The sequence below is a fragment of the Aotus nancymaae genome, unplaced genomic scaffold, assembly GCF_030222135.1.
Source record: "Aotus nancymaae isolate 86718 unplaced genomic scaffold, 86718_ANA_hifiasm-v0.15.2.pri h1tg000081l, whole genome shotgun sequence".
In the NCBI taxonomy this organism is placed as follows: Eukaryota; Metazoa; Chordata; class Mammalia; order Primates; family Aotidae; genus Aotus; species Aotus nancymaae.
In genome coordinates, this window is record NW_026988496.1 from 3,348,217 (window position 1) to 3,420,305 (window position 72,089).

The following is a 72,089-nucleotide window of genomic DNA, read 5'->3' on the forward strand; positions in this document are numbered from 1 at the left end:
GCATCCCTGGACTTTTAGGGGCCCAGGAAGGCCCCTCTGTCCTCATGGGCTCAGAAGTACCTGCTCCCGCTGCCTGGCTTCTCCTTGCTGCCAGCACCCCCTCTGATCTTGGAGCAAATTTGGGCCAAGCCTGGGCACCATGAATGGCAGCAGGAGGCAGATAGGTTCCTCAGTGAAAGGCGGCAGGTCCCTGATGAGGCCCCACCTTTAGGCCAGGGAGAGTCTGAATGCTGGGGGTCGGGCTGCCAGTCCCACAGACTGGAGTGGGAACTTGTGATGCCTTTTCTGGGCCTGCCCATGGCTGCCCATGGGCCAATTGGTGCACATTTCCTCCCCTCTGAGGCCCATAAAAGCCTTGGGCTCAGCCGGAGCTGAGCAGATGACATGATGGGCAGCTGCAGAGAGGAGCTACCCTCTCCAGAGCCTCCTCTCTGCTGAGAGCTGCAGAGCTGACAGGATGACCTGCCTGCAGACAGGAGTTAACCACTCTAGGTTCCCTCTGAGCTGTTCTAACACTCAATAAAGCTCCTCTTTGTCTTGCTCACCCTCCACTTGTCTGTGTACCTCATTCTGCCTGGATGCAGGACAAGAACTTGGGCAAAGGTGTCACTGACCACAGAGGTTTCCAGCCAGAAAAGCGATGCTCCAAAGATTCCATAACAATGACACTGGCTAGACTCGGAACTCATACAGTCTGGCTCCAGAAACCATGCTGTGACTTCCATGCTATGCTGCTTTTGAGTGGGCTAGTGGTTTCTCGGCAAAGTAATTTGGCGGCTCAGTCAGGACATCAGCTTCTCTCTTGATCATGCCCTCCTTTCCCCATTCATGTGAAAGCAGTGGTAGTGATGGAGAGCCCTGTCTGCCACTCCTCCAGCAGTTGTCCCCAAGTGGCCTTCCTCCTGTGGTGGGAAGATGGGTCTGGTGAAGAGGTGTAGGAGAGATGAGGCTGGCAGACTAGAACCAAAGGCTGCAACAAAAGCAACAACTGGCAATCCCCAGGCCACGTGGAGCCTGCAGACTTGTTTAACCCTCATGGAGGTAGGTTGGTTGGTTTTAGACAATAGGGAGCTTCATGTTGGAATCCCAAGTCCTAACTTCCCTTGAAGAATGAGAAGATTTGGCAACACTAGACCTACATTCCCCAAGGCAACTCGGCTTCAGCTGCTTCCTTTGCACATGCCCTGCAGTTCTGAGCACTCACATTGGAGTCTGCATTTTTCCCCAACCTGGCCTACTTCACTCTGTACAGTGATCTGCCTGATCCCTGCAGGTGGCTGGCTTTGTGAGTCCTTTTCTAGAATGGTCTACCACAGTTTACCCTTTCTTCCTGAGATTTGAGCCAGCAAGGAGCCAGGCACAGGGTTGGCATCTCTGGTCCCACCCCCTCCCCAAGCCAAAGACTTTTCCAATGCAGCAAGCTTGACTCCACAGAACAAAGCCATAAAGGGAGGGTTATCATCAAGTCTTACCATTTATTTCTTTATGGGGTTAAACAAGAGCAGAGAGGCCTCTGCCCCACAATGCAACAAAACAGAAAGCAGTACACATACAGAGACTCTCACCAAAACACAGAGGCAGGGTAAGAGGGAGGACAGAGACAACTGAATCATAGCCAGGTAATGGAGGAAGGGATGGGGGACTACTAGGAAACCAGCTTGGACACTCAGTCATAGGAACTAGTGCAAGAAAGTCCTACTCATGAAGCACAGTGTAGAAAATGGCATAAGAAAGCTGCCCGGCTCTGCTGCCTGTGATGGAGGGCAGGGACAGCCAGAGAGGTGGTGGAAGATTAGGGTGGTGGGGTGAATGGAGGCAGTCAAATGACTCTGAGGTGGAGTGAGGTGCCCCTTTCCTCTGCCACTGGGCAAGGCCTTGGGCTGGTCTGAGCCAGGGGTCTCCTGGGCACTTGGTGAGGGGGAAGAGAGGATGGGAGTCTCCAAGGGTCCATTCCCAGGGGCCATATGGTTCCCCTTTACTTCCCAGTCCTTTTTCCCCTCCTGAGGATGCAGGAGTTAGAAGGCAGTACCTGGGGTCTCTCTGGAGCCCAAGCACCCGCCCCTTTACTTATACATAAGCATGTCTGGAAAGGAGCCAGCACCTCTTCCCCTCCCCAGCTGAAAAGAACACTCTAGGGATGGGGTATGTGGCCAGGCCTGAAGTGCTGAGGGCCAAACAGGGGAGTGTGTGGGCAGGGCACAGGAGTTGGGGACAGGCTGTAAGAAATGAGAAAACTGGCAAGGAAGGACTCCCCAGTCTCATGTAACCAATCTGGGACCCAGCTGAGGCCCATGAATGATTCCCTCTCCACTAGGGAGGCCTCCCATTCATCCCTAAGCTGACCAAGGCCAGGTCATCTGCTTCTTGGTTTCAGTCTCACGCAGCTCCAGGCCCACTGTCCAATTCACTCACTAGTATCGCATCCCAGAAGGACACAGGCCTTGTTGGCACTAAAAGCTCCCTGGCCTCTCCCAGGAATACAGCTCTGGCTCCCTTTCCTGTCAGTTCTTAACCAGTATTGAGATGTCCCAGGCAATGTGGGATCTCCCCTATTCCCCACCCCCACACAGCAGACTAGAGCAAGGCTAATGGTCCCCAAGGGGCTCTCAATGCCTCTTCTCTTGTCCAGCCCTCTAGCCTGACTCAACAGTTTCTCAGCCAAGGGATGACAGCACATGATCTTTAGCCAAAGGGTCTTCTTGCCAGTCCCTAGATTTTCTCTAGCCAGGGACTGGGGTGACTGCAGCAGAAGATCCTGCTACAGGGTGTAGAGGAGTCTGGTTGTTCCACAATTGGGACAGTAACACATGGGGTCAGGGATGGAAAGGCATGAATACTCTTTGGTAGGCTGGGGACGGGGACAGGGTGGGGATAGGGGAGGCTCACCTCTGGAGAGCTCTGGGGCAATGCCACCAGGTTCTCCTTCATGGAGGCCTGGGCTAGGACAAGATAGGGGAGTATGAGGACCCTGGCCAGGCCTGATCCACTTGGGCTTAAGTCCCTCCTCCCCATGGAGATAGGAAATGTTAATGTCTTTGGCCCTAAGGCCAAAATCTCCAGGGCAAGGGAGGCCCTTGGGAGTATGTGCACCTTCTGTAAGATATGGTCCTTCAGACAGCAGCAGTCTAACCATGTGCCTGCAGCCTTTTGCTTTAAGGCCCAGCAACTCAGTTCCTGTGCTCTTTTCCCAGAGGGCTCCTAATGCAACTCTCTCTGTTTTGGGGAGCAGTTTTCAAGCCTGCCTCAACACTTATCATCCATCTCCCCAAAGCTGGGTGGCAGTAGCCTATTCGACCATCTCTTCAAGCCCTCTGCCCACATTTCTCCTCTCCTATCCCCCTTCCCTATCTTCACCCTCTTTCACCACTCATTCTGTACCCTTTTCCTGCCCCTCATTGCCTAGGGTGGTGGGGCACAGCTTAACTGGGGCCCCGACCTAGCTGCAACTGTGCACACCTCATCTCCCAGCCTGGTGCTTCACCTGCGATAGTCCCAGGTGGGGCAAGGTGTGTTGAAGTGGCAGGAGGGCCACTGCACTGTCTGCCGTCGCCCGTTGGAATATGGGCAGGAGGGAATTAAGGATCTTGGCAACAAAAGGAATGTGGAGGGGGGGAAAGAGTGTCTCCCCTCTGTGCCCCCCAACATTCCCTGCAGGGCCCAGGCTGGGTGAGCAGCCTCCTTCCCTGGGGTCAGGGCTCTCGGCAGGGGTGGGCATATCCAGCCCCCACTTCCTCCCTTTTTTGCTAAGCCCCATAGATGGGGGCTTGGGAGGGGTCACCTGCTGCTCCTGCCTTTTTCGCCTGGATGAGTTTTGCAGCTCTTTGGGGCCCTCTGGCCATTCTGTTGGAGCTGCTTTTGGGGTGGGGGTAGGTTGGGGGGATGTGTGGTTACCCCATTTCCCCCCGCCCCCACCTTATCCTATACCTCCCATGGGAGGAGCCCCCTCCCCCTCACCTGGGGGAGCTGGAGTTGATATCAGTGTGTGGTGGAGGTATGTCCTCCCTACTGTCACTCTTCCCGTGTCAGGCCCTCCTCTAGGGCAGGCAGTGTCTCCAGCCCCAATCCCCCACCACCCTGGTTGCTGGAGAAGGACACCACGGTATGGAGGAGCATGAGAACAAGGATGCAGAGCCGGATCCTGCTAGGGCTGAGGCGGGAGCCCCCAGAGACTGGCAGCAGGGCGGGCTTGTTGCTGACACGGCCTGGGGGATCATGACGGGGGTGGTAGTGGTGGTACTGTTGGTGGTAGTGGTGGAAATAGGAGTGGTGGAATTGCTGGTGGTGGGTTTTGGGGGCCTCAGACTCCTTGATCTTCTTCTTCTTTGCCTCACAGGAGACCCACTGCACGTCACAGCACTTGGTTTCCGGCCGCTTTGGTGAAGTATCCAGTAATCCTGCCAATGGATAAGGAAGGTGTGGTGGGGTGCTTGGGGAGCTGATGGCTGCGCCTTATCTAGGGATCAGGTTTCCAGAGCTGGGGCTGCTCAAGTAGCCTCATCCAAGGCTCCTTCCCCCCTAGCCCTCAACACCTTCCCTTCCTGAGCCCTTCTTTTCTAGGGACCCCAGTCAGTTTCCTCAGGATGAATCCTTGGACATGTTCTGGACAGAGAAAGGCACTCTGGTCTTTTTCCCTATTCCACTTGACCCTGTCCCAACCTGGGGACCTCACTGCCCATTTGTCCAGCCACTGGCCTTCTTCTCACCTGACTCCCTGGTTGTTCTCCCTGCTCCTACTCCTCTGACCTGATGCCTGTCCTGGGTCCCCGGCCTCCTCCCTCTTCCCCAGTGCCCTGCCTTTACCTGTACAGATAAAGCCAGGGAGCCCTCCGTACACCATTTCCTCATTGTCGGGGAGTATAAAGGGGCACCGGGTCTGCACCTCCAGGCAGTATTGCTTGCAGGGCACCCAGCGCTGGCATTCCTGCTGGGTCACGCTGAAGTATTCTGAGCACAGCCAGGCCTTGTAGACAGCCTGTGGGGAGAGGAAAGAGCATCAGCCCACGTACCAGCTCCTTCCCACCTCAGAGGAGCGGGATGGGGGGCCATACTTGTGGTCTCTCAAGGGGGCCTCACCAACCTAACCCCAGGATCCAGGGGGTAAAGAGGAAGAAGGACTTGGGTCAAGGACTTGGCCAAGAAGGACTTGGCCACTACATCTTACTCAAGATCTCCCATCTCATAGCGAGGACTCTCAAGACCCCCCAGTCTACAGTCATCCAAGACTCAGAATTTGTGTGTTGGCAAAAATCACAAAATTACTCCTAGGCCAGAACTGGAAGGAGCCTTAGCAATCATCCCATGCCACCCTGGTCCAAGGAAGTCTCTTGACTTGTCTGAGACTACCTATATATAATGAGGCAAATTTCAGTACTGTTCAATTCAGCAAACATTTCCTTGGCTGACGGCATTGAGTTTCTAAATTCAAGAAAGAGAAAGAATAGTCCTTGCTCTACCTAATTAGGGTGTTGTATGGATGAAATAACATGGCACATATGAAAATGTTTTGTAAACTCTAAAGTGTGATGCAAATGTGAGGGGTTATTTTTAATAAAAAACAGAAAACTGCCTTACCAGGCACCACACGTGCCTTTGACCTCTACTTGATCCATGCTCTGCCCTATTGGCTTCTGCTCTGGCATGGAGCAGACATCACACACACTGCTACATTTCATTTGGAACCTCTGCTTTGCAGTTTCACTTCATGGGTATACTTCCTGTCCCTCATCTAGCCCACCCCTACCAGGCACTGGGTGCTAGCTAAGGAAGGTTCCCTGCTCCATACTATTTGGTTATCATTAAGTCCAGGGTTTCTTAACAGTGATACTACTGACATTTTGGGTCAGATAATTCTTTGCTGTGGGTGTTGTCCTGTGCATTGCAGGATATTGTGCAGCATCTCTGGTCTCTACCCATTAGACACCATTAGCATTCTCTCCCCTCACGTATTGTGAAAACCAAAAACAAAAACAAAAACATGTCTCTACCCATTGTCAAATGTCCCCCCAGGGTAGGGGAATTCTCTCCAGTTGTGGACCACTGATCTAGGTCCTTGCTCCTCAAAGTATTGACCTGGACCAGCAGCATCACCATCACCTGGGAGCTTGTGAGAGATGCAGAATCTCAGGCTCCACACCCGATCTGTCAAGTCAGCATCTGCATTTTAACATATGCCCAGATGGCTCTCATGCATCTTGCCTGTTCCTGTCTCACTACCCACATCCAGCCCTGGTATCTTTAGGGGAGCTTTCTAGGTTCATCATTGTTCCTCACAGCAATGGTTCTTAGACTTCAGTGTGCCTCAGAACCCCCTGAAGCATTCATTAAATATGCAGATGTCTCCCTCTTTCAGCTTCAAGAGGACAGAGGTGGGCTCAGAATTTGCATTTTTGAGCCAGGGGGTCACTGTGCTGCAGGAGGCTTTTCCACCATACTCTGAGCAACATGGTTTTAGAAGCACTGTCAGTTTCTTATACTTACTTTAAACATTTTCACTAAACTACAAATAACTCTGCTGTGAACATTGACTTTGGCAATGCAATCCCACACTGGCCTTTTCCAAAGCAGTGGCGTACTAGTGGGTGATGGGGTAGGTGGTGGTGCAAATCAATCCCCCAAGGAGCAAAGCATTGCTTGGGACTTTGGTATCTCACAGGCATCTCAAATTTAACAAGTTCTAAATTTTAAAATGTAGATCTTACTTTTTTTTTTTTTTTTTTTTTGAGACGTAGTTTCGCTCTCGTTACCCAGGCTGGAGTGCAATGGCGTGATCTCGGCTCACCGCAACCTCCGCCTCCTGGGTTCAGGCAATTCTCCTGCCTCAGCCTCCTGAGTAGCTGGGATTACAGGCACGCGCCACCATGCCCAGCTAATTTTTTGTATTTTTAGTAGAGACGGGGTTTCACCATGTTGACCGGATGGTCTCGATCTCTTGACCTCGTGATCCACCAGCCTCGGAGATCTTACTTTTTTAATCCCAAATCCACTGTTCTCCTCAAGTCTTGACCATTCAGTGAGTGCCAGAAAACCATTTCAGTGAATGCCATGAAACATAGATGCCAGCTTTCATGTCTCTTTCTCTGTATCCCCTCATCTAGTCTATCAGCAAGGCATGCCAATTGTAGCTCCACATCCACGCTTTTGGGCAGACCATCATCATCTCTCACCTGGATGACAGTCTCCCATCTGGCCTCCCCACCTGCACTCTTGCTCTTTCCAATCCACTGTCCACACAGGAGGAAGAGTGGTCTCAAAACACAATTGACTCATGTTACTCCTTTGCTCCAAACCCTTCAGTGGATTTAGACTGAAACTTCTGACCACAGATTTCTAGCCCTCATATAACTTTGCTCCTGTCTCTCTCTCCAACTTCATTTTCTTTCTTTTCCTTGAACATACCCTACTTCTTCCCACCTCAGGGCCTTGGAACATGCTGTTCTTTAGTTCTGGAATGCTCTTCCCCCTACTCTTGACATGTCTGGGTCATTCTCATTTTTCAGGTCTCAGTTTAAATGTCCCCTCATCAGAGAGGGTCTCCTTTACCCCTTCACCAAAGGATGTTGCCCCCATTATTCTCTTTTCCTTAATTGTTTCTTCACCACGAGTATTACTTTCTCTGCACTCTGGTTTCCTTTCTGTCAGCCCCACTAAAATGTGAGTTGCAAGTAAGCAGACATGGGTTTGCTTTATTAACCATTGTGTACTCTACACAATATACACTAAAAAAATCTGTTGATTGAACGAACAGGACAAGCAAATGAGGACATGTTCCTAGGCTCATGAAAATTCCAGTTTCATGGGTAGACACATCTAACTTGAATCTATGGCATACGATCTATACCACAGGAGAGTTCAAACCATGGACCACTGGAGGGAAGCAAGTAGAGAAACAGGGAAAGATTCCAGTGTGGGGAGAACAGTTGAGCTTGGACCCAAATCAGGATTTTAGATGGGGTGTATGGAGATGAGGTAAATGGGCATTCCAAGCTGAGGCAACAGCTTGAGCAAAGGTATGTCAGCAAACAAATTCACGGTGTATTAAGAGAACAGAGAATGGTTTTGTATGAATGGAATGAAAAGGGCACCAATCTCTTGTTCACGACATTTATTTCCACATTTTTACTATTATGAACAACACTCCAGTGACTATCTTTATACATACATCTCTTGCACACTTGTGTTAAATTTTATTTATATCAATTCCTGAATATGAAGTTATTGGACTAAAAGAACGTGAAAAGGAATGGGAAAGGACTGAAAGGAGGGTAAAAAAACGGGTGAAAATAGGAGGCAGGGTAAGGGAGCTGGAAGGTTAAGAAAAAGGGCAGGAAGAGAGTGGCTTGAGGGGTATGAGAGTGTGGCAGCTGGGGCAAAGGGTGGAAGACAGGAGGTGTGTAGGAAAGAGAGGGTAAGGAATAGTAGGAATAGTGGGGGTAGGAAACAATGCTGTTGAGAAGAAACATCCAGGGAATTAGAGGTGGAGGGTGTAAAAGAGGGGGTAAGAGTGGGGTGAGGGTGAAAGAAGTTGAAAGGTAGGGACATAAGAAAGGGTGAGACGGGAGTAAGTGGGGCTGTTAAGAGAAAGTGGTAAGAAAGAGAGTAAGAAAGACAGGCGTAATAACAAGCAGGGGGTGAATAAGATGGAATAAGAGTGGCTAAGAAAGAGGGGAGCATAAGAAAGCAAAGCTAAGGAAGATGGATAAGAAAGCACAAGAAGCGGAGGAGAAAGAAACAGAAGTTAAGGCAGGAAAGAACATGAAATTACAAGAACTAAGGGTCCCAGTATCTGAGACACTTCCCTCCATCTTTTGAGCTCCACAGTTCCAAGATGAGTCTCTGTCCACAGGCTCTGCCCCAGCGTCTGCAGCCTGGACCCAGAGCCTGCCTCACCCTCATCCCAAAATGTGTGCAATTGGCCCCCTCCCAACCCTGCATCCATTGGTGGGACTCAGAAGTCCATGGAGAATTCTTTCTGGGCTCTTCTAGTTCAATGTTCCTGGTCCTAGGTGAGGAGGCCCCAGTGGAGTTCCTGCCCTCCTCCCAGGCAACTGCAATTAGCCCAGTAACAGGCTATGGTGGCTGGGCGGTCCCCTTATCTGCTCCTGGAGGGAGGAAGGGAGGGAGGTAGCCAGGGTAGGTTGGGGAAGGGGGAGGGGTGACCTGACATTGGGAGTGTGGCCCTTCTCCTTAATTAGACGACCTCCCCACTCAGTCCCCACACCCCCAGCCAGAGTCACCATGACAACAACTGGGTGAGCAGATTGCTTGGGGAGGACACCAGGCCTGTGGGTGGTGAGGAAGGAACAGGCAAGGAGCTAATGAGGGGAATGGAGAAAGAAGAGTGATGCAGGGCTCAGAGGTAATCCAATTCCTCAGCCCCACAGAAGGACAGTGGAGGCCATTGTTATCCCTCATGCCTCAGAGGTGGCCTGGGGTCCTTCTCAGGTGAAAGATCTGGCTCTCTGTGTTTGTTACAGCTTGGGCAACAAGCCTGCCTTAAGACTCTGCAGCCCTGTTTCTAAGATGGACCTAGGTAGCTTGTCCTGTCTCATCAGTGTTAGGACTGAGGGAGGGGTTGACAGGGGGAGGTTGTTCAGGCATTCACAGGGGCCGGGGCACTTGTCTACAAGGATAGAGGAAAGCCAGGAGGGCCCGGCTTAGGAGAACTGTGGGGCTTGCTGGAGGCAAAGCATGCAGGGAAAGGGTAGAAATGTCTTAGAACCAGGTAACAGTCAGCTGGGAGAACCCTGGAGCTCTTTTGTTTTCCAGTATCTCAACTATGGCTGCATATCACAATCACTCAGAGAGCTTCCAAAAAATACTCCTGTCTGGGCCGGGTGCGGTGGCTCACGCCGGTAATCCCAGCACTTTGGGAGGCTGAAGCTGGTGGATCACTTGAGTCCAGGAGTTCGACACTAGCCTGGGCAACATAGTGAAATCCTGTCTCTACAAAAAACATTACTGGGCGTGGTGTTGCACACCTGGGATCCCACCTATTTAGGACACTGAGGTGGGAAGGTCACCTTTGCCTGGGAGGCAGAGGCTGCATTGAGCTGAGATCATGCCATTGCACTCCAACCTAGGTGACAGAGTAAGACTCTGTCTCAAAAAAAGAAAAAAAATACTCCTGTCTGGCTCACATTATGCCCAGACCAACTAAGTCAGAATCCTTATGGATGGAGCTACACATCTGTAGTTCTTCAAAATACCTCAGGCAATTTTAGTATGCAGCCAGGGTTGAGAACCATCGATTTAGTCCTACTTCATCATTTCACAAATGGGAAAACTGAGGCCTAGGAAGAGAGGAAGGACTTGTCTACTGCTGCATAAAATAGTGGCAGAGAGAGGAACTGGAAACCTGGTTTCCCACCTCCAACTCCAGGGTTCTTCCTACTGAACAATCCTACCAGTAACAATGAATCAAAATTTGAGAGGCAGGACACAGGGCGTGGTGAGGGGAGGAGAGCTGAGGGAACCAGGCCTGCTCTGGCATGTTAGGCTCTTCAAACTCCAGCCCTGGCAGAAAAGGCTTTCCAATTATGTCCTGTCCTCTGAGCTTAACCACCCTGAACCCTTGAGATGACAGCGGGAGATGGGTGGGGTGGGAAGCATTGACCTGGCAGTGCCCTCCTTTCCCCACCTCAGTCGGGCCACCGCTGGGCTCAATCAAGTTCTGGCTGCTACAGCCCAGTTGCTATGGGAACTGGGAGGGGAAGGAAGCAGGGAATAACTAGAGGGAACACCAATTAACCCAAAAAGGAAGCTGGGAAGGCTGTCCCATCCCTCCTCCCAGCTGGGCTGCAGAGCACTCCTGAAATGGGAGGGGCAAGATGAGAGGGATCACCACCCCTCCTGGGCTCTGCAGTCGCCAGTCTGGGGAGGACCCAGAGAGCCTCACCGTCCGGCTCTCAGGCTTGCAGCCCTGGCCAGGGCATCCTCATCCCTAATTATCATCTAGAAAGAAGACTCCTACACCCCAAAGGCAGGACTCAGGGCCAGAGGGTTTAGAAAGTGGAGGCCATCCCAAGTTCCTTGGTTTTGGGGCTGAAAAGCCCTCCAGGGAGGAGAGCTTCAGTTCCTGCAAACCAAGAAGTAAGCAGTATTCTTCTTAGATTCTAACTTGCTTCCATCCCTGGTGCCTATTTGCCCATCCAAATCTTCCCTATAGGCTTTCTCTCCAGGGCTGCTTGTCTTCCATGTATCCCTGGTGCCCTAGGCCAGCAGCTGGAGCTGCAGCCACAGAACCTGTGGAGGCAAAGCAGCAATGTGAGCTGCACATGGGGATGAAATCCACTGTCCACAGACACCACGGTACACTCCGCCCCCAGATTTTACCCACAGAGAAACTGAGGCCCAAAGAAGAGGGTTGGCTTAGCCAAGTCAGAGGCATGTAAGAAATCAACTATAAGCCAGGATTAGGAGGGAGGCAACTTGATTGCTAACCTGATGCCTCTTTGCACTGCATCCATCAGCACACACAGAAGTGTATGAGGGACCCCTCCGGCGGGGTCTGAAAAGAGCCAAGTGCTCCTAGTCCTGACTCTGGGCTTTCAAAGAGTTGGATCAGAACAAGGTTAGGTCAAAGTCAGTCTCCTCAACCAGAGGAAGGAGATCATGGACATAACTCTGGGGACAGTAGTTCATTGGGATTAGTAGAATCAGACTGGGATTAGAGGCATTAAAGGGCAAATCCAGGTGGATGATAGGGCTCTACTTAAGTGGCTGTAAAAATAAGCAGCAGCTGTCCTCCTTTTCAGACTGAGCAGTCATGAGTCAAAGTGGCCTGACCTGGCCTGAAGGAAAGGCAAGGGAAATGGCTGGAGAGGAGGGTGAGAACCTAGAGCCAGTGCAGTTCCAGAAAGCTCTCACACCACCAAGCCTCTTGGGCCATCTGCTCAAAGGCCAGTAGCTGGATGGGCCCAGCCTGGACAGGGTTGGTCCAGTGGTGAAACAGTGTCCCTAATGTAGGAGCAGCTCTGAAGGGGCCTAGATGATCCATGTCAATCAGGTGAGCAGAGGAATCAGGTTCATGACTGTTCTAGAATAGAAAGGACCATGAGAACCAGCACAACACTGCCCTATCTGCTGTTTGAATTTCCACTCCGATATCACTGCCAAGTGCTTATCCAGCTTCTGATTATAAGCCTTGTCACAGCAGGGTCATGCTGTCCTAGAGTAGCCCCTATCTTTAGACAACTCTAGCAGTTACAGAAGTTCTTCCTTCTTTTGAACTAATTCCTCCTTGTGGCTTCACTCATGGCTGTTACTAGCTCTTCCGGTGCCATATGGAACAGCTACCTTTCCATCCCCCATGCCAACCCTGCAGGTATTTGTAGACTTCTCTGAATCTGGTTTTCTCATTATTTGTCCATGTGAACATTCCTTGAACATCTTCTGAGTGCCTGCCACTGTGCTGGGAACTACAGATAATAGAGATGAATAAGACAAGATTCCTGTCTTCAAGGAGCAGGGGAGAAACTATATGAATCAATCAAATCAATCATTTTAAGTCACTATGATCGATAGCACAGACAGTCCCCAACTTATGATGGCTCAACTTACACTTTTTCAATTTTACCACAGTGAGAAGGGAATATGTATTCAGTGGAAATACTTCAAGTACCCATACAACTATTCTGTTTTTCACTTTCAGTAAAGTATTCAATAAATTACATGACATATTCAACACTTTAATATAAAATGCACTTTGTGTTAGGTGATTTTGCTTAATTGTAGGCTAATGTAAGTGTTCTGAGCACGTTTTTGGTAGGCTAGGCTAAGCTATGGTAGTTTAGGTGTATTAAATGCATTTTCAACTTATGATATTCTCAACTTACAGTGGATTTATCAGGAGCATTTATTCTAAGTCGAGAAGTAACTGTATATCCTTGGTAGCATTAAGGGTGGAGTGATCAACTGTGTTTTGAGGGATGAAGGACAGGAAAACATCTCCATGTGGTAGATGCTTGAGTTAGGAACTGAAAAAAAATGAATAGAAGGTAACTAGGTGGAATATGGAAAGAATAAGTGCACTTTGAACAAAGAAATGAGCAGGCATAATGGCCTGAAAGTGTGAAATAGTACTAAGTTTAGACACTGTAGGAAGTTTAGCATAGTTACAGGGCACAGAGTGGGACACAATGGGAGATGAGGTTGCAGAGGAAGGCCATGGCCATAGCTATGATATGCTCTGGAAGCTGACAAGGAGCTGGGCTTCATCCTATAGGCAATGGAGAGCCTTTAATAGGTTTTAAATAATTGCTTACTTAAAGGTCGCTTGCCACTCCCATGACTAACTTTTCAGACTTCTGTCTGAAGTGTGGACGATGGAGTATAAGCATCAACTGGAGGCATGGAGATCAGTTATGAGACAATTCCAACACTCTGAGTGAGAGGGTATGAGGACCCCAAATAAGGCAATAGCAGCAGAATTGAGAAACAGGGAGGAGGGGGTGGATGTGAGAAGAGATGTTAAGGAGGTGGAATCACCAAGATTACTTAAGGATGTGGGGAATGAGAGAGAGGGAAAGATCCAGGATGATGACCAAGCTTCTGGCTTGGGTAGCTAGATGAATAGTAGTTTCATTTATTAAGGCAGAGAAAACAGGAGGCATAGAGTTGGGGGTGAAGAAGATAAGTTCATTTGGGGTCATGTTAACTTTGAGGAATATGTCAGTCAGCCATGTAGAAATGTTAAGGAGGCAGTTGGACACAGTAGTCAGTTCAGAAGGAGGGTCTGCATAAAGGTTTGGAAGTCATCAGGGATCAGGGAGTTAGTCATCAGGAACATAGTAGGACTACACTTTCCCACACTCTCTCAAGTTAGGCATGGCCATACAACTTGCTTTGGTCAATGAAGTGTGAGTTGAGGCGACATGAGTCACTTCTGGGGAGAAGCTTTAAGAGCAAATGTATGATTTGCCACATTCTCATCCCTCTGACTGTGGAAGCAGTGTTATGTTGGATACTCTACCATGCTGGGTCTTTGGTGACTAACATGAGCAAGATGTTCCCTGATGATCTGTTTCAGACATGTATTATGGGAAAGAAGTAACCATTTGTTGTGCTAAACCTCAGATATTTGGGGGTTGTTTGCTACCGGAGCATAGCCTAGCTGACCCTGACTGCTACAGCAACTGTGGAAGCCTAAAAAGTGGATGGCATTGCCTAGCCAGAGTAGATAGAGAGAGAAAGGGATCAACAGTAGATCCCTAGAAAAACTAACATTTAAGGGGCAGATGTAGGAAGGGAATCAGATGAAGATGGAGGAGTGGCTGAAGAGATTGGAGGAGAAACAGAAGAGAGGCATTCTGCCAATTATGGGAGAAGAGAATTTCAATAGATAGTGGCCAGCAAATAAGGATTTAGATGGGAACACACTGGTTTGGGGAATTAAAAGGCAGTCTCATTATGGTGAGAGTAGTTTCAGTGGAGCAGTGGGGGCAGAAACCAGCCTGTAGAAAATTGAAAAGGGAATAAAATGGAAGATACCTATGTGTAGACTACTCTTTCAAGAAACCAAATATCCCCAATTTTTTTTCAACTATTTAAAAAGATGTGGTTTCCAGTTCTCTCTTAGCCTGGTTGTTCACATTCAGATGAGTTCCTGTATTTCCCAACTGCACACAATCCCCGGATAGGGTTTATCAACACAAAGTGAAGTAGAGGCATCAGCCCTCCTGTCCTAGAAACTGTTTTTGTTAATGCAGCCTAAGATCACATTTGCTCTTTGGGGGACTGTATCACATTCTGGCAACTCACGGGAAATGAAGAAGAGGAGGCCTGCCTGAGTGTGAGACCAAAGGGATAGTCTATATCAAAGTCTTAACACAGAGCCTTCTGGTAAGACATCTCTATAAATTTAACACTCATGAGACTGTAGATTCACCGAGGACAGATTGTATCTTACTCATCTGCCCACTGTCCTTGGGGTCTCACATGGAGCTGGGTATACAAGTGGAGGAGGTATACACGTGGAGGTACTTGCCAAGTACTTGAAAATCAAACCTCTAGCAACTAGAGCAAGGTGAAGAGCTCCAAGAACAAAAGTGAAAATAATGGGTTATGAAAGTGTTTGAGATTTTATAGCTCTGATAAAGAAATTGGGAATGTATCAGCAAAAAATGAGAAAACTAAGCAAACAGAAAAAAAGAGGCAATTATTTACTCTATGCAACAAGATAACCAAGGAAGGAAAGATAATCACAGTATTCTACATGACTCAGCTGTGAACAATATTTATAATTCTAGTAATGTAAACATAGAATATTGTTAAAACCAGAAATTTTGATTTGTCAATATTGAGTGTATGAGGGGAGGGGAAGCATGTGTGTATGTTAAGTGCTGCTGGGAGTAAAAGAGCTAAGTCTTCCTCTAATCACATTTTAAAAGGCAACATATTTAAAAGAGAAAAATTGGGAAATAGAATATTGACATGGCATTTAGAAATGTGGAGGTAAATATCAGAAGGAAACAGCTAAGAGAGTTGGAAGTATTTAATTCTGAAGAGTTAGGCTCAGGGGTGGAGTAGAGGGCTGTTGTTTTAATGATAAGCATTGAGATCTATATATGTCATTTAACAGATATTTTATATAGAATTTATAAATTTATATAGAATTTAAAAGCTTTATGAGGTACAAGGGTACATACAAATGAGATACATATACACACAGGTGTATATATGTATATATGTGAATATCTACCTATATCTGTGTGTATACACAAATATTTAAAACAGATAAAATAAGAAATAGCAATAGTAGCATACCATTTAGAAATATGGAGGTAAATATCAGAACAAACAGTCAGAGTGTCTCAAGTGTCTGACTGTGAAGAGTGAGGCTTGGGGGGGTGTGTGTATACATATATATGTGTGTGAGCTATATATATATATATATATATATGTATATATATATATAGCTCGTACATCCTTTTAAAGTTATGAACATACAGTACTTTGATAAAGTGAATTTTAAATAAAAACAAACTGCTTTGCAGTCACGAACCTCAAAAACAACAAAACAAAATCTCCAAGACTTGATCTGACTAACCTCACCAGACTCAGCCCACACTGCCCTGCTGCAGAGCCCCAGGCCCTGCACTGCCCTGCCCTGGATCATCTATTCCATTATCACTGTCTGGACCATGGTAAGCTCATCAGGCCAACAGAGCTAATGAGGTGTCCCATAGGCACATCGAGGACTAAGATGAGAGGAGGGGAGCTTTGGGAGCTTCTGTGCACAATGGTTGTGCAGATCACAGGAATATGCCAGTGTGACAGTGACAGCCATAGGTTCCCTTGAGCTGCACACATTTCCCGTTCCCAGGCACGCTTGTTTACCACATATAGCCATACCTGGGCCCAAGCCCAGGAAGCAATCTCCAGCCTTCTGCAGGGATCACCATGAAACCAGGTCCCTGACCATGCTTTACTTCCTCCTCCAAATGCTGTGCCTTGCCAGAAAGATGAGAGGCTGGAGAGAACAGAGACATGATCAAAGATGACTGTGGGCTGTGCTTGGTCTTTAGTGATGAGGTAAATCAAGGGCTTTGGAGTCTTTCCATCTCCCTCTCTGACTCTTTCCACCCCCCATCTAAGCATGTCCTTGTGCCTTCCCTCACTAGAATCGAATCCCTCCACTTGCCTTCTGGCTCTTCATCCCCTACTCATAAGTAGCCCACCCCAGTGTTGTCAATCTCAATTAGGTATTCAGCAGTCATTTGATTAAACACACCTAATTGAGAGAATAATAATAGCTATCATTTATTAAGTGCTTACTATATGCCAGGTTCTGTTCTAATCACCTGACCCTGACATTTATTAACTCACTGAAACCTCACAATCATCCCCTAAGGTAGAGACAGATCTTTACAGATGAGGAGAGGGAAGACCAAAGAGTTTAAATAACTTGTCCAAGGTTCACAGTCAATAATAATAACAAGGGGGGCTAGCATGTCTTGAGCACTTTCTATGTCACAGGCACTGTACTCTTAAGAGATTAGCAAGTTTCATGTCACTTAAGCCTCATAATGACCCTATTTCTTAGTTCCAAAGGTGAGAAAAGTGAGGTTCCAATAGAGACTAAAAAATTCATTCAAGTTCTCAACAGCTATTCTACAGAGATGACAGATTTTGAAATGGAATTTGAAGCCAGGTTTACCTGGACTTCGGTGTCCAAGCTCTTATACTCATATTGCCCTTGGGACGGTCCCTTCAATTCACTACCACCACTGAAGCCTGTGACTCAAACAAATCTCATTTTGACATAATTTCACATCAAACTAGGGAGAGATCTGTAGGTCTGGATGGGAGGAGTGACTCTGCAAAATCAGTCTATGCAGTCCATTCTCCATATGAGTGAAGTTTTCTTTGTAAGTAGATGTGGGGGAATAGCATTTGGATACTAGGTGCAACAAATTATCATTTCCATTCCACAATCAAAGTATTCCTTTCTCTCTTTCCTCAACACACACACACACATGCACACAGACACACACACACACACACACGGACATGCATATGCACACACACACGCACACATGCACACACCCTGGGAGATGGAGGTGTTAAAAAACAGGAAAACACTGCTTTGCTTCTTCTGTGCCCACCAGCTTCCTACCCAGAGCCCAAGGCTCACTATTCGTGTTTTAACCTTTGGCAATTGGTGAAGGGAAGGCAGCTGTCTCCAGAAGAAAGATTTTCTTGCTTCAGGACATGAGTAGTCCTGTCCCAGGTCCTACCCTGGGGACTTCTGGAGTAGCCTTGCCCTGGAAGACTCCAATGCCAGAGTTCATTCCTTCAGAAAAGTCTCAGGGCAGCTATGCACTCCACTTTCTCCCCAACTCCTTCTCCCTGGCATATTTCACAAATTCTCTTCATCGAGAAGCCTCTGCTCCAGTTAGATAGAGAGTTAGTCAGAGTTGGGTTCAGATTCTGGCTCTGCCACCAACTAGCTGTGTGAATTTGGATAAGTCACCACCTGTAGGGAGATTGGGACTCAGCCACTAATTTTCTGGTGACTGTGAGAAAGGTACTTTTTCTTCCTGGTACTCAATTTGGATCCAAGAAGTTGATGCCTAGGGAGTAAGGAAATACAGTAGGAAGACAGGGTCAAACATCTTTAAACTCAAACAGTCATGCAGTCCAAACCCTAGGTCTGCTTATACTGGTTATAAAACCCTCAGGCACGTTACTGGACTTCCCTGATCAACACTTTCGTCATCTGTATAATGGAGATAATAAAGGTATCTGCCCTTACTTTTCTGTAAATGGTGCCTGTGAAGCAACTAGCACAAAGCTTTACTTTGTGAAGCAACTAGCACAAAGCTTTATAAAGCGGTAAAGGTCCTGGGCCTTTACCGCACAAATCTTTACCAATAGTATAATTACACTAGCGAAGACTGGGCGGTACTGTTGTCTGCTGCCATTCAAATCTCTGGATCTGACCTGGGTTCATATCCCAGCTCCAACTCTTACTAGCTTGGACGACCTTAAGCTTCCCACTTAACCTCTCTGAGTCTGTCTTCTCCTCTGTAAAATGGGAATACTATATATATGTGCTTAATAAGGCAGATGTAAAAATTAAGTAAGATAAAGGACATAAAGTATCCGGGATAGTTCTCTTCCTTTCCATTCCCTCCTTTCAGCTCTATGGTGCAAACAACAAATGAAAAAAATCTGCCACAAATGTGACTGGAAAAATGTTAACATCATTAATACATATAAAAAGCACATGTAAATCAATAAGAAAAACACAAAACATGAAAAGATAATTCACAAAACAGGCAACACAAACGGCCTGTAACCAGAAAAACAAATGTGTGACCTAAGGAATACAAGTGAAAAGCCAGTGCTGTACCATTTTTCAATTACCAGATTAGTAAAGCTTTTAAAGACATGATAGCCAATACTGGAAAAGTGTGCTGCATTAGTCTAACACTTTCGGTGAGGGTGTAAACTGGAATAACCTAGTAATTTGAAAGAAAGTTGGTAATGTATGTCAAGAGCCTCAAAAAGGTTAATATTCTTTGATTCTGTAAGTCTAGCTCTGAAACTTCATCTTACAGAATTAATGTCTATGCTCCCATTTGTATGCAAAAGGAAAGAAAAAGTAATTTTGTTTGTAGATGTTTATGTAAGCCTGGACAGAGGGGTGGAACAACACACTCCATATTGTTAACATCAAGGACCTCAGGGTAGTGAGTTGGGAGGGGAGGTAATAGGAGGATCATTAATGTTTTCTTCATAAACCTGTGTATTGTTAGATTTGGTACAATGAGCATGCATTATTTTGTGATTTTAAAAGCTCAACAAAGTATAGAAATAAGAAAAAATGACTGAGATAGCATTTATTAGCAAAAAAGAATCAGTTCTGAAACATATTTATGAAGAAAGATTATCATCACAGCATTATTTATAATAGTAAAATGTTGGAAGTAACATAAATATCAATAGGGGACTAGTTAAGTAAATTACATTACATTCACATGATGGAATATCGTACACTCATCAAGAATGATGTTTATGAATATTTCATTACATGAAAAGATAGTGTAACAAATTTAAAAGAGCAGGGAAAAAAATAGTAAGATTTCAACTACATAAAAGTATATAGTCACCCATATCAGGATGGCTATTATAAAAAACACTTCAGAAAATAACAAGTGTTGACAGGATGTGGAGAAACTGGAACTCTTGTGTATTGCTGGTATATATGTAAAATGGTGCAGAATGTATAACATAAAATGTAATATAATGTAAAATGGTACAGCCATTGTGGAAGACAGGATGGCAGTTCCTCAAAAAGTTAAACATAGAATTGCCAAATGCAATTCTGCTCCTAGGTATTAATATAAACCCAAAAGAAATGAAAGCAGGGACTCAAAGGATACCTGTACACCAATGTTCATAGCAGCATTATTTACAATAGCCAAAAAGTGGAAATAACCCAAATGCCCACCAACAAATGAATGGATAAACAAACTGCGACATAGACATACAATGGACCATTACTCAGCCATAGAAAGGAATGAAGTACTGATGCATACTGCAACATGGGTGAACCTTGAACACATCATGGTAAATGAAATAAGCTGGGCACAAAAGGACAAATAGTGTATGACTCCACTTATATGAATTACCTACTCAAATTCCTAGAGACAGAAAGTAGAATAATGGTTACCAGGAGCTGGAAGGAAGAATGGGGAGTTATTGGGTTTTTTTGTGTTTGTTTGTGTTTTTTTTGAGACGGAGTTTCACTCTGTCACCCAGGCTGGAGTGCAGGGGCGGGATCTCAGCTCACGGCAACCTCCGTCTCCCGGGTTCAAGTCATTCTCATGTCTCAACCTCCCGAGTAGCTGGGATTACAGGTGCGCACCACCACGCCCGACTAAGTTTTGTATTTTTAGTACAGCTGGGGTTTTGCCATGTTGGCCAGGCTGGTCTCCAACTCCTGACCTCAGGTGATCTGCTCAGCTTGGCTTCCCAAAGTGCTGAGATTACAGGCATGAGCCATCACGCCCAGCCAGCAGTTATTGTTTAATGGGCACAGAGTTTCTGTTTGGGAGAATAAAAACGTTTTAGAAATGGATGATGGTGATGGTGTACAATACTGCAAATGTACCTAATTCCACTGAACTGTACACTTAAAAATGGCTGAAGTGGTCAATTTTATGTTATGTATATTTTACCACCGTTAAAAAAAAAAGAACACTAAGTGCTCTGGGACTTTTTTCCTTTTATACTTCTACTTTCCAAAATTTCTCAAAGACTTTTTTGGTTAACAGGAAAAAAGGATATTATTATAAGATTCTGAGACTATAATAATTCTGAGGGATTACCTTGGTTGGAAGTTTTAATGAGTACAACACTACACAGACTTCACCTTTCACAGATCAGCCAGATAGCCATGTATCTTCTTAAAACTGAATAAGACAAGGAACACTGGTAACACCCACCACCACCAAATGTCCCTTTTCTGGTAGAACTTGGTGGGTTGGCACTTCCTTCAATCCCCAAGAACAGACTAGGTGTTCAAGGTTAGGGGCTCACCAAAACCCTTGTATGGGAACTGGGGATCCGAAGCCCAGGCCAGGCCCAGCGGACTCTGGGGCAACAAAGTCTTACTACAGTCGTTTTCCCTTCCAGCTCTACCAGCATGTGCAAGGATATGGAGAAACTGCACATGCTAAAGTGCAGTGGATGTGGAGGCCAGGGTCTCAGGCCTGCATTTGGCCTGCTTAGGGACTAACTTAGGTTAATGTTCTGTACCTTCTCCCCTCTTGCTCTGTTTGATCCCTCCAGCAGACTGGGGCTGAGAATATAATAGAGATACCTTCCCTCCAGGCGAGAGGACTCTCGATCTCCTTTGAAGTTCCTTCCTCACACCCATTCTCTTGTTGCTATTCAGGAGGGTACCAGTGATTGTCACTGGGTCCAAGGAAGAGAGACTGGGATATTGAACATAGAGGATGTTGGTGGGTCCTCATTTTGAATCTGTGCTACTCCAGGGGACGTCTAAGCTGCCAATAGCCTCCCTTCCAGTCAGCCCAGCCTCTCAGCCCAGCCCCTCAGTAGCCAGCTGGGCACTACCTCTGACAGCTGGAGGAGATTATTAGCATTTACTTGATGCATCTGTGCACTGGAGAAAGAACAGACAGACCTATGTTTGTATGCCAGCCCTTTTGCTATGTGGCCTGGGTAGGTCATTTCACCTCATTGAGCCTCAGTTGTCTCATTTGTAAAATGGGGATCATGATAGTGCCTTTCTGCTAGGATGATTGCCAGGATTAAATGAGTTCATGAACATATATAAAGCCCCTGGCATCTCCTAGGCACTCAAAGGCTCACAATTTTCTTCTTTCCTTCCCCTTTCTTAGCTCTTTCATCTTTGCAGCCAGTTGGCCTCATCTTCTGGCCCATAGAGTTGTGGCTCAGGTTCCAGCTCCTTTCTCCAGAATGCATTCGAGCAGGAGCTTTGGCCCTGCCAGTCCCTGTCACCCCGTAGTAACTCCTTCCCTCTCCAGAGCCAGCTGCAGCTTGCCTGGTGCCCTTGCTCTCCCCTCTAAGCACCTAACTGGCTCACAGTTTTAAAAATTCAGGCTCTTATGAACCCACTCTTATGCCCAGGGAGAAAAGGCTGCTCCAGCATCCCTGGCCTCTTGCACACACATTCTGGTCTGTGTGCCTGTAATCACAGAAAATGCATACATACCCATGCCCCAGAGGCCTACCAGGCGAGCATCAGAGAATGGTGCTTACAGGGGTCCAGATTTGTCCAGACCCCCAGAAGCAGGGGCCACCCATGGCTTTCAGCTAACACTAGCAGCTGGAATCCACATGTGGTTGAGAAATGAGCTGGGGAGGGCAGGTTTGATGCCCAGTCTGCATGGGCACACAGCAGGTAAATAGCCTCAGAGGGTGGGGGCACAGAATAACTGCCCCAAAGGAGAAGTTCTTCTAGGACAAACTACTGCCTCTGAGTCTGAGGTGTCAGCCTATGTCCCCACCCACATGTAGACGAGTGAGTATACCCTTTCCTTAGGGTTCTGACATTTCCAGAGGGGGCTAGCATGCACCCGCATGGCTTAGAAGCACCCTCTCATGCTTACGATGTGTTCGGAGATTCTTGACCCTCCTTTGATCTTGGTTCTACCCACTGTCTTCCCTTTCCTCACTCCCACCTTCACCATGTTCAGCAGACTCTTCCAGCCAGACCATGATATTGGGTAGAAGGCTGCTAGGCTCCCTTTCTCCACCTAACTCCCCCAACCCCCACCTTCAGGAGATACCAGTGTATCCTTCCTGGAGGTTCCCGTTGCTATGGTGACTGTAGTAGTCAGGCACCAGCCTGCGGGAAGGATGGGAAGTAGCCATGAAGAAGACTGGGGGATGTGTGTCTGTGTGAATGTGTGTCTGTGTGTGCATGCACACATGCACATGTCTACCCTGAATTAAGTAAGGAGAGAAGGGAGGTGGGAGAAAGATAGCAGAGAGGGAGAGGGGGAGGCAGGAGGAAAGAGGGCAGAAGAGAGGACCAGAAGATGAAAGGGAGGAAGAAAAGGGATGGGAAGAAGGGAGGTGACGTGTTAGTGGGGTGTGAGTGATGCAAGGCACAAGGGGCATGCAGGCCAGAAGAGGGTGCGGGATCTTGGAGTAAAGGTTTGGAGGAGTGTCAGGTGGGAGATGGGAACAGGGGGAGTAATGTGGAATGTGAGGGGCTGACTGTTGAGAAGAGAGAGGTGGGGAGTGAGGTCCAGGGTTGGGGTGGAAGGGGTTGGAGGTAACAGTCAGGAGGGGCAGGGTTGGAGGAGTGTAGGTAGAGGGATAAGGGTTAGAGAGTAAGATGTGGGTGTGGCTTGGGAAGAGCCTAGGGTGATAAGTAGAAGATTGGGAAGGTTATGGGGTCACTGGAAAGTGGATAGGCATGTCAGGTGTGAGCTAAGATGTGGGAGGAACATGGGGATTGGAGTGGGGGCGGGTCAGGGTAGGAGAGAGAGATCTGGAGAAGTGTGAGCAGCATGAGGCCACTTTCCCACTCCTAGTATTAATTCACTGTGTCCTTGTCCTAGCTATAAACATTGCCTCCTCTCTGTCCTTGCTCTAGGATTCCTGGTTCCTGCTCCTTCCCAGAACCCCATGCTTACATTCCTTGGTGATGAGATGAGCTTCTGTGGATCTGGAGGTCTGTCCCCAAGGACAGGCTTTGCCATGGCTCCCAGGAGGCTGCTTATTGACTGCCTGCCTCTTCCTTCACCCCCAAACTGGGACTAGGGCAACTCTCTGGCCCTAAGAGCCCTGCATCAGGGAGGCTGCCTGTGGGGCACTGCTCACTGACTGCAAGCCTGTGTGATGATAACAGAGATCACTGGCCAACTTAGGACTCCTGTCCTTTACCCAGTGCCCTGAGCTCCCTGCTTTCAGCACCCCTCATACCCAGTGTTAGCAAGGAGTCCTGCTTGGCAGGAAAGCTGTGGCAGGTAGGAGAGAGGAAGGCAGTGAGGCAGAAACAGCTGCCAGCCAGAGTGGAGGAAGAGCAGGGCCCCAGCGGGTATGGGCAGAAGGCAAGGCGCTGGCTCTGGCAGCCCCCCACCCTCTCTCTTTGTGTGGGTGTTAGGACCAACCTCCTTCCCTAGCCCTCCCCATCCAGTGCTGCTGTTCAAGGAGCAAGCTTTGCTTACAGGCCTAAAATCCAGGCTGAAATAGACCTCAAAGGTCACCTGGTCCAACTCTGCTCATAATCTGGTGTTAGAGTTGTCTCCATGGCATTTTCCCCAGGGTTCCACCTGTATCGGGCCAAACACTTCCTGGGAGCAGGAGCTCACTTCCTCCTAAGGCAGTCTGTTCCTTCTTTGAAAGGAGGAAACTGAGCAACTCTGATATACCAGGTCTAGGTACTGCACAGACTTTTCTCATTAATAACAACCTCACAGGGCTGTTACAATGAATTAGCTCTATTTTATAGGTAAGAAAGGTGAGGCTCAGAGAGTTGAGGTCCTTAGCTCAAGGTTACACAGGTAATAAATAAAGGAGCTAGGTTTGAACCTAGGACTTTCTAACTACAAAAGCCCTTTGGAGCCAGGCAGGTCATGCTTCTTCTTTTATACCATGTCAATTCTTCTGAGGTGTGAAGTCAGACAGCATATCTGTCCAAGTCTCCTCTTCTCTAGGTGAAACAGCTCCTTCAACTCTCTCCAGAAGAACATAGGTTCCTGCCTCCTTCTCAGCCCAGTGTGAGACCCAAAACCAAATATACTCTCTGCCAGGTGGGTTTGGGTCAGTCTGAAATACAGTAGAACTATCACGTCCTTCCCTGGCACTCACCTTTACTAATGTAAACCTATGGCTGGTGAGAGAGCTAAGAACTGTCCCTCCCTTGGGCCTCTATTCCCTCTTAGATCAACAGCTATGAGAGAAGAAGCCAGGATTTTGCCCCCATCTCCATCACTACTCCCATTCTGAATGTTCTGAAGAGAGAGCAGGAAAGAGACAGGGGTGGGGGAAGAGGCAATCAGAAAGGCAGGAGCGTGGCAGAACTGGGAGGATGGAGAGCCATAAAGGAGTGAGGTGGTTGTCCAGTAACCCTAGTTAGGGCCAAGAGAGTGGGGTGGGGGTTGGGGAAAATAGGGCTTGGGGTATGCACAGGAAGATAAGAGAGAGGTGAGGCACGACCTCAGGAGTTGGGAGAGGCCAGGGCAGGGAAGGGCATCGGCCTGCCTAAGTTAACATTGCCCTGCTGTGCGAGAGGAAGTCAGTCACACATTAAGAAAATGTTGCAGCTGGTACTAAATTGGGAGGTGTCACAGGCAGCAGCGAGGACAGGTATGATTCGTGGGGCCCTGTGTGGCCTGAAGCAGGGGCAGATATTGCAAAGACAGAGAACAGAGTTTCTGGGGCCACCCAGCGACGAGCTAACTGATGCACTCAGGACAGAGCCCTGGGGACAGGGGGTTACCTGGCTCTGGAACAGAGGCTCCCAGCTTGGTTTCCAGAAGTAAAGAAAGCCTCTTCATCCTGACCTGGGGCTGTGGGTTCTATACTTGGAAGAAGCTCTGAGGGTGGGGCATCATCTCCCAGGGATCCCATTTGGGATAGGGACTGGACAGGAGGGTTTGAAGCCCAAGAACGGGCTTGGGGAAAGTCAAGGAAGGCCTGCCAGGGAGGTGGGGTGAGGGACTGAGGAGAGAGGAGCCTACAGGAAGGAGGGTAGCAGGGCTGTCTTTTCCCTTAGGGCTCATGATACAGCTGGATTCAAGAGCCAGGTGGGTCTGGCCTTAGTTGAGGGAAAGAGCATTGGAAGAGGGGTGGGAAAGGCCAGAAGAGAGCTGTGGACCTGGCACTGCCCTTCTGCAAGCACGGCAGGCAGCAAGAGAGCAGGCGGAGTTTGCTGGTTTGCTGGCGAGAGACCGACAAGAAGACAAAGGAAAGGAGGGAGGGCCATCAGGAACTTGATGGAAGGCCATGACAAAAGCATGAGCTTGGCACCAAAACACGTGGGCTGGAGTCCTGGCACTCCTACTCATTAGCTGAGTGACCTCAGGGCAACCCATTTAATTCCTTGCACCCGAGTTTCCTCATCTGTAAAATGGGTGTAATGGTGCCAATATCAGCAACCTCCTTGATCTCATAACATATATGAGAGGGGCAGAAAACCCTAAGCATTACGTTAATGTCAGATGTTATATTCTCATTACAGAATGCTATCAGCACTATCTTCCCACAAAAGACCCAGGATGTGGGCAGAGCAAGGATGATGATCCCTGTTTTACAAATGAGGAAATGAAAGCTTGCAGAGGTGAAGTGACTTGCCCAAGGTCACACCACTAACAAGAGATAGAGGTGATAAGGCCTCCCAAATCAGAGAGATCAGATGTCTTTCTCCTATGTCACACTTCTTCGTAAAAACAATCAACATGAGAGATTTATATTTATTTCAGGTCCAGACAGAAATTGGAGTCAACTACAACACGGAGAAAAGCCCATGGGGAAGTTGTGGTGTGCCTCTCACTCATACTGGCAATTGAGGGAAAAACAAAACAAAACATGGCCATGGGATCGAAGGGAGCGCCACAAAAGACAGACATCCTTGATTCCATCTGCCTGTGGACCTTGTCTCTCTGCTCCCACTGAGTGTATGTGTCCGTGGCTGACATAGAGGGTATGTGTCTCTATCGCTATATGACAAAACGTGTCCTTCTTCATGTGACAGTACTTCTGCCTACGTCTCTGACACTATGGGGAGATGTGCGTGTGTGTGATATGGCATCTGCTTCTATCACACTGTTTGTGGGTGTGACGACCTCTCTGCATGTCTGTGTGACTTTGCCTGGGGTGGTGGTGATGTTGTATGGCAGTGTGTGCGTGTCTATCTGTCTGTACACCTTTAAGAAATGGAATATCTCATTTGGTAGTGCGAGTGAGGCAGTGAGTCAGCTGAGGCTGAGGGAGGCGGGAGAGAGACTGCTAGGTTACGAGAGCAGGAAAAAGGAGAAGGAGAAAGTGAAGTCAGGAGCGAGGAACTACCCCTTTCCTCCCCAACCCTCTGCCCCTAATCCCTATGGAACCTGCCAAAAGCATAGAAGCCCTGCAGAAGTCCACAAGGGCCATGCTAGATAGAAAAGGGCACTTTCTGCCCCTCCCCAAAGTCTTGGAGGGAGATGAGCTAGGCTAGAAAGCAACTGTCTCACTCTCCAGCTCTTGGCCCCAGCTCCAGTATGTGAGGCCACTACCCCTCCCAGTCTCTTTGTCATTTGACCCTTTGACCTTGCTGTTCTCTTTCCTCCCATAGGCTGGTCACCTGGCCAGGCTGGGCGAGCAGAGCAGTAGCATCAGGTCCCAAATGTTTGCATCCCTCACCTACCTAACTGTCCAGAACAAGCCCGCTGAGGGTCAAGAAGTTTCCCAACACTCAGCTCTTCCCTAGGCAGGCCCGTTCTGCAGCTGCCTCATCTCTCCTCTAGATGCCTATCCCCAGCAGCCAGAAAGGCAGTTTTCCCTCCACTGTCATCCTCGGGTGCTGGGAAGGCACTGGAGTTTTGAATGAGAATGCACCAACCTTCAGTGGCCTTCCCACCAGTCGCTGTTCCCTGTTCCCAGCTCCTTCCTTTATCAGGGGAGAAGAGCCTGCAGGTGCCTTCCTTGGGAGAAGACAGGCACCTCCTGGGCTCCACCTGCCTCAGCTCTGGCCAGCTACCTCAGGTCACATAAGGTCAAGAGTGTGGTGTGTCCTACCACTGGGAGTGCTCCTCCTCTCACCCACTGGCAGAAGCCAAAGGGTGAGGGTTTGGTTGCCAAATATTCTTCCTCCCATCTTCGGCCTTCCTCCTGCACCAGCCAGTCCCAGGACTTTCAATTCCAGCCTCGGAAAGGAGGCGGGCATGGCTGGCTAAGGATGGAGGTTGGAAGAGCACAATCCCTCCTGCCATCCCATTGTCAGCCCAGGGCCCGTGGCCCCTCCCCCCTCATGAGGGGGCGGAATGCCGGGAAGCCCCAGGCCTAAGGTGCCCAAATCCGGAATTAATGAAAGCTGGCCAGGTGGTTACTTGACCTGAATTCCTGAGGCCCCTTCACTAGGGAGGGTCCCAGGGTGGTACTGGTGGTGCTGCACTGGGCACGGTGGGAGTGGTGGTGTGGGTGGAAAGGTAGACTTCCTTTTTTCTCCCAGTCCCACTGTCGCCGCTGCCGCTGCCCAGGCAGCCGTGGTGGCTGCGGACACCAGTCCTTACCTTACAGCCTTTCGTGCAGGACCGGATTGAGTACTCTTCCGCCTGTAAGTATTTATGCAGCACGAGGTCGAACTCATCATATTTTTCCTGAGCATGTCGGTCCAGCCGCTGATACGCCTCGATACAGTTGCTACACGCCTCCCAGGTCCCGGAGCCCGGGCTGGCCACCACGGCCAGCAGGTCCCCCAGCAGGGTATCCAGGCTACAGTCCAGGCTGTCAGGGCGGTCCATGCCCAGCAGCAAGTCCCAGACCGTGTAGGTGTCGCAAAAGGAGAGAGTGAAGTTCCGAAAGTGGCCTTTGAGCAAGTTTTTTTTGGCGGAGGGGAACTCGGCCGGGGCACGGGAAGGGGAGTCAGGGGGCCGAAGAGGGGGGGCCGGGGTCGTGGGTTCGAAAAGTCTCTGCAAAGATTGCAATTTGGTGCATGCTGCGTCCAGCCCCGTGGACTCTGGGATGCCGCCGCAGACCGGCCGGGAGCCGATGGCGGGGGCGGCTTTGGTCAGGTTGCTGTATCTGGGGCCGCAGGTGCCCGGGGGCGCGCTGGGCTCGCCGGGCGGCGGCGGTGGCAGCGGCAGCATCGCGCGAGGAGGCACCCGCTGCCGCTCCCGGCCGGTCCCCCAGGGTGGCCGCATGGCACTGCTCAGCTCCCTGGCCCGGGGCCGGGCCCCCGCGCACAGCCACAGATGGTCAGCGAGCAGCACGGTGAAGAAGAGCAGGGACGCCAGGGACAGTCGCCATCGCTGCGCCCGCTCGGAGTCGGCGCAAGGTTTGTCACTCGGCCTGGGAGCCCAGCAGCAGCAGCAGCAGCAGATAGTCAGCGCGGCGGCGTCTTTCCCGGGCCACATCCAAGCGCCCCTGAACATATTTCAGGGGGGTCCGGGCTGGAGGGAGTAGGCAGGCGCGAGGCCGGACGGCCGTCTCGGGGGGGAGGGCTGCGCGCCGCTCCGCGCTCCTCGGCGCCGTCCGGGCTTTACCTCGGGGGCTGCATGGTAAGGCAAGCAGGCCGGCCGGCCGGGGACCCCGCTCAGGCCGGAGTCGCGGGGCGCTCTCGTGCCGTCTCCACGCCGCTCCCGCGCTCCTTCGCTCTCAGCCCCGGCGCCGCCGCCCGGCCGGCTAGGCGCTGCCCGGCGTCCCGGCGGGGGGCGGTGCGGGGCACTGGGGCGGTGGCGGCTGCGGCGGCGGCGCCGCACTCCTCATAGTGTCGGGCCCCTCAGCTGCCCTCCGCTTCGCGCCACTTCACTCCGCGCCGGCAGCCGCCGAGCTCGCACTCCAAACCGGCCGTCTCGGTTCGGCGCAGCTCTGCACCCCTCAGCGCCGCCGCGCGGGCCCCGCCGCCGCGCTCCGCTCCGCTCCGCTCCCTTCGCCCCGCGCCGCTCCGCTCCCGCCCGTCCGCCCGCTGCCCGCTCCTCGCAGTTCCCTGCCTCGCTCGCACCCTCTTAGGCCGGCCGGCCGGTCCGCTGCCGGGCCCTTCGGTCTTCGCTGGCGCTCCGGGTGTTCGCCGGGGCCAGTCCTGGGCTGGCTCCGCTCTGGCTCAGCACCCGCTGCTCCTGGAGTTCCGGCTCGGGCGGGCCACCTGGCTCCCGGCAGCGCCACAGGCGCCGGACGCGGACACCGGGCTTTACTTAGTGCGCCTCTAGCTTCCGCCTCTCGTTCGCACCGCTGTGGCGACAGCCTAGCGGCACGGCCCCTTGACTCCCGCTGGCCATGCCCCCTCAGTCTGTCGCCATCTTCCGCTGTGCGGAGAACACCTTGAGAGCCCGTGTGCAAGTGTGTTTGGGGGGGGAGCGGGGCGGAGAAAGAGGCACGGAGAGGAGGAGGGAGCGGGACTGGGGCCCCGACTGCGCCTGCGCCTCAGGACTTCCCCCCCCCCCCACCCCACCCAGCCCCAGCCCCCGCTGGCCGCAGCCGGTGCTGTTTGGGGATGTTTCCAGTCCACCCCCAACTCCATTCACTTCAGCGCCTCCGTTCATCCGCCCGCTGCCCGCGTGCACACGCCACACGCTAGGTCCCAGGCCCCGGCGCTCCCCCTCCCCCACTAACCCGGGCGCCCACCTTCCTCCCCAAGGCCATCCCTCATTCCCCCGAGGGCTAGGGACTTCTGAGGGTGATTCTTGGAGGCAGGGGGCAGGAGGCATTTCGTAGCTGCTCGCTGCTTCTCTGGGTCGCCTCCGCCGTCCCCGTGACTGGGAGACGTTCGAGCTGGCTGCGGATCGGACCAGTCCGGTGTCCCTAACTCCATCGTCGCCCTCACGGTCCGGCACGAGGACAAGTCGGCCCTTGGTGCTGAAGGACAGCTCCCAGCTTAGCTGCTGAAGAGGACTGAGTTTGGAGAGCGTCCAAGAGTGGGCAAGGCAGTGGGCTAAGATAGTAGTGGTGGGGTGTCGGTGTTTGCCCTTAGAAATATTTCCAGCAGCCTCCACCCCCACCCCGCCCCAGCATCAGCCCCCGTCCTAGCTTTTTGGCTCCCCCTACAGGCTGCTGAGGATAGGTGACGGAGAGTTAGGGAAGCTGCGCCGCCGGGATGGAACCATGTGCTTGGGGCCCTCATAGAGTCACATGGCACTAGGAACTCGAATGTACAAACGTCCTACCAGGCCACTAACCTTGTTTGGACCCCACTGGCGCTGTGTTCTACTTGTTTTCCTCACTCCCAGTAATTCTCACATTGTAATTTTTTGTCAACCGTTGCTGGCAAGGATTTGTTAATATTAAGAATAATAACAATAAAGAAAATAGCCTTAATTGAGCTCGTATTATGTGCTAGGTACTGCTCTATACATTTTGCATGCATTTGTCATCCAATCTTCGCAACAGTTTTATGAGATAGGTACTACTGTTATCTTCATTTACACACAAAGAAGCTGAGGTTTAGTGTGGTTAAGTTGCCTAAGGTAACTGGAGCACCTAAGAAGGAAACTCAGTCTGACTCTAGAGTCCTCTTAATACTCCAGTAAGGCCCTGGAAAGATGAAAGAGCCAAGGTATTCCTGCCTTAAAGGAAATTATAGTCTATATAAGGACATGAGACATGTATATTGGCTAGTGGGAGGATTCATGAACCAGAGCTTTGGTAATAACTCAACTGCTGAAATGCTGTGTGCCCTTGAGAGCGTCTTTTACTTTTCTGAGTCTTAGTTTTCCCCTGAGTAACACGAAGTGATGCCAAGGGTTAAATGAGATGGGTGGGCATTGTTAGCACTACTCAGAGGTGGGCTGGGGTGGGTACATAAAAGGTTTCTGGAAGACGGACAATTGGAGCTAGTTTCTAAAGTAGCAGGATTTGGGTCGGTGGTTGGGAAGGGCATTCCAAATAAAAGGAATGCAGATGAAAAGTTTCAGAGGTAGGGAGCAGCCTTGTATGTTTGTGAAGCCGTAAGTGTGGCAGTTTGGCTATTTTGATGGTGAGAATTTGTGGGGAAGAGAGTAGCAGGAAATGAGACAAAGGACAAAACTGTCAGGCCTATTTATTCATTATGTTTCAAGCACTGTGCTAGGGGCTAAGTAGGATACTGAGGTGAGTCAGACAGCCCTGCCCTTGAGATACTCACAATTGGATTAGAGAGGCACACATGTTAAAGAAGAAATTGCAACCTAGTGCAGTAAGGATGGTAGGTGTCCCTCCCGTAGAGGGAGGGTCCAGTCAACTTTGCCAGATTCCTTCAGAGATGATTTTGCACACAGCCACTGGAGTTGAGTCATTCATTCATTGATTCATTCCTTTGTCAAACATCTATTGAGGATCTATTACATTCTAGATGCTGTATTAGGCATCAGCAATATAGATATGAGTAAAATACATGTCTTGGGCTGAGGGAGTTTAGTGGAAGCCTTAAGGAATGAGTAGGGACTGGCTAGACGGGTAGCAAGGAAAGTGGCATGTGAAGGATGTCCCAGGCTGTGGGAATGTTTGTGTAAAGGCCCAGAAGCAAAGCTAGGAATGGTATGTTCAGAAACCTGCAAAGTGGTTCATCATGCCTAGGTGTGAAGTGGGAGCACTGCCAAAATGAGGTTCAGGATTTGGCAGAATCCAAATCATGAAGGGCCCTGGGTGCCATGCTAAGTAGTTTGGACTTTATCCCAAGGGTACTAGGAGCCATAAAAGAGGCTGAAACGTTTTCAGCAGGAGGTGACACGATCAGACTTGTATTTTTAGAAGACTAATTTGCCTGCAGCATGGAGACTGGATTGGAGAGAGTGAGATGGCAGGCAGGGAGACTAGTTGGGAGACTGGTTAGTAGTCCAGGTGAGAGGTGTTGAGGGCTGAACAAACGCAGCAGCAGTGGAGACAGAGAAAAGAAATGCACATGGAAGGGAAATGAAATAAGTAGAATTGAAAGGACCTAAGAGGCAGGGCCAGAAGGAGGATGAAACCAAAGAGTTCCAGTTAGTGACACTGGCATGACTGTCCCTGCCCACCTAGGAACTGTCTTTCCTGAGCCATTCTTTGTTTAGTCCTTGGAGGGTTCGGTGTTCTGTTTAACAAAGAAAGCTAATCGCTTACGGATACCTAGTTCGGAGGTGATTGGCAGGGCCACACTGATTGACACCCTTGAGTGCCAATGAAAGAGCAGACTGCCAGGTCTAGGCTATCAGCTCTGAGCACCTCTGGAGCTTTCTGTGAGAAGTCACTCAGGCAAGACTCCCTCCCTCTCCTCAAGCATACACAGGGCGAAAAGTGTCTCGCAAAGATCCATTTATCACAGGAGCACAATATAACAATAACTTACCCACACAGTACCCGCTGCACACAAAGGAGAAGTGCTAACACACTAACAGTCGGAGGAGGCTCTCATTCTCTCATTCTAGATGACCCAAGAAATTGGGATGGGGGAAGGGAAGGCAATGGCCTCTAATCGGCCCCTAGAGCAGACTAGCCAAGGTGGGGAGGAGGACTAGAGTGGCCAGCTGCTCCCTCCGCCCCACCTCCAGAGCTGGTGGGCCCTGGCTAGTCCTTCTCAGCCCTTTCTTTCCACCTGCTCCCGGGTTAGTGGAGGCTAAAGCCAGGGGATAGAGGCGGGTTACTCCTGAGGGGGCCCAGACTGCACAAGAAGAGCAATAGAGTGCCCTCAAACCAGGCAGCGGGGAAGATAACTTGAAGGAGAGGGAAAAGGGGATGGTTTCTTGCAGTGAAATGCTGACAATTAGGAAGAAGACAAAGTGGGAGCTGTTTAAAGGAGCCAATGTGGATCAGGAGCTTTCTGTTAAGCTCAGATCTTAAAAGGTCATGGGGAAAAAAAGATGGAAAGAAGGGCATGTAATTAAGGGTGAATCTGTAAGAAGAGTGTCAGGATGGCTAAAGCACAGCTTGAGCTGATGCTTGTCAGGCTCTGCCTGGATCCCACCCTCTGGCCCCTCCTCCCTTCATAGTTGGAGCAATTTCTCTCCTACTTGCAGGCTATCCCTGTCCTAAGACAGGAAGTATTGAAGTAACTCTGGTATGCACACTGAAACTCAGCATCAAGTCAACCCTTCACCACTGATCTGAGTCCAATCTCAAGTTTCCATTGAGAATATTCCTCATTCCCCACTTATGATCCCTAACCATCTCTCTTATGTCCTGTATCTGAGCCCCTGATTCAGAAACCCTGACTGCCTCTACCAGTGCCCTATCAAGGCCTAGACCCAGTCATGCTCTTTTAGTCCACCATCCAGGAAGGAAGTCCTGACCCTAAGCCCTAACCCAGTGACTGAGAGGCCTGGTGGCCCACTGACAGATTCCTCTAATCCCAACTGCCCACTTGTATTTCTACATATCCTCTCCTTCTGGATTCCTGTGGTCATGTTTGTCCTCCATTTGGACTCCCAGTTTTTCTGTTATGTGGGGTTACTATGTTAATTAGGAATATTTTTGGCTGCAAATACCAGACAACTCTACAACAGTGGCTTAAACAGATAGAGGCTTATTTGTCTCATTCAACAAAAATTTCCTTGATAGATGGCACAGATAGACCCTGGATTTTCATCTCCACTGTCTTAAGGTAGGCTTTCATCCACTTGCTTTTTGCCTCATGGTCACAACATAGCTGCTGCAGCTCTCAGCCTGAAGTCTCTATTCTAGAGAAGAAGAAGGGAAAGAGCTAGGGGGCAAGAAGGCTAAAGACAAAGACAAAGAAGGCTAAAGACATCTTCTAGAGGGGCTTTGCATTTTTATTCCAAATGGAACACCCTCTCCAGTGATATTCACCTACATCTTTGACTAGAACCATGCCATATGGACATTCCTAGTTGCAAAGGAAGCTGGGAAATCCAGTACTTTTAGCTGGGCACACTGCTTTCCTGAACAAAATTGGGGTTATATAAGTAAGGAAGAAGAGAAAACTAATTATTAGGCAGGCAATGAATAGTATCTACCATGGACCCTAACCACCAATTGCTTGCCCGAACTACAGCCCCAAGATACTGGGCTTCTGACTACTAGACTTGACTTTCTCCTGGCAACCACAGCTGGGTTTATTCCTCTAGCACAGGATAGAAGAGCCCTGCCTGGTTTAACAGCAGCACATGTGAAAAAGACCTTAATTTGATTGTAAAGTCAATGTGAGCCAACAGAGTGATGGTGCTGCCAAAAGAGGTAATTAGATTTTAGGCTGCATTAATAGAAGTAGAGAACCAGAACAAGCGAAGAGATAGTTCTGCCCTTCCCTACACTTATCATATCCTACCTGGAACACTGTACTCCATTCTAGACAACCCATTTAAGCTAGGATACAATGACAAGGTGCAAGATGTCCAAAGGTGAGTCGCTGGGCTGGTGCACTAGTGGTCACATCATACGAGGAACATTTGAAGGCCCCAAGCTTATTTGGTCTAGAAGTAAACAGACCCGGGAAAGAACCTGCATAGGGGAAGGATCCAAAGTAGTTTTTCAGGTTAGGGTTCAGAGTCAGGGAGATTCCAGCAAGCAGGGTAGAATCAAGTGATTGAGTGGGAGGATGGGAGAGAGAGTCAATAGCAATAAAAATAAACAGTTATATAGTGCTAAACATGCACCAGGTACTGTTGTAAGCATTTACATATTTTAAGACACTTGACCCTCAATGACAACGATTATGTGAGGTACAGCTACCATTTCTATTTTCTAGAAACTGAGGCACAGACCGGTTAAGTCACTTGTCTAAGGTCATGCAGTTGGCAAGTGGCAAAGGCAGAATTTGAATACATGCAGTCTTGTTCCGGAGTTCACAACCACTTTATCGCTTCTCAGAATAAACTTAGTGATTCTGGATAATTGCCAAGATTCAAACACCAGGTAACATTTTCATCTTCTTGATTGTGTGGCAGCTGTGGGTGAACCGGGATAGATGGGACTGAGACATGGACTTACAACCCAGGAGATTCTTCCTAGATATTTTAATACCTTCTCAGTCAAAACCAAGAGAAGTAAATGTTCACATTTTAACCAACCTTGGGCCCTTTCACTTTTACTTTCTAATATGAGGAATCTGACTTTATCTCTAAGTTGACAGAGTGGCCTCACCCTAGGATCCATCCCACTCTAGGCCACAAAGGTCCAGAGATGGCCACCTATAGGCTCACCACTGCTCCAGAGCTTAGAGTGTACAGACTCTGCAGCTACTGAAACCAAATGAAGGATTTGGTTTCTGTTTTAATGGCTTCCCCACCCCTGATGGTAAGGCCTGCTATCATCCTAGCAGACTTTGGTATACAAATTAAGACTCAGCCATCATCTGAGCCTCCTGGTTCCTAAATTGCCCCATCTCTTCCACTCTACCTCAGCCATCTACCTCCATTGTCACACACTGGACCTGCTCCACTATCAATCACCAATCTCAGTCAAGCCTTCAACATTGCCTCACAGTCCAAGCAGGTACTAAATTTCTTTAGTACTTTTCATTCTCCAGGGTGACTATTTCAAGTCTTCTCCATTCTTAAACCTCCAACCCCTGTGTCCACTCTTTCATTCTTAGCCAATAATCTTATGTCTTAGTCCATTTTGTGTTGCTCTAACAGAATACCTGAGAGTGGCCTCAAGTGATCCTCCTGCCTAGGCCTCCCAAAGTTCTGGAATTACAGATGTAAGCCACCATGCCTGACCCACACTGGCCACCTTTCAATTCCAAATGCCATGCCTTTTGGGCCACAGGGCCTTTGCACGTGCTGTTTCTTTTCCTGAAACACTCTCTTCACTCCCTACCTCTAGCCACTTTGCCTGGCTAATCCTACGTAATACTCAGATTCTAGTTCCAGAATCACTTCCTCAGGGAAGGTTTCCTTGACTAGTTCTTGCAGGATAGGTCAGGTTGCCTTGTTAGATCCCTTGTAAAACTATCTTTCTTTCTTCATAGCACTTATCTTAGTTGCATTTACATCCTTATTTGTGTGATTCCTTGGTTAATCACTGTTTCTCCCAATACACTCCAAAATCCATCAGAACAGGAACCATGTCTATTTTTGTTCCTCCTTGTTCCTCTAGCTGCAAGCACGATGCCTAGCACATAGATGCTCAATATTTATTGACTTAATTAATTGGCACTTCAAGTGAGAAAGTGAGACCATCCCAATTCCATTAGAGGAGTATGGCTTTACCCTAATGAATCTGCTAGCATGACTGTGTTTTAATACCAAACATGAACCACAACATGTGGAAACGGAAGGTTATTCTCTCATGTCTGCCTTCAGAGATAATTAATTCCTGTCAATGAAGGCATCTTCAAGCAGATACCTAAGGAGAAGTTGAATGACTGCTATGATGATAGAGCCACAAGATGGCCTCTAAAGCTTTTGCCATCCAGCGTTTTATGATTCTAGGGTTAGATGCATAGAGAGGGCAGCTTGAGCAAAGGGAATTGACACCCTTTAGGATGGAAAAACCATGGAGAAAAGCACTTTAGGATTTTAGTCCCACTGAAATCACCTCATTCATTTCTTTCCTTCCCACAGAAGCTTCTCTTCTAGTTCATACTTTAGAGGACCATTTTTTTCTATGTTAAAGATTGCCATAAGTAGAGGGTCTTCAATTTTCAAAGCTCTCTCAGTTTCAAGATTCACTGGAAATCTTGTTTCCAATTTTCATTTTTTTCTGCTTAAATTGAAAGCTATTTCCTTATACCTCTCATAGCAAGGATGAAAGTCCAGTGGTTCAGGTATATCCAAAGAGTTTTTAATAAAGGTTATTGTTTTGGGCTGAACCCAAGTCCCCACACTTCATAGTACAGAGAATTAAGATGCCAACTCTGATTAAATCAGCCCCTTGTTGTACATGTGTGCGTAACTCTTGATACTTGGATGTTAAGGGTCTCATAGGACTACAGTGTTGTCAGACTGTGGGGCCTGTAAAGGTCATAGCCAAAGCCCTCGATGTAGGGGGTTGGCACTCACTTGAACTGCCAGATAATAAATGGTATCAATCAACAACGAGTTCTAAGGATCACCTGGAAAAGAAATATATTCCTCAGAGAGGGAACCAGAGCTGAGGAAGACTTTAAGAAGATTGTGACTCAGGTTTCTATAATACTGGCCAGGGAGGGAACCCAGACACCAAACACTGGCTCCCTGAGTTTGGAGGTAAGAGGTGCCTGCCCTGTGAGCACAGGCCAGGAACAGAGAGGGAAGGAGTCAGCCTTCTGCTGCTTTGGAGCCTGAACATAGTACACACAGAGTGCGTGAGTCTCAGAGAAAACTTGGCTGTGGTGCTTCCTAGGATTTATTGTATGAGCCCACCACATATTTACAGTAGGAATAGATGTATTCACAGCACTCTGAGACACGTGCTGTGAAAGCTGGACTGTTTGGGTTTCTGGCATGGCCCTCTCTTTCTCCCAGCCTGCTTCAGAAAGTTCTTTGTGCAGTTGCTTCCTGCTCCCTCTACTATGCCCAGGGAAAGCCAAAGATGGGCTTTGGGCCTCTTTCAGGCCAGAGTCTTAAAAAAGAGATTGACACATCCCTGGGGCATGTAGTGTGTGGCAGCAGGGGCAAAAACAAAGAGACCGAGTCCTACCATGGAGCTCACTGTGGGGGTACTGGGAATGAGAGCTTCTCTCCTGCATGCCTCCTCCCCATGATCTTCGTTGCTTCAATCTGGGAGCCCCCAGGTTCTGTTTTACCAAGGAAGTGACAACGGTGAGATCAGAGGGAGACCTAGGGCCCTAAGGAGAAAAGAGAAATTTAAAGGGCTAGAGCTGGGGGAGGACTAGAGCTGCTTCCTCCATGGAGATTCTCTCTTCAGTGCTATGAGTTTCTCCTTTCAAATGAATCAGCTTCTTTCTTCACTGAGTACTTTTTAATGAGTGAACATGAGACCTAACTGTCAAGATAGAGGTAGATTTTCCATCTGGTAGTGGGCAGATGGAACCCCTCTAGCACTGCTCTTCAGATCCTCTCTGGAGTCTACTTCCCAGGCAGGGCAAGGCCTTGGCCAAAAGCCTCCTGGTCTGGGATCTGGTACAGATTGCTTGTCAAGGGCAGAAAGCTCCTCTCTGTAGCTTCCTGCCTCATCATACTAGAGGCCACTCCCTCCTGAAAGTGGTGAAAGGTAGGGCCAGGAGGTAAGGAAGGAGCTCCATCCTTCACAACTCAGTGTGAAGTCACTGTCCACCTCATCTCCTGCCATCAGTAGAACTGAGTATAGAAGGGAGCTGAGTAGAGGTCTTGAGGCAGTAAATCTGGGCTGAGCAGTTGGACACTGACCCATGTGTGACCTGGGAGTTGGGGCCCAAGGAAAACCTGGGTTGCCAGGACTTGGGGGCATCTCCAACAACCTGCTCCTATACTGCCTCTGTGTTGCAGGGAGGGCAATACTCTTGCATGTGCCCTTCACAAAGCCAAAACATTTTAGCTTTGTGGCTGGAGGGTCTGTGGTTCTCCTCCTGTGGCTTGGGTCATGGTCCAGTGATCTCACAGTTGCCTCAATTAGCTCCCACCCTCTTCAGAAAGCAGCACTTTGGTATTTGGAAACAGCATTGACTTTGGAATAGGGCAGGCCTGGGTTTGCATCCCAGCCTAGCACTTCTGAGCACAATGAATCAGAGCCAGTTTTCCTATCAGTTAAAAAAAGAAAAGGAAAAAATAGTTACTTCATAAGGTTGTTGTGCAGATAAAATGTCTTGATGACCCTAAACTGTCATATATGGTCCTCAGTACATATTAGTCCTCCCTGAACTGTTCTTTGTTGGAGAGAATAAACCCTCCCTTTTCTTCTCTCATGGTGTCTTTCTATTCTGTTCTGCTGCTTGAGACACATTCACTAGCAGGTTATTAAGTCTGGTTATCTGCTGGAAGGAAACTCCCAGAGGGGAAGATTTCTATGTATAGCAAAGGCTTGTGGGTTGGGTGCTCCTCCTCATCCCCCTGGGTGAAAATCCTCTGAAATACAGATTTCTCAGACAGAGAAAAGGGGCCTGCATGCCCCTGCTTCAGGTATGTGTTGGGAGAAATGTGGGTGGGGAGGATTAGAGGGAGATGATCTCCCTCCAAGGAGTGCAGGGAAGAAAGCCTAGCACCTTCCAGTGGCCATCGTAGAAGGGAATCAGGTGATTGAGCCCAACCTCCAACCATCTGGGAACTTTGGAAGATGGAGCCTTTGTCACTTTACATTAATTCCACTGTAACAATTCACCAAACCTTGTATGTGCAATATTTTGCTTTTGTTACTTCTGTCCTGTTTTGCCTTCATCATGGCCAGTAGAGCCCTTTACCCAAAGATTGTCTTTAAACTTATCTTTTGGGGAGGGCCAGGGAAACATTTTCTCACTCTTAAGCCAATCCAAAGGAAAGACGTGACCCACCCAAAGGGATAGAATGTTAATGGCAGCTTTAAGGATGGAAGTCTCTAGGCCTGCAGGAAGGAAGCCAGGAGACCGCTTGGAGTTGGTCTGACCCTGACATATGGGTATGGAAGCATAGGAGGAAAAATAGTGAGGCTTCTCCAGGATATTCCTCAGGGATGCTCAGCACCTTCACTGGTTGGTCTAAATTCATATCTGGGTTTGTTTATTCTATCAGATATGTGGTCTCCAGAGTGGATGGCATCTCGGACTCTGACATGTCAGATAACAGGCTTCCTCTTTGTTCTCTGAAGTCTGAACTTGCTTTTGGACTCTCCCAGTAAGGCCTTGTCTTTCTGGAGTTTTTCTGGCTTTCAGGCTCATTTGTAGAGTGTAGATAACCAATGTCTTAGTTTAGTAACAAATCAAGCTAGCACTGGTTACCAGCTTCACCCTCTTCCCAAAGAAATGACTGATAACGCACCCTTCTTGTGTACCCAGGGGGAGGATGACACTGCCCTGAATCCCTGAGTTGCATTTTTACAATACCCGGATACCCTAAATTTATGGACCATAAAAGTAAGAAGGTGGCTCTTCCAGGCCATAAAGGCCAGCATGGTGGACACAGAAAAAGTCATTGCTAGGGTGATCTGGGGCAGATGCTGGCCACTTTCTCCAGCTCCTGTTCTGAGGAAGAGTTCTCAACTAGGAGAGGTCAGCCAAGAATATCAAAAGTGGAGAAGAATGTATCTATGTGAGAATCAGGGAGGGAGAGATTTCTACACATACTCACAGTATGGACTGAACCAAATTATATGTAAATAACTGCTGTCTTCCCTTACCATGCTTTGGGCTTGTCTACTTGGCATTTTGGATCTTCAAGGCTGCCCTACTGTCCTGCCTTTCCTTTTCTTGGACTTCTCTGGCTGCACTTTGGAGCACCCCTCCCAACATTGGGCCAGGTCTGCACTGGCCTGCAGGGAGATGATGCTGCCTAGGACTGAGCAGACTCCAGGCATGACTTCCTGCACAGATCCAAACCTAACCCAGGAATTCCTAGTCCAGGGTCCAGGTGTTTTAATTGGCCTCTGCTGCCCCCACATGGTAACTGAGGTTATTTTTCCTCACCTAAGGTGGCTTCTGATGAAAGGTTGCCAGAATCCTGCATTTCTGGCCACATTCTCCAGCTCCTTATAGCTACCCCAACTCGCTCTGCAGTGCTTCAGGAATGTTGCTCTCTCTTGAGACAGGCAGGACAAAACTCAGGCAAATCCTGGGATTGATGAGTTTCGGGGTCATGGCTGGGAGGTGCTGCTGCTCACTCCAGCCTGCATCCAGACTTTCCACCTCAGAGCACATATGGGGATATGGGAAGTCATCGGAGAAGGAAAGGGTTCAAAACACTGGAAATAGGATGACTTCTCTTACAGGCTCAAAAATCATCAGCCTGAAGTCCCTAAGATCCCCAAGCACCCATGTCAAAGTCTGAAGAGCATGACCCTTCCCAAGTATGCCTCAAAGCTAATCCAGATTCAGCTTCTATTGCTCTTTGCCTGGTAGCTCTGATAGGTCAGAGGTAGCCCAGACCTTCCACCTTCTGGACCTTGCACACCTTTAGACATTAAGGCAGGGGTGGAAAAGGAAGCAGGATTTTAATCAGATACAAAAGATATAGGCTTCCCCCACAGAGTCCAGGGAAATGTCCCATCGCTTTCAGAGAGAGTAACATTCTATCCATCAAGCCAGAAAAATGGGTTCCAAGGCCAAGCTTGATGGCCCAGGCAGAGGTAAGAAAAGAGGTTTAGGGGGTATGTGCCTCACAGACTACGAACTAGAAGAGTGAGGATATTACCAGCATCCCACCTACCAGCTTGAGAATCTGGTGGGAAGATGTCTCCTAAAAGTAGACCTAGTGACTTTTGTCCTGGGCCCCAAGTTCAGTTCTTAGCATGCTGGGAAACTGCTGCTCATCCTCACTTTGGACTCCTTTCTCTGAATATCAGTTCTACAACTCCTTCCTGTATCTGAGACCACTATCTCATTCCAGAGGCAGAGCAGGACCTGTCCAGGCCCTGAGTTAGAAATCTGGGAGTCATAATTGAATTCCTGTAGGTACTTTACATGTATTATTTCATTAATCCTTATAAAAATTCATAAAAGATGGATTGTTATAATTTTTTACAGATGAATAAACCAAGGAAGGCTCTGAGAGATGAGATAATTGCCTAGGATCCCACAGCTAGTTCTTGGAGGAGTCTCTTACACATTTATCTGGCTGTAAAGTCAGGATTCTTACAGACTATTACTCTGCTACCTTTTTATTACAATCCCTTTTCTTCCTGATTCTTTATATCCAACCAGATGCCAAATCCATAGATTCTATTTTATAAATATCTCTCATGTCTGCTTCCTCCTTTCTCCCACCCTTCCCCTTTCCTCTTCCTCTCTTCTGTTTCTCATCTCTTCTTTTCTCCAGTCACTTGTCTCCTGTATCCTCTCTTAACTGAGGTAACATTTACATAGTGAAGTGCACATATCCTAAGTGTACAACTCAATGAGTTTTAATGAATGTGTGCTCTGTATTTCTACCACTCAAAATCAAGATGTAAAATACTTTCATCACACTTGAAAGTCCTCTCACTTTCACTTTCAGTTAGTCCTTGGTCCACACAGGCAACGATGGATATGATTTCTGTTGCTATGGATTAGTTTTCCTGTTCTAGAATCTCATATGAATAAAACAACACAGTATATACTCTTTGGGGTCTACTTCTCCTGGTTATGTGATGTTTTTTATATTCTACTTGTTTGTTTATCAGACATTTTATTCTCTTTTTTTGCTAACAGCTACATTGAGATGAAATTCACATGCCACACAATTCATCCATGTAAGTGTACAATTCAATGATTTGTAGTACAGTATATTCAGAGTTGTATAACCACCACAACAATTGATTTTAGAGTTTTCATTATCCCAAAAAGAAACTTAGTCATCACCTTCCAGCCACAAACCCCCATCTCCAGCCCTAAGCAACCACCAATCAATCTACTTTTCATCTCTTTAGATTTGCCTATTATAGAAATTTCATATAAAAGGAATAATAAAACATGTGGTCTTTTGTGGCTGATTTCTTTCACTTAGCATAATGTTTTGAAGGCTCATCCGTGTTGTAGCATGTATCAATGCTTCATTCCTTTTTATGGCTGAATAATATGCCATTGTATGGATATACCACATTTTGTTTCCTCTTGACTAATATGAATAATGCTGCTATAAATAATCATGTACAAGTCTTTGTATGGATGTATATTTTCATTTCTCTTTGGTATATATCTAGGAGTGGAATTCCTGAATCATATGGTAACATTCTTGAGGCACTGCCGAACTCTTTTCCAAGTGGCTGTTAACATTTTGATTCCCAACTGAAGCATATGAAGTTCTGATTTCTCAACATCCTCACCAACACTTGTCAATAATGGGCTTTTTGATTATGGCCACCCTAGGGTTGTGAGGTTATATCTCATTATGGTTCTGAATTGCATTCCCTTTTTATTGCTGAATAGTATTTCATTGTATGGACATACTACAATTCATTTATTCTCCTGTTTATGATGGACATTTGGGATGTTTTAAATTTAGGTTTATTATGAATAAAGATGATATAAACATTCTTGTAGAAGTCTTATTGTGGACATATATTTTTGTATCTTTTGGGTAAATATATAAGAGTAGAATTGTTGGGTCATAGAGTAGGTATATGTTGAAATTTACAGGAAAATTTCAAACTCCTTTTTAAATAGTTGTATCTGCTGCCATGTATGAAAGATCCAGTTGTTTCACATCTTCCCTAACATTTGGTATTATTGAATTTTTTCTTTGCTGTTCTGGTTGTTGGGTGGTGGTATCTTGTGGTTTTAATTTGCGTTTCTTCCAACCAAAGATGTTCAACATCTTTTATCTGCTTATTGGCCACTTACGTATGTTTTCTGTGAAGTATCTGTTCAAGTTATTTGTCCATTAAAATAATTGGATTGTCTGTCTTTTTGTTACTGACTTATATAACAGTGTTTCTCAATACAATACTATTGCCATTTCGGGCCAGATAATTCTTTGTTGTGGGGGGCTGTCCTGTGCATTTGTAGGGCTTTAAACAGCATCCCTGGCCTTTGCCTACCAGATTCTACTAGAAAATATTTCCCCCATTCATGACAAACAAAAATGTCTTTAAACATTGTCACCTGTCCCCAGGGAACAAATATCACCCCCAGTTGACAACCACTGATTTATAGGGATCCTTTACGTATTCAGTATGCAAGTCCTTTGTCAGATATATTTGTTATGAACATTTTCTCCTAGTCTGTGGCTTACTTTTAAATTTTCTTAATGATGTCTTTTGAGGAGCAGAAAGTTTAGATTCAGATTAAGTACAAGTTAGTAATTTTTCTTTTATGTTTGGAATTTAAAATAACATTTCTTTTACGTTTAGGACCTAGCACAATATCTGGGAGAAGGCTTGCATTATGGTGGGATCCTCCTTGCTACCAGTGCCACCTGCTGCTTGGTATGAAACGGAATCTCTTGCCCTGTGGAGAAGAAGAGTGTTTCCTGGCCCAGTGCTTCTTGCAGCATGATCTCCCTGTCTATGAGAGACTGAGAGTGCCTCCAGATCCAGACAGGTTGTTGCAATGAGATTTTCTCTGTTGATGTCCCTGGACCACCCTGCCTCATATCTCTTGGTAGGGCAAGGGAGGGTCAGATAATGGAATCAAAGAGGTTTCCAGTTCCAGGTTGTTTGATATGGTATGGTCCCCCTTGCTGGTGCTTCCAGTTGTCCATTGTCTCTCCCTGAAAGAGGAGGATTTTGGACATGGTGAAGAAGGAGAGGCTTCCTCTGGCCACATATTGTCAAAGGGAATCCCCACTGATTCCCCTTGCCAGTGCTGCCAAATTCACCTGGGGTTGTCGTTGGGAATCCTGTTCCATCTGGGAAAGAAATGAATTTACCTGGGCCACCTGTTGCTAGGTTGAGTCAGTTGCTGATAGGCCTGGGACTACTTCTGTTGGCTGAGGGATTGTTAGATGCTCTGCTGTATCTTTCCTCAAGTCCTTAGGTCCCTAAGTAGTTCACCATCCTCTTTCCACTTTGTAGAGTTATCTTTTGGTTGCCTTTTGCATGTTTCTAGGATTATAGATGCATCCAACAGGGAGAGAATGGATGAATGAATATTCACTATCATTCCTGAACTGTAAGTCTAGATAAAATTCTTTAAATAACAAAATAAGTTTTCCATTAATAAAAAAATGTAATTGTTGATTATTAAATTTAATGGGCAGGTTAAATAGCAAATTAGATGGAAATAAAGAGAAAATTTGTTATCTGAAATGCAGATCTGAAGAAATTGCTCAGAATGAAGCAGCAGCAGAGAAAGAGATAGGAATTATAAAGGAGAAATTTAAAGATATAGAAGACAGAATGCGAAGATATAATTGCATTTCTAGATGGAGAGAATAGAGAAAATGAGAGAGAAGCAAGGTTCAAAGAATAACAGCTGCTAATTTTGTTGTTGTTGATAAAAGACATGAATCCTTAGATTCAAGAATTACAACTGTCCTGCCAATCTAAGGCAGGACAAACACAAAGAAAGCCTCGAATAGACATATGATGGTTAAAAAGATAGAGAATATCTGAAAAGAAGCCAAAGATGATGTATTACCTCCAAAGGAATGACTCATAAACTAAGAGAAGACTTCGCAAGACTGCTGTTCTCAAGACTGCTCTTCTGACTTTGCTAAGACTTGTCAAGACTGCTCTTGTAGTCTTGAGAAGTCTTTGCAAAGTCAGAAGATAAGAGAATAGTACTTTCAAAGTGCCAAAGGAATATATCTGTCAAGTTAGAGGATTAGTCTTTGAAAAGCTCGTATTTTTAAATAAGAGCCAAATAAAGACATTTTCAGAAACATAAAATTAGATCCTTACTAAAAGATCTTTTTAGAATAATCCCCAGAAGGAAGAATTTGATGAAAGAAAAAATAGTGAGCAAAGAAATTAGTGAAATTTAGAAAACCATAAACAACCTGAACAATATGAAACATACGAAACAATAAAAGTATTGACTAAGTTTGGGGAATTTTAAAGAGGGTGGAACAAAATTACTTACTAAAGATAATAAGTAAGTGGTGGAGAGGTCATAGTGATGAGCATTAAAGCATTAGAAGGTCTTTGTGTCACTTGGGAGGAAGATATAGATAATGATTAAACTTAAAGTTGGTTTATTTAAGTATAAATAGTAAAATGTAAAGGTAACTATTAAAATAATAGAAAAAACAGATTCAATGCAATACCTATCAAAATACCAATGACATTATTCACAAATATTGAAAAACAAACTTAAAATTTATATGGAAAAGCATAAGACCCCAGATAGCCAAAGCAATTTCAAGCAAAAAGTACAAAGCCGGAAGTATTACAATACCTGACTTCAACATATACTACAAAGCTATAGTAACCAAAATAGCACAGTATTGGCATAAAAACAGACATATAAACCAATGGAGCCAAATACAGAACCTAGAAATGAACCCATGCATTTATATCCCACTGACTTGTGGCAAAGGCACTGACAACACACATTGGGGAAAAGGCAGTATCTTCAATAAAAAGTGTTGGGAAAACTGGACATATACATGCAGAAACATGAAACTATACCTCTTTCTCTCACTATATATAAAAAACACCTCTAAATGGATTAAATATTTAAATGTAGGATCCCCAAACTATGAAACTACTAGAAGAAAATATAGGGGAAGTACTTAAGCCCAGACATTGGACTGGGCATGGATTTGGATTTTTTCAATAAGATCTCAAAAGCACAGGCAACAAAAGCAAACATAGACAAATGGGATTACATCAAACTTAAAAGCTTCTTCACAGCAGAGGAAACAATCAGTGAAGTGAAAAAGAAATCTACCGAATGGGAGAAAGTATTTGCAAACTATGCATCAGGCAGGGAGTTACTACCCAGAATATATAAGGAACTCAACTCAATAGCAAAAAAATAAATAATCAGACTAAAAAATGGCAAAAGACTTGAATAAACATCTCTCAAAAGAAGACATACAAATGGCCAACAGATTATGAAAAAATACTCAACATAACTAATTATCAGAGAAATTAAAATCAAAACCGTTACGAGATATCACCTCACACTAGCTACAATGACTGTTGTCAGAAAGTCAAAAATTAACAAATGCTGGTGAGGATGTGGAGAAAAGGGCATTTATACACTGCTTGTAGAAATGTAAATTAGTATAGCCACCATGGAAAACAGTATGAAAGTTCCTTTAAAAATTAAAAATAAAATTATAATATGATCCAGCAATCCCATTACTGAGTATACATACAAAAGGAGTAAAATCAGTATGTCAAAAAAAGATTTCTGTACAACCACATTTATTGCAGCATTATTCACAGCAGCTAAAACATGGAATCAACCTAACTGCTCATTTGATGATGAATGGATAAAGAAAATGTTACACAGGAGATTTCCACAAAGATGGCTAAATAGGAACAGCTCCGGAGCACAGTGCCCAGGGAGAGCAATACAAAAGGTGAGCTATCTCCAAATTTCCAACTGAGGTCCCAGGTTCATTTCAATGGAACTGATTGGACAGTGGTTGTAGCCCAAGGAGGGCAAACCAGGGCAGGGCGAGGCGCTGCCTCACCCAGGAAGTGCAACTGACTGGAGGATCGGGGACTCTTCCTGTCCCATACTCCAGTTCAGATACTGCACTTCTCCCATGGCCTTTGCAACCCCCAGACAAGGAGATCTCCACCAGGCTGAAAAGTGCCACAAGTTACCGGCACAGATCTGAGCCACAGCTCCGGCCAGCAGGGTATGTTGTCAGCACAGATCTGGGTGGACATTTTGACTAGTGCTGAGTCTGCAGGGCAGAGCTTCCCACTCCCCAGAAAGAGGGGCAGCTGAAAGCAGGGAGACAGGTGATACAGCTTTGTGGGTCCCAACCCCACAAAGACCAGCAAACTGAAGCCCTCTCACTTGAGAGTTTCACAGCCGGCACATCAATTCCAGCTCAACCTGGGACCACTGAGTTTGATGGGGAAGGGCGCTCACCATAGCTGATCTTACCTGTGTAAACAAAAGCCAGAGGAAGCTTACACAGCAGCTGAACTAAGCCTGTGACGGCCCAGCAGTCCCTCTGCAGGCAGACAAGGGACAGACCACCTCCTCAAGTGACTCCCTGACCCGTGTATAACCAAAAAGACGCCATATACAGGAAAGCTCTGGCTGACACCTGGCGGGCACCCTTCTGGGACAAAGCTACCAGAGGAAAGATCAGGCAACAATGCTTGCTGTTCTGCAGCTCCCACGGGTGATTCCCATGCAAGTAAGGTCTGGAGTGGACCTCCAGCACTCCTACAGCAGAGGGGCCTGACTGTTGGAAGGAAAACTAAAAAACAAAAAAGAAATAGCTTCAACATAAACATAAAGGATGTCCACTCAGAGACCCATCCGAAATCACCAACTTCAAAGATCGAAGGTAGATAAATCCACGAAGATGAGAGGAAACCCCTTTTGCAGCACTGTTTATAATAGCAAAGACCTGGAACCAACCCAAATGCCCATCAATGATAGACTGGATAAAGAAATGTGGCACATATACACCATGGAATACTATGCAGCCATAAAAAACGACGAGTTCATGTCCTTTGTAGGGACATGGATGAAGCTGGAAACCATCATTCTCAGCAAACTGACACAGGAACAGAAAACCAACACCATATGTTCTCACTCATAGGTGGGTGTTGAACAATGAGAACACATGGGCACAGGGAGGGGAACATCACACACTGGGGTCTGTTGGGGGGTGTGGGGCTGGGGAGGGACAGCAGGTTGTAAGGGAGGTTGAGGAGGGATAACATCAGGAGAAATGCATGATGTGGGTGACGGGGGGATGGAGACAGCAAACCACCATGACATGTGTGTACCTATGCAACAATCCTGCAAGATCTGCACATGTACCCCAGAACTTAAAGTACAATTAAAAAAAAAAAAGAAAATGTTACACCCACACACACACACATACACACACGATGGAATACTATTCAACTATGAAACAAAATGAAATCCTGTGATTTGTGACAACATGGATGAAAATGGAAGACATACAAAATGAAAAAAGCCAGGCACAGAAGACAAAAACTGCATGCTCTCACTCATACGTAGAATCTAAAAAAAAAAAAAATGATTTAATGGATGTAGAGAGTAGAACGGTGGTTACCTGAAGTTGGGGAGAGGAGACAGGGTTGGGGATGGGTAGAACTAGAAGAAACTGGTCAATGGGCACAAAGTTATAGTTAGGAAGAAAAGTTCTGGTGTTTTGTTACACAGCAGGGTGACTACAGCAAATAACAACGTATTGTATTTTTTGAGATGGCTAGAAATTAATAGGTACAATGTACACTATTTGGGTTATGGTTACACTAAAAACACAGATTTCACCACTATGAAATATATCCATGTAACAAAACTGCACTTGTACCTGCTAAATCTATAAAAATTAAAATTAAAAAGATAGCTAGAAGAGAAGATTTTGAATGCTGTCACATATTTATCAGAAATGATAAATACGTTTAAAGTGATGGATATGGTAATTACCGATTTGATAATTATAGTATGTATATATGCATTGAAACATCACATTGCAACCTATAAATATGTGCAATTATGTGTCAATTGTAAATAAAAATATTTTAATTTTATTGTGTTTATCAATTGTAAATAAAAAAATTTTATTATACTTAAAGTTCTGGGGTACATGTGTAGAACATGCAGGTTTGTCACATAGGTATACAAGTGCCATGGTAGTTTCCTGCATCCATAACCCTGTCATCTACATTAGGTACTTATCCTAATGTTATCCCTCTCCTATCCCCCCACCCTCTGCTATCCCTCCCCCAACCCCCTAACCCCCGACAGGCCCTGGTGTGTCATGTCCCCTTCCTATGTCCAGGTGTTCTCATTGTTCAATGCCCATTTATGAGTGAAAACATGTGGTGTCTGGTTTTCTGTTCTTGTGTCAGTTTGCTGAGAATGATGGTTTCCAGCTTTATCCATGTTCCTGCAAAGGACATGAACTCATTCTTTCTTATGGCTGCATAGTATTCTGCGGTGTATATGTGCTACATTTTCTTTTTCCAGTCTGTCGTTGATGGGCATTTGGGTTGGTTCCAAGTGTTTACTATTGTGAATAGTGCCACAATAAACATATGTGTGCATGTGTCTTTATAATAGAACAATTTATAATCCTTTGGGTATATATCCAGTAATTGGATTGCTGGGCCAAATGATATTCATATTTCTAGATCCTTGAGGAATCTCCACACTGTCTTCCACAATGGTTGAACTAATTTACACTCCCACAAACAGTGTAAAAGTGTTCCTATTTCTCCACATCCTCTCCAGCATGTGTTGTCTCCAGATTTTTTAGTGATCACCATTCTAACTCACATGAGATAGTATCTCAATGTGGTTTTGATTTGCATTTCTCTAATGACCAGTGATGATGAGCTTTTTTTTTTTTCATGCTTACTGGCTGCATAAATGTCTTCTTTTGAGAAGGGTCTGTTTCTATCCTTCACCCACTTTTTGATGGGGTTGTTTGTTTTTTTCCTTGTAAATTTGTTTAAGTTCTTTGTAGATTCTGGATATTAGCCCTTTGTCAGATGGGTAGATTGCAAAAAATTTTTTACCATTCTGTTGGTTGCTGGTTCACTCTAATGATAGTTTCTTTTGCTGTGCAGAAGCTCTTTAGTTTAATTAGATCCCAGTTGTCTATTTTGGCTTTTGATGCCATTCCTTTTGGTGTTTTAGTCTTGAAGTCCTTGCCAATGCCTATGTCCCGAAGAGAATTGCCTAGGTTTTCTTCTAGGGCTTTTATGGTGTTAGGTCTTATGTTTAAATCTTTAATCCACCTGGAGTTAATTTTTATGTAAGGAAGGGATCCAGTTTCTGCTTTCTGCACATGGCTAGCCAGTTTTCCCAACATCATTTATTAAATAGGGAATCCTTTCCCCATTGCTTGTTTTTGTCAGTTTTGTCAAAGATCAGGTGGTTGTAGATGTGTGACATTATTTCTGAGGTCTCTGTTCTGTTTTATTGGTCTCTATCTCTGTTTTGGTACCAGGTCTATGCTGCTGCGATTACTGTAGTCTCATAGTATAGTTGGAAATCAGGTAGCATGATGCCTCCAGCTTTGTGTTTTTTTTTCCTTAGGATTGTCTCGGCTATGCGGGCTCTTTTTTGGTTCCATATGAATTTTAAGGTGTTTTCTTCCAATTCTGTGAAGAAGAAAGTCAACGGTAGCTTGATGGGGATAGCATTGAATCTATAAATTACTTTGGGCAGTATGGCCATTTTCACCATATTGATTCTTCCTAACCATGAGCATGGAATGTTTTTCCACCTGTTTGTGTCCTCTCTTATTTTGTTGAGCAGTGGTTTGTAGTTCTCCTTGAAGAGATCCTTCCCATCCCTTGTTAGTTGTATTCCTAGGTATTTTATTCTCTTTGTAGCAATTGTGAATGGGAGTTCACTCATGATTTGTCTCTGTTTGTCTGTTATTGGTGTATAGGAATGCTTGTGATTTTTGCACATTGATTTGTATCCTGAGACTTTGCGGAAGTTGCTTATCAGCTTAAGGATACTTTGGGCTGAGATGATGGGGTCTTCTAAATATGCAATCATGTCGTCTGCAAATAGAGACAATTTGCTTCCTTTTTTCCTAATTGAATAGCATTTATTTCTTTTTCTTGCCTGATTGCCCTGGCCAGAACTTCCAATACTATGTTGAATAGGAATGGTGAGGGAGGGCACCCTTCTCTACTACCAGTTTTCAAAGGGCACTAGAAGCATTCTTCCAGTTTTTGCCCATTCAGTATGATATTCGCTGTGGGTTTGTCATAAATAACTTTTATTATTTTGAGATACGTTCCACTGATACCTATTTTATTGAGAGTTTTTAGCATAAAGGACTGTTGACTCTGCATCTGTTGAGATAATCATGTGGTTTTTGTCATTGGTTCTGTTTATGTGATGGATTATGTTTAAAGATTTGTGTATGTTGAACCAGCATTGCAGGGATGGAACCGACTTGATCATGATGGATAAGCTTTTTGATGTGCTGTTCGATTTGGTTTACCAGTATTTTATTGAAGGTTTTTGCATCAATGTTCAGCATGGATATTGGCCTGAAGTTTTTTTTTTTTAGTTGTGTCTCTGCCAGGTTTTGGTATCAGGATGATGTTGGTCTCATAAAATGAGTTAGGGAGGATTCCCTCTTTTTGCATTGTTTGGAATAGTTTCAGAAGAAATGGTATGCTCCTCTTTGTACCACTGGTAGAATTTGGCTGTGAACCAAACTTGTCCTGGACTTTTTTTGGTTGGTAGGCTATTAATTGCTGCCTAAATTTCAGACCTTGTTATTAGTCTATTCAGAGATTCGGCTTCTTCCTGGTTTAGTCTTGGAATTGTGTACGTGTCCTGGAATTTATCCATTTCTTGTATATTTACTGGTTTATTTGCATAGAGGTGTTTGTAGTATTCTCTGATGGTAGTATGTATTTCTGTGGGATCGGTGTTGATATCCCCTTTATCATTTTTTATTGCATCTATTTTATTCTTCTCTCTTTTCTTCTTTATTTGTCTGGCTAGCAGTCTCTCTATTTTGTTGATCTTTTCAAAAAACAGCTCCTGGATTCATTGATTTTTTGAAGGTTTTTTGTGTCTATCTCCTTCAGTTCTACTCTGATCTTAGTTATTTCTTGTCTTCTGCTAGCTTTTCAATTTGTTTGATCTTGCTCCTCTAGTTCTTTCCATCGTGACATTATGGTGTCAATTTTAGATCTTTCCTCGTTTCTCTTGTGGGCATTTAGTGCTGTAAATTTCCCTCTACACACTGCTTTAAATGTGTCCCAGAGATTCTGTTATGTTGTGTCTTTGTTCTCATTGGTTTCAAAGAAAATCTTTATTTCTGCCTTCATTTTATTATTTATCCAGTTGTCATTCAGGAGCAGGGTGTTCAGTTTCCATATAGTTGTGCAGTTTTGAGTGAGTTTCTTAATCCTGAGTTCTAATTTGATTGCACTGTGGTCTGAGAGACTGTTTGTTATGATTTCTGTTCTTATGCATTTGCTGAGGAGTGATTTACTTCCAATTATGTGGTCAGTTTTAGAGTAGGTGTGATGTGGTGCTGAGAAGAATGTATATTTTGTGGATTTGGAGTGGAGAGTTCTGTAGATGTCTCTTAGGTCTGCTTGATCCAGATCTGAGTTCAAGTCCTGGATATCCTTGTTAGTTTTCTGTCTCGTTGATCTGTCTAATATTGACAGTGGGATGTTAAAGTCTCCCACTATTATTGTGTGGGAGTCTGTCTCTTTGTACGTTATTAAGAACTTGCTTGTTGTACCTGGGTGCTCCTGTATTGGGTGCATATATATTTAGGATTGTTAGCTCTTCTTGTTGCATTGATCCCTTTACATTACATAATGCCCTTCTTTATCTCTTTTGATCTTTGTTGGTTTAAAGTCTGTTTTATCAGAGACTAGGATTGCAACTCCTGCTTTTTCTTTTTGCTCCCCATTTGCTTGGTAAATCTTCCTCCATCCTTTTATTTTGAGCCTATGTGTGTCTTAGCACCTGAGGTGGGTCTCCTGAATATAGCACACTGATGGGTCTTGACGTTTTATCCAATTTTCCAGTCTGTGTCTTTTGGTTGTGGCATTTAGCCCACTTACATTTAAGGTTAATATTGTTATGTGTGAATTTGATCCTGCCATTTGATGCTAGCTTGTTGTTTGTCCATTAGTTGATGCAGTTTCTTCATAGTGTCAATGGTCTTTACAATTTGGTATGTTTTTTCAGCGGCTGGTACTGGTTGTTCCTTTCCATGTTTAGTGCTTCCTTCGGGAGCTCTTGTGAGGCAGGCCTGGTGGTGACAAAATCTCTTAGCAGTTGCATGTCCATAAAAGATTTTATTTCTCCTTTACTTATGAAGCTTGGTTTGACTGGATATGAAATTCTGGGTTGAAAATTCTTTTCTTTAAGGAAGTTGAATATTGGCCGCCACTCTCTTCTGGCTTGTAGGGTTTCTGCTGAGAGATTCACTGTGAGTCTGATGAGCTTCCCTTTGTGGGTAACTGGACCTTTCTCTCTGACTGCCCTTAGCATTTTTTCCTTCCTTTTAGCCCTGGTGAATCTGACAATTATGTGTCTTGGGGTTACTCTTTTCAAGGAATATATTTGTGGTGTTCTCTGTATTTCCTGAATTTGAATGTTGGCCTGCCTTACTAGGTTGGGGAAGTTCTCCTGGATAATATCCTAGAGTGTTTTCCAATTTGGTGTCATTCTCCCCGTCACATTCAGGTACACCTATCAAATGTAGATTAGGTCTTTTCACATAATCCCATATTTCTTGGAGGCTTTGTTCATTTCTTTTCACTCTTTTTTCTCTAATCTTGCCTTCTTGCTTTATTTCATTGAATTGATCTTCAATCTCTGATATCCCTTCTTCCACTTGATCAGTTTGGCTATTGACACTTGTGTATGCTTCACGAAGTTCTCATGTTGTGTTTTTCAGCTCCATCAAGTCATTTATGTTCTTCTCTAAGCTGGTTATTCAAGTTAGCATTTTGTCTAACCTTTTTTCAACGTTCTTAGCTTCCTTGCATTGGGTTAGAACATGCTCCTTTAGCTCAGAGAAGTTTGTTATTATCCACCTTCTGAAGCCTGCTTCTGTCAATTCATCAAACTCATTCTCCATACAGTTCTGTTCCCTTGCTGGTGAGGAGTGTGATCCCTTGGAGGAGAAGAGGCGATCTGGTTTTTGGAGTTTTCAGGCTTTTTGCACTGGTTTCTTCCTATCTTCATGGATTTATCTACCTTTGGTCTTTGAAGTTGGCAACCTTTGGATGGGGTCTCTGAGTGGACGTCCTTTCTCTTGATGTTGAAACTATTTCTTTCTGTTTGTTAATTTTCCTTCTAATAGTCAGACCCCTCTGCTGACAGTCTTCTGGAGTTTGCTGGAGGTCCACTCCAGACCCTTCTTGCCTGGGAATTACCAGCAGGGGCTGCAGAACAGCAAAGATTGCTGTCTGCTACTTCCTCTGGTAGCTTCGTCCTAGAAGGGTACCTGGCAGGTGCCAGCCAGAGCTTTTCTGTATGAAGTGTTTGTCAGCCCCTGCTGGGAGGTGTCTCCCAGTCAGGATACATGGGGGTCAGGGAGCCACTTGAGGAGGCAGTCTGACCCTTATCAGAGCTCGAGTGCTGTGCTGGGAGATCCGTTGCTCCCTTCAGAGCTGCCAGGCAGGGATATTTAAGTCGGCTGAAGCAGAACCCACAACCGCCCCTTTTCCCAGGTTCTCTGTCCCAGGAAGGTGGGGCCTTTATTTATAAGTCCCTGACGGACTGCTGGCTTTTTTTCAGAGATGCCCTGCCCAGCAAGAAGGGAGTCTTGTGACACAGTCTGCCTGTAGTGGCCTTGCTGAGCTGCCATGGGCTCTGCCCAGTCACTATGTAAATTTCCTGGCAACTTTGTTTACACTGGCGAGGTTCAAACAACCTACTCGAGCCTCAGCAATGGCAGATGCCCCTCCCCCACTGAACTTGACCGTCCCAGGTCAAGCTCAGACTGCTGTGCTGGCTGCAAGAATTTCAAGCCAGTGGATCTTAGCTTGCTGGTTTTCATGGGAGTGGGACCCACTGAGCCAGATCACTTGGCTCCCTGGCTTCAGCCCCCTTTTTTCAAAGGAATGAGCAATTCTGTCTCACTGGCATTCCAGGTGCCACTGGGGTATGAGAAAAAAAAAAACTGCTTGGCTAAAATGGCTGCCCAGTTTTGTGCTGGAAACCTGGGGTACTGGTGGTGTAGGCACCAGAGGGAATCTCCTGGTCTGCAGGTTGTGAAGACTGTGGGAAAAGTGCAGTATGTGATCCAGAATGTTGGGGAAAGTCCCTAATGTCTTCCCTTGGCTAGGAGAGGGAGTTCTCCGGCCCCTTGCACTTCCCAGGTTAGGTGGTGCTTCAGCTCCTAACATCCCACCCTGCTTCAGCTCACCCACTGTCTAACCAGTCCTAGTGAGATGAACCAGGTACCTCAGTTGGAAATGTGAAGGCCACCTGCCTTCTGCATTGCTCTCGCTGGGAACTGCACACGGGAACTGTTCCTATTTGGCCATCTTGGCGGAAATTCTCTAAAAATTCTTAAAGAATAGTAAAATCATAAAACATATAAAACAGTAGAAGGAAAAATAGAAAAACAAAAACTAAAGTACTTGTAAAGAAGACAGAAAATGAGAAAAAATGATAAAAATCAAGATAAATATAAAAAATTAAACTAGATGATATAACTGAATAGTATGTCAGAGAGAGCAGGATATCTGGCTTCTGAGCAGGAACCTTCATAGTGCCAGCAATAAAAGAGATAATTAAATGTGGGTGATGTTGCGAAAGGCAAGATTTTTGCTCAAAAGTGTGCACAGTACCACACTGTGGAAAAAGGAGTCAAGCACAAGCCTAGGTCAAACCTCCATGATCTCTTTGGGTCAGGCTGTTGAATTCTCTTATACAGATGCCAATAAGAACAAAGGCATCACACAAGAAGATACACTTATGGAGTATTTGGAGAATCCCAAGAAGTACGTTCCTGGGACAAAAATGATCTTCACTGACATCAAGAAGTCAGAAAGGACAGATTTGTTAGCTTATCTTAAAAATACTACTAATGAGTAATAATTGGCCACTACCTTATTTTTACTGACATATCTCATGACTTTTTTTAATGTGTACCATAATTTAATAGATGTCAGACACCAGAATTCAGATCATGAATGACTGACAGAATATTTTTGTTGGGAAGTCCTGATTTAACTAAGACTGGCTTGCAGTTAAATGAATGTGATTGCTTTTTAAAATTTTAATAGTAATTTGAATTCAGTAAATGCTATCACTGTCTTCCCCTTCTGAAGATATGACTAGATTTGAATAGTAATGTTCAGCTTTCAAAAAGATGGTGAATGTCATCTTAAAAACTATTGGAGATTGGTTTTATATTTAAATTATATAAAGTTATATTAATATATTTAGATGCTGGGGAATCCCTTCACTGTCTCAGAATCAAGCAAGACTCATCTGTGTTTTGTGTTCATTAGCCTCTTAAAGACAAGGTCTAAAGATAAGGTAGCAACATTTATTTATATTTGTGGTTTTAACTATGCCAATTTAATTATAGTTCCTTGTATCTAAAATGGTGCCTTTTACTTATTGAAAGCATTTTAATGTGGTTTATGTGTAATATTAAAAAAAAGAATATGTAACAAAAAATATGTCAATGATCAAAATAAATGTAGTTGGATCAAATCCACCAGTTAAAATACTGGAATTGTAAGTTGAGTTTTATTTATTTATTTTTTGAGATGGAGTCTCGCTCTTGTTGCCTAGGCAATAGTTTTTAAAAATCCGGTTATATAGGCTAGGCACTGTGGCTCATGCCAGTAATCCCAGCACTTTGGGAGGCCGAGACGGGTGAGTCACTTGAGATCAGGAGTTCGAGACCAGCCTGGCCAATATAGTGAAACTTCATTCATTCTAAAAATAAAAAAATTAGCCAGACCTGGTAGCCCAATCCTGTAATCCCAGTTACTCAGGAAGCTGAGGTGGGAGATCACTTGAACCCAGGAGGCAGAGGTTGAAGTGAGCCAAGATCATGCCACTGCACTTCAGGCTGGCAGGCTGGGCGACAGAGTGAGACTGGGTCTCAAAAAAAAATCTACTTATATGTTGTTACAAAAGACACACCTAAAATATAAAGACCCATATTCTTAGTCACTATGCAATTAAGTTAGAAGTCAGCAGAAAAAGAAAACCCAACTTAAAATATATACAGAGAGAGATTTAAAAAGACACATCCAATTAACTTATGGGTCAAAGAAGGAACTGTAATGTAAATCAGAAAATATTTATGACTGAATGCTAATAAAAATATCTCACATCAAAATCTACAGGGTGCAGCAAAGGAAGATTATACTTAGACATTTATAAATGCTTTTATTTGAAAACAAGAAAGAATTAGCATTTATATATTAAGTACCCAACTTAAGAAGTTAGAAAGAAAACAATAAAATAAAACCAAGAAAGTAGAAGGAAGAAAATAAGAAAGAGTAGAAATTAAGAAAAAAGAAAATGGCACTACAATACAGAGGATTTTAAAATTCCCAAATTGATATTTGAAATGATTGGTTCTTTGAAAATAGACAAACTTTTGGCAACACTAATCAATGAAGAGGGAAGGTAAAAATCTGTATATATATATTATATATATATATATATATATATATAATATATATATAACCATGAACTATTCTGTGCTGATAAACCTGAAATATTAAAGTAGACAAGATCCCAGAAAAATATAACTGTACATAAATGACTCAAGAAGAAATAAAAAACCTGAATAGAACTATAAACTTTACCTAAATAAATGAGTAGTAAAACTGCCGTCCTACCTCAAATCCTACAACCCAGATGATTTCACAGGTGAGTCCTTTCATTCAAGAAAGAGATAAATCCAATGTCACAGAAAGTTCTTCCAGGGAATAGAAAAATAAGAAAAATTCCATCAGTTCATTTTATGAGACTTTATAGCCTTGATAACCAAATTGGCAAGAATATTACAAGAAAGAAAATACAAGCCAATATTAACATACATGCAGAAGTCTTATGCAAAATATTTGAATCTCAATTGAGAAATGTTATAATGTTACTGAAAGATATTAAAGAGATCTAAATGAGTGGAGAGGTATGCCATGCTCATAGATAGAAATAATATTATAACTATGTCACTGATTCACCCAAATTAATCTATAAATTCAATACAGTTTCAGTCAGAATAACAACCAGATTTTTTTGGTGGAACTGAGATAGCTGATTCTAAAGTTATGTCAAAGCCAAAGGGCTAAGAGCTAAGATTAGCAGCTGGTATTATTGAACACTTACTGTATTCCCAGGCAGTATTCTAATCATGTGTCATATGGTTTACATGTATTAATTCATTTAATTCTCACAATAATCCTATAAGGTAGGTCCTATTTTGTGCCAATTTAATATATGAGAAAACAGAGGCACAGCAAGTTTAAGTACTTTGACCAAGCTCACTCATATGATCAGTAGGCATCAAAATCAGAACTCTAACCCAGGTAATTTGGCTTGAGTCCACACTCTTAAACTCCACCCTGGATACTTTTAAAGAACAAGTGAAGATGCTGGGCATTGTGGCTCATGCCTGTAATCCCAGCACTTTGGGAGGCTGAGACAGGCAGATCTCCTGAGATCAGGAGTTCGAGACCAACCTGGCCAACATGGTGAAACCCCATCTTTATAAAAGTACAAAAATTAGCTGGGTGTGGTGGTGCATGCCTGTAATCCCAGTTATGTGGGAGGCTGAGGCATGAGAATTGCTTGAACCTGGGAGGTGGAGGTTGTAGAGGTTGCAGTGAGCCCATATCACACCACTGCACTCCAGCCAGCCTCGGCAAGAGTGAGACCTTGACTCAACAAAAACAAAAACAAAAACAAAACAAAAAAAACAAGTGAAGAGTTCACTCTGAATATCAAGATGTACTATACAGCTATAGTGATTAAGAGAGAGTGGTACTGGCACAAGAGTAGACAAATATGCCAGTGGAACAGGGGATCCAGAAATAAACCCAAGAGACCAATCCTAGCCAGGTGTGGTGGCTCATACCTGTAATGCCAGCACTTTGGGAGGCTGAGGCGGGCGGATCATCTGAGGTTTGGAGTTCAAGACCAGCCTGACCAACATGGAGAAACCTCATCTTACTAAAAATACAAAAATTAGTTTGGCGTGGTGGTGCATGCCTGTAATCCCAGCTACTCGGGAGGTTGAGGCAGGTGAATCACTTGAACCTGGGAGGTGGAGGTTGCAGTGAACCGAGATTGCTCCATTGCACTCCAGACTGGGCAACAAGAGTGAAACTCCATCTCAAAAACAAAAAAGGAAGCTATAATTAGAATTCATTCAACAAATGTCTACGAAGCACCAACTACACTATGTGGTAGAGACTGTAAATGCAGCAGCAAATGAGAGACAAATTCCTTCTCTCATGGAATTTACATCCTAGTTAAGAAAGACAGAAAATAAAGAAGTAAAAGCTGTAATATAAGCAATTTGTAGTAGTGAAGTGCAGCAAGGAGCAGCATACTCAATAGAAGCCCAGAGAACCATGTGAAATATATAGTAATGTTGAGGCAGGTGGGAGGGGTGTTTAATGATTTCAGAGACTTGGAATGGGGCCAGTAATAGCTTCTTTAGTTACATTAGGATTGGCTAAGGCAGATGGGTAAGGAAGAGAGCCAGACCAGTTCCCTAAATGTTTAGCACCCTCTACCTTACTGAGCAGTGTTTGTCAGCAGAGATGCAACCTGCATACAGCACCGGTGCATCCTGCAGGGAAGCCTGGCACTTCTCAAGGCAGTGACCAAGTGGTGATACAAAGTACAGGAAAGGGACAGGATGGAGTCTCTTACTGAAATCAAAGGATTCTAGGTTAAGCATAACACTTATTCAAGACATCTGGACCAGGCTTTGAATCAAGGCACTGGAGTATCATGTGGTACAGATGGAGGAATGTCATATTATATATGAAACCACTACAAATCCCTATGGATTCAGACTTTTTACTGGCCACACAAATGAACCTCTGGAATGACATTGTGGCAGGAATCCTAGCCATACTGGCCTTTCTGTTTCTTCAACATACTCTTCTCATTCCTACCTCAGGGCCTTTGCACTTTCTGGAATAATCTTCCGTACCTTTGCAATATTTCAACTCAAATATAGGCTCTGTAAGATAGGCCATCTTTGAGCGTACTAAGTAAGCCCTCTGTCACTCTCTATCACATCCTCTTGTTTAATATTCTCTTTATTAATTTTTAATTTTGTGAGTACATAGTAAGTGTATATATATATACATGTTTTGATACAGGCATACAATATGTAAAAATTACATCAGGGTAAGTGTGGTATCCATCCCCTCAGCCATTTATCTTTTATGTTACAAATAATCCAGTTATACTCTTTTAATTATTTTAAAATGTACAATTAAATTATTGACTATAGTTGCCCTATTGTGCTATGAAATACTAGATCTGATTCATTCTTTCTATCTTTTGTACCCATTAATCATCCGTATTCCCCACTCCCACTTTCATTACCCTCCCCAGCCTCTGGTAATCATCCTCCTACTCCCTGTGTCCATGTGTTCAATTGTTTTAATTTTTAGCTCCCATAAGTAAGAACACGTGAAGTTTCTTTCTATATCTGGCTTATTTCACTTAACACAGTGACTTCCAGTTCCATCCATGTTGTTGCAAATGACAGGATCCTCTTCTTTTTTTGTTTGTGTTTTTGAGACAGGGTCTCTCTCCGTGGCCCAGGCTGAAGTGCAGTGGTGTGATCACAGTTCACTGCAGCCTCAATCTCCCAGGCTCAAACAATTCTCCCACCACAGCCCCCTGAATAGCTGGAGCTACAGGAGCATGCCACCACGCCAGACTAATTTTTTATTTTTTGTAGAGATGGAATCTCACCATGTTGCCCAGGCTGATCTCAGAATCCTGGGCTCAAACAATACTCCTGCCTTGGACTCACAAAGTGCTGAGATTACAGGCATGAGCCACCATGGTTGGTGGATCTCATTCTTTTTATGGCTGAGTAGTACTCAATTGTGTGCATATAACATATTTTCCAATTGGTGGAGGCTTCTATTTAGCCATCTTCCTCTGCCTTCTCCCCTTTCTTAATATTCTCCTTAGCGGTTATCACTATCTAAAGTTATCTTGCTTATTTGTTTGCTTGTTTACTGTCTACCTTCTTCTACTCAAATGTAATCTCCACAAAGATCAAGATTATTACCTCTGGATCACTGCTTCATCCCCAGTGCCTGACATAGTGCCTAACATACAGTAAGTGCTCAATAAATATTTGTTGAGGAAGGGAAAATGGAAAAGGAAGGAAGGAAGGAAGGAAGGAGAGAAGGAAGGAGAGAAGAAAGGAAGGAGCTATATCTGGCCAGAGGGCAAGATAACCTGTCTTGGAACAAGAATTCAAAGACTTCTGAGTTAACTGCTTAGCCTCTGCTAAGCAAGGTTGTATGTAGACTTTGGCCTAATACCTATGCAGGATTGTTGCTATTAGCTACAAACTCGAAAATTTCTGGTCATAGAACTTCCCAGAATAGACCTGTATCACTTCTCTAACAACTCTCCCTTCTGAGAGAGGGCATTTCTGCCCATCTTCCCTAGCCCTGTTAGTGATTACAATTGTCTGGCTGCCTAGAGAAGTCAGTTAGTTGTAGGAGGACATCATACACTGGCACAAGCTAAATTTCTTTTATTGCCTTAATGGCTTTAGAATGCCATGATTTACAAGCTATGTTATAAGACCACTGTGATTTGAATATTTGACTCCCTTCAAATCTCACGTTAAAATATGATCCCCAGTGTTGGGAGTGGGGCCTAATGGAAGGTGTTTGGGTCATGGGGGTAGATCCCTCATGAATGACTTGGTGCGTTCCTCATGGTAATGACAAAGTTCTTGCTCCATTAGTTCTCTGCGAGCTGATTGTTTAAAGGAGCTGGCACCTTCCCCCATCCCTTGCTTCCTTTCTCACATGTGATCTTTGCGTATGCCAGTTCCCCTTCATCTTCTGTCGTGTGGAAGCAAAGTGAGGCCCTTATCAGAAGCAGTTGCTGGCACCATGCTTCTCGTACAGCCTGAAGAACCATGAGCCAAATAAACCTCTTTCTATATAAACTGCCTAGTCTCAGATATTCCTTTGTGGCAACACAAATGCACTAAGACAATGAGTCAGTGTAGTAACACCTTTTAATGATTAGTCTTGGTGGCATGGTTGTTTAGAATGTAAAAACAAAGAAAGGAGCCACTTAATTCCATTAGTCTCCTTTTGCTATTGAATATTTTTGTAGACACTTTTTATTTTTCTCCCCCTTTTTAAAGTCAATATTGTGTTTGTAGTAACAATATTAATGGTAAGACTATATGTAGAAACCTAAATAACATGCTCTGGAAACACTTTTTAAAGATGCACTTGTTTTAAAAGGGTAAGTGTATGAACACTTTCAGAATACAAAACAACCAAAAGTTCTTGTAAATCTATTTGTTTTCCCTTCTCATGTGGGCAGTAATGCCATATGCGCTATATATAGCTAGGTAACATTTGAGATCAAATTGATTGACTTTCAATATAAACTGTTACGATGCACTGATTATGTATAAAACTCTATATATGACAAATTAAATAAGAAACTAATGAAATTATATTATATGAATGGTGAGGGATTGAGAATGAGATGCTCAAGATAATTTTAGCCACAGGTAATATTTACTATTCCAAGGTACTATTTTGATTGCTTTGTCTATATTAGTTCATGTAATGTTGGCAACAATTTTGAGGTCAGTGTTATTATTATCACTCCATTTACATACAAGGTAAGTGTAGCATGGAGATACCAAGTTAATTGTCCAATGCCACACAGTTAGAAAGCGGTGGAGCTTGAATTTGATCCCAGAAGTCTGCCTCAGAGCCCTTCCTCTTAACCTACTGCATTGGTACTCCTGACTGCTAAAAGTTCTCTTTCCTACTTGAGATACCCTTATCTGGAGAAATATGATCATGGAAGGAAGAAACAGGTGCCTGGATGTGCTGAGGAGAAAGTAGTCCCAAGGTTTGGAAGTCTCTGTTTTAATGGACTGTGTGTATTTGTATGTGTGCATGTGTCTGTGCATGGATGTATGTATAAATGTATATATACATCTTTATGCAATCTTATGTATTGATCCTTGCCTCAATAGTTTCATACATACCAATAATAAAGATCAGAAAATATAATAGTGAAAAAATATTCAATTGTCAATAGCAATACCAGTCTGGGCACGTTGGCTCACACCTGTAATCCCAGCACTTTGGGAGACTGAGGTGGGCGGAGCACTTCAGGTCAGGAGTTCGAGACCAGCCTAGCCAACATGCTGAAATCCCATCTCTGCTAAAAATACAAAACAAAAAGTAGCCAGGAGTGGTGGTGCACACGGGTAATCCTATCTACTCGGGAGGCTGAGACGGGAGGATTGCTTGAACCTGGGAGGCAGATGTTGCAGTGAGCCAAGATCATGACACTGTACTCCAGCTGGGTGACAGACCGAGTCTGTCTCAAAAAAAAAATAGCAATACCAAACGCAGATTACATAGGCATATAGATTTAAATAAATGTTCAAGACTCACCATTTGAAAAAAAGTATAAATGCCAGGGAATATAAATTTAACAAAAAAGTGCAAGACTCATGTGAAGTGTATACAACTCTACTTAGAGACATTAAATAAGGCTTTAATAAATGAAGAAATATACTTTGTTCTTAGATAAGAAGACTCAATGTTTTTAAAAAGCTGTCCATTCTCTCATAATAAGTCCATAAATTAAAGATATTCCCAATGAAAATTCCAAGAGTTTTGGGGGTTGCTTTTATTTTTGCAAACTTTATAAAATTTTTCTAGTTTAGCTGGAAGAATAAATATTAATGAATAGCAAAGAAATTTTGAAAAATAAAGCTATTAAGATAAGATTTACCTTACCAGTTATTAACATTCATTACAAAGCTACAATAAAATACTGTAGCACTATCCCAAAAATAGAGAGATGGACCAGTAGAATTAGAATAGAAAAATTAGAAATAAACTCTCATGTGGAACTTTTGTGTTATAAAAGAGTCATTGCAATTTACTGGAAAAAGAAATATTCAATAAGCAGTATTGGGACAACTAGCTAATTATTTAGAAAATAAAGCTGGTTTAATACGTCACTCCTTATACCATATAAAGTTTTGGTGTAATAATACAAAATGTGAAAACAATAAAACCATTAACCAGTAGAAGGAATTATGAGTGAACATTTTTATAATCCCAGAGTAGCAGTGGCCTTTTCAAGCATTTTATGAAATGCATAAACCATAAGGGGAAGATTGACAGGTTTGACTACATAAAAATGAAAAATTTCTGTACAGCAGAAAATGTCATAAGATTGAAAGAGAAATGACAAATTGAGAAAGAACACATATGACAGACAAAGGTTAATTTCCTTCATCATACGAGCTATTAACAAAAATATAAATACTTCAATGGAAAGAGGGCAAAGGACATAAAAAGGAAAATCACTAAAGAAAAGTATGCATGGACAGTAAACCTATAAGAACCTGTTAAATAACACCTTTAATCAAAGAAATGCAGATAAGAACCATAATGAGATAGAGTTTGTCACCTTTTGACTTACCAAATATTTTAAGATAGGCTTTGTTTTTTAGAACAGTTTAAGACTTACAGAAAAATTGAGATGATACAGAAATTTTCCATATATTCTACACCGAGTTTCTCTTATTATTAACATATTACATGAGTATGGTACCTCTGTTAAAATTAATGAACCAATACTTACACATCATTATTAATTAAAGTCCATGGTTTCTTCAGATTTCCTTAGTTTTTACCTCATGTCCTTCTTTCTATCCCAGGATCCCATTCAGGATACCATGTTACATGTAGTCATCATGTCTCATTAGGTTCCTCTTGGCTGTGGTAGTTTCTCAGACTTTCCTTTACAATTTTGGAGTACCGGTTAAGTATTTTGTAGGATTCCCACTATTGAAATTGGTCTGATGTTTTTCTCAGGCAAGAGATAATGTAAGACTGGGGTTATGGATTATTAGGAGAAAGAGAGCAGAGTTAAAGTGCTGTTTTCATCACATCATATCAAGGATACATACCATCAACACGATTTATGTCTGTTGTTGACCTTGCTGAGGTGGTGTTTGTCAGATTTGTCTACTGTAAAGTTGCTCTCTCGGTTTTTTGCCTTCCTATACTGTACTCTTTGGAAGAAAGTCACTATGTGCAACCCTTACCTAAGGAGAGGGGTGTTACGCTCCCCACTCCTTGAGGGCAGAATGTCTACATAAGTTAATTGGAACTCTTCTGTACAGGAGGTTTGTTTCTTCTCCCCAATTTATTAATTTATTCAGTCATTAATATCAGCATGGACTCATGGATTCTCATTTTATACTTTGAGTTATAACCCAGTACTACAACTTGTGCTCAAATTGTTCTAGCTTTGGCCATTGGAAATGCTTTCAGTTGGCTCCTGTCCTCTTTTGACATACCCCTCATCAATGTGTGTGTGCTGTGTGTGTGTGTGTGTGCCTGTTAGTACATCCTTACTTTCTAGCACTATAAAATGCCAAGCTCATCTTGTATGTTTTCTGCCAGTCCTAGAATCAGCCATTTCTCCAAGGAGTCCTCATTTTTAAAATTGAAGAATGATATTATAAACTAAGATCTGGATAGTTCGTGCGTTTTTTGCTCCTGGGGTGTCATTGCTTCCAGGGTCTCTCAGTTGACAGAGCAAAGAAATATGTATGTATACTAACGCATGTATATGCACCTATCTATAATCACTCCTATACATAACCATCTATATCTGTATTAAGTTAAATCTGAGTTCATACTGATGCCTCCAACTCTAATCCATTTTACCACATGGATCATTTTTGTCTCCTCCTCTTGTTTATCTATAAATTCCCATGCCAACAGAACAGTAAGAAACCCCGGTTCCCACTATCTGCTATTTAGTCAATTGTTTAATTTCAGTATACATGCATAACAATATCAGAATTGGTAATGCATATCCCCATGGGAATCAGACTTTATCAACTAAATTACAGTGCTTACATGCAGTTCCTTGTGTTAATCTTACAAACTCCACATATTTTTCTTTTCTTTTTTTTTTTCTTTTTTTGAGACAGGGTCTCACTCTGTTGCTAGGGCTGGAGTGCAATGGAATGATCATGGCTTGCTGTGGCCTTGACCCCTTGGGCTCAGGTGATCTTTCAACTTCAGCATCCCAAGTAGCTGGGACTACAGTTGCACACCACCATGCCAGGCTAATATTTGTATTTTACATAGAGACGGGGTTTCACCATGTTGCCAGACTGGTCTGGAACTCCTGGGTTCAAGCAATCCTCCTGCCTCGGCCTCCCAAAGTGTTGGGATTATAGGCATGAGTCACCACACCTGGCCCTACTCCACACATTTCGAAAATTACTTACAATCTATTACCCCCACTCCTTTCAGTGAAGCTGTTTCATTTCTAACTGTATTTGTAATACTGCTAGATTCTCTTGTCACAGTCTGCATGCCTTCCTAGAATCCTGGCCTCCTACATGATGTTTTAAAACTATATACATATTAAGTTCACTTTCTGTGCTGTAAGGTTATATGGATTTTGACAAATATATAATGTCATGTATCTACCATTACATCATTGCAGAAGTTAACTGCCCTAAAAATCCCAGTTTCACTTTTTCATCCCCTCTACCCATCCTCTGAGGCATGATCATTGTATCTACAGTTTTGCCTTTTCCAGAACGTCATATACTTGAAATAATACAGTATGTAGCCATTTCAGACTGACTTTTTTCACAAAAGAATATGTGTATTCAGGGTTTGATAGCTCAATTCTTTGTGGCATTCAATAGTATTCCACTGTATGGATGTGCCACAATTTGTTTATTAGCGCACCTGTAAGAGGACATCTTGGTAAATTCCAGTTTTTGGTGATTATAAATAATGCTGCTATAGACATCTATGCGGGTTTTTGTATGGGCATAGATTTTTAAGTCAATTGGATAAATATCTAGGAGTACAATTGCTGTATCATGTAAGACTATGTTTAGATTTGTAAGAAACTAACAAACTGTCTTCTAAAGTGGCTGCACTATTTTGCATTTCTAAGAAATATGAATGAGAGTTCCCAAAGCTCTACCTCCTTGCCAGACTGGAGTTTGTCCATTTTTAAAATTTTAGTCATTCTCATAGGTGTGTAGTGGTATCTCATTGTTGTTTGAATTTGCAATACCTAGTGACATATAATGTTGAGCATCTTTTGATATGTTTATTTGCTATCTGTATATGCGATTAGGTGGGATATCTGTTCTTTTTTTTTTTTTTTTTTTGCCTATTTCTTAATTGAGTTATTTGTTTTCTCATTGTTGAGTTTAAAGACTTCATGGCATATTTTGGATACAAGTTTTTTTCATCACATCTGTGGTTTCCAAATATTTTCTCCCAGAGTGTAGCTTCTCTTTTGATTCTCTAAACAGTGTCTTTCACAGAGAAATTTGGAATTTTAATAAAGCCCAGTTTGTCATTTTTTTCTTTCATGGGTTGCACTTTGCTATTGTATATGAAAACTATTTGTCAAATCCCAGGTCATGTGGATTTTCTTTTGTGTTATCATCTAGAACTTTTATAGTATTGCACTTTATGTTTAGGTCTATGATTTAATTTGAGTTAATTTTTGTGAAAGGTTTAAAGTCTGTGTCTAGAGTCATTTTTTGCATATGGATGTTTTGTTGTAAAAACTGTCCTTTCTATATTGAATTGCCTTTGCTCCTTCTTAAAGATCCGTTGGCTATATTTTTGTGGGTCTGTTTTCTGGTTTCTCTATTCTGTTCTGTTGATCTGCTTGTCCATCTTTCACCAGTGGCACAGTGTTTCCATTACTGTAGCTTTATAATAAGTCTTGAAATTGGATAGTGTCAATCTTTTAACTTTATTCTCCTTCTCCAGTACTGTGTTGGCTATTCTGGGGAGTTTTGCTTTTCCATATGATCTTTAGAATCAGTTTGTTGATATCTAGAAAATAACTTGCTGAGATTTTGATCAGAATTGCATTGAATCTTTAGATTAAATTGGGAAGAATTGACATTTTAACAATATCAAGCCTTCTAATCCATGAACATAGAATCCCTTTCCATTTATTCAGATCATCTTTGATTTCTCTGAGTTTTCTAGTTTTCAGCACATAGATCCTATACATTAAATTTATATCTAAATTTTTGGTGCTACTGTAGATGTTACTGTGTTTTAAATTTCAAATTCTAATTGTTCACTTCTAGTACATAGAAAAGCAATTGAGGTTTGTATATATTAGTTCTAGGAGGTTTGGAGGTTTTTATGGTCAATTTCTAGGACTTTCTACATAGACTGTAATGTCACCTGTGAACAGAGTTTCATTTTTTCTTTCCAAATTTGTATACTGTATTTCTTTTTATTCTCTTATTGCACTAACTAGGACTTCCAGTATAATGTTGAATAGGATTGATAAAAGGGTATATCCTTCTCTGTTCCTGATCTTAGGGAGAAGGCATCAACTTACGCACTATTAGTATGAAGTTAGCTGTAGATTTTTTGTAGATGTTCTTTATCAAATTGTTAAAGTTCCCCTCTATTAGACTGCTGAGAGGTGTTTTTCTTTTCTTTTTTTTTTTTAATCATGAATGGGTTTTGAATTTGGTGAAATGCTTTTTCTGGATCAGTTGATATGATCACATGATTTTTCTGCATTAGCCTGTCGATGCAGTGAATTACCTGAACTGATTTTTGAATGCTGAACCAATCTTGCATACTTGAAATAAATCCCACTTGGTCATGTGTATAGTTTTTATGCATTGTGGATTCAGTTTGATGCTATTTTGTAGAGGAGTTTTGCATTTGTATTCATGAGAGATATTGTTTTGTTGTTTACTTTTCTTGTAATGTCTTTATCTGGTATTAGAGTATTGGTATTAGATTTTCGTATTAGGGTAATGCCAGTCTCATAGTATGAGTTAGGAAACATTTTTTAATTTTATTTTCTGGAAGAGATTGTAGATAATTTGTAGCATTTCTTCTTTAAATGTTTGGTAGAGTTCACCAGTGAAACTATTTGGACCTGTAGCTTTCTTTTTTGTAATATTATGAACGATTGATTCAATTTCTCTGCTAGATATAGGCTTATACAAATGATCTATTTCTCCTTGTGTGAGCTTAGTAGTTTGTGTCTTTCAAGAAATTGTTCCATTTTGTATAACTTATCAAGTTGTGAGCATAGAGATGTTCATATTATTCCTTTATTAATGTCCATAGGATCAGCAGTGATGACTTCACTTTCATTTTTCACATTGGAATTTTTTTTGTATTCTTTTTCTTCCCTCAGTCAGCCTAGTTAGAGATTTATTGATCTTATTTATCTTTTTTTCAAAAAACAAACAAGCAAGCAAACCAGCTTTCGGTTTCGTTGATTTTCTGTATTGTTTTCCTGTTTTCAATTTCATCGATTTCTGATTTTTTTTTTGTTTTTTATAGTTGCTTTAGGCTTAAATCATTCTACTTTCTCTGGTCTCATAGCTGGAAGCTTAGATTATTGATTTTGGTTTTTCTCTTTTTTAATATATACTTTTAATGCTATAATTTCTTCACTGAATTTCCCTGCATCCCACAAACCAGTAAGTTGTATTTTATTTTCTTTACTCAAAATGTTTTAAAATTTCTTTTGAGACTATTTATTTGATCCATATGCTGTTTAGAAATATGTTATTTAATTCCCAAATATTTTGGAATTTTCCAGCTATCTTTCTAATTCCACTGTGTACTGAGAACATACTTTGTATAATTTTTATTTTAGAACAATTGTTCAGGTTTTGTTTTTTTTTTTATCATTCTTCAATATAGCCCATGATGTGGTCTATATTGGAGAATGATCCATGTGACCTTGAGAAGAATGCGTATTCTTCTGTTGTTGAATAAAGTATTCCATAAACATCAATTAGATCCAGTTGATTGATGGGACATTCAATTCAACTATATCCTTACTAATTTTCTTTCTACCTGATCTATTAATTACTGAAAGATGTCTGTTGAAATCTGCAACTATAATGGTGGATTTGTCTGTTTCTCATGTAGTTTGATCAGGTTTTGCATCATATATTTTGACACTCTGTTGTTAGACACATAGTATTAAAGATTTCTCTGTGCTCTTGGAGAAATGACCCCTTTATCATCAATGTAGTGCTCCTCTTTATCTTGGATACTTCCTTGCTCTGAAGTTATTTTTCTGAAATTAATACAGACATTCCAGCATCCTTTAGTTAGTGTTAGCATGGTAGATCTTTCTCCATCCCTTTGTTTTTTTTTAAGTTAACTATCTTGGCTTTACTTTTTTTGCATTTTAAATGTAATAATATACATGACACAAAATCTACCATTTAAAAATATACAATTCGGTGGCATTAAATGCATTCACAGTGTCAAGCAACCATCACCACTATCCATTTCCAGAATGTTTTCATCACTCCAAACAGAAACACTGCACCTATTAAATAATAATTCCTCATTTCTCCCTTCCTCTGGCTCCTAGTAACCTCTATTTTATTTTCTATCTCTATGAATTTGCCTATTTTGAGTATCTCCTAGAAATAAAATTATGCAATGTTTCTCCTTTTGTGTCTGGCTTACTTCACTTAGCATAGTGTTTTCAAGGTTCATCCATGTTATAGCATGCATCAGAATTTCATTTCTTTTTAAGGCTGAACAATTTTCCATTTTATTTATTTACTACATTTTGCTTATTCATTCATGTGTTGATGGACATTAGAGTTGTTTGCACATTTTAGCTATTGTGAATAAAGCTACTACGAACATTGGTGTACAAGTATCTGTTTGAGCCCCTGCTTTCAGTGATTTTCAGTATATTCAGAAGTGAAATTACCAGTTCACATGGTAACTCTCATTTAAGAATGATCAAATTTTTTTTCACATTAGCTGCACCATTTTACATCCCCGTTAGTAATGCAAGAGGGTTCCAATTATCCACATCCTTGCTAACACTTATTTCTCAGTTTTTAAAATAATGTCATCCCTAATGGGTGTAAAATGATCTCTCATTGTGGTTTTGATATGCATTTCTCTAGTTAGTGAAGTTGAGCATCTTTTCATATGATTTTTGGCCATATGTATATCTTATTTGGAGAAATGTTTACTCAAATTATTTGCCCATTTTCAAATAGGGTTGTTTGTTTCTTCTGTTATTGAGTTATAGAAGTTCTTTCTACATTCTGAATATTAATTCCTTATCAGATATATGATTTATAAAGGTTTTCTCTCATTCTGTGGGTTTT

At 44.0% G+C, this 72,089-nt stretch overlaps 1 protein-coding gene across 1 annotated transcript; it reads right to left on the bottom strand.

Annotated features, from left to right (window-relative positions):
* Positions 1 to 1,461: 1,461 nt before the first annotated feature.
* On the bottom strand, positions 1,462 to 30,045 carry NALF2 (NALCN channel auxiliary factor 2). Its single transcript, XM_012460825.2, has 3 exons — positions 28,218 to 30,045; positions 4,801 to 4,972; positions 1,462 to 4,394 (listed from the first exon to the last, which is right to left on the bottom strand). Exons 1-3 carry the CDS (start codon positions 29,076 to 29,078, stop codon positions 4,009 to 4,011), a joined length of 1,419 nt encoding a protein of 472 aa, XP_012316248.1. The 5' UTR covers positions 29,079 to 30,045; the 3' UTR covers positions 1,462 to 4,008.
* Positions 30,046 to 72,089: the final 42,044 nt, after the last annotated feature.

Excerpts from the sequence above, each read along its gene's own strand:
- NALF2 (XM_012460825.2), bottom strand. The coding sequence starts at position 29,078 with ATGTTCAGGGGCGCTTGGATGTGGCCCGGGAAAGACGCCGCCGCGCTG. Across the intron at positions 4,973-28,217 it reads CCTGCACGAAAGGCTGTAAG|GCTGTCTACAAGGCCTGGCT; the intron begins GTAAGGACTGGT and ends CTCTCCCCACAG. Across the intron at positions 4,395-4,800 it reads CCCTGGCTTTATCTGTACAG|GATTACTGGATACTTCACCA; the intron begins GTAAAGGCAGGG and ends ATCCATTGGCAG.